The 61,421-nt window shown below is 43.3% G+C and overlaps 1 protein-coding gene across 1 annotated transcript; it reads right to left on the reverse strand.

The window, feature by feature from the left end:
• Positions 1 to 26,742: 26,742 nt before the first annotated feature.
• Positions 26,743 to 60,426, reverse strand: NLRC4 (NLR family CARD domain containing 4). Its single transcript, XM_068232147.1, has 9 exons — positions 60,269 to 60,426; positions 54,580 to 54,648; positions 50,275 to 50,535; positions 46,761 to 48,650; positions 43,391 to 43,483; positions 39,193 to 39,363; positions 38,143 to 38,235; positions 35,864 to 36,031; positions 26,743 to 29,218 (listed from the first exon to the last, which is right to left on the reverse strand). Coding segments are annotated over exons 2-9 (3,018 nt in total). The 5' UTR covers positions 54,581 to 54,648; positions 60,269 to 60,426; the 3' UTR covers positions 26,743 to 28,877.
• Between the last annotated feature and the right edge of the window lie 995 nt (positions 60,427 to 61,421).

A 61,421-nucleotide genomic window follows, 5' to 3' on the forward strand; every position in this document is an offset into this window, starting at 1 on the left:
CATAGGGAAAGATTAGCTCTTGTAGGCTTGTTAGCTTGCTCCTGGCTGATTGTTATTGCTAAAATAGCACCCCTCAACAGCTCTTTTGAGAGCTAATGTTCTCCTGATGTGTTTTTCTTTTGTGTTGCCCACTGACACTGCATTATACAGCCCTATCTGTTGCAGCTGGACCTTGGTAATTGCTATTACTGTGCCAGGTGGGCCCTCTGCCTAACTATCTATACTGGGACACCTACCTATGCCTACCTAACTACTGGGGCACCTACTTACCTATAGGGGGACACCTACCTATGCCTACCTACCTATACTGGGACACCTATCTATGCCTACCTACCTATACTGGGACTCCTACCTATGCCTAGCTAACTACTGGGGCACCTACCTATGCCTACCTACCTATACTGGGACTCCTACTTATGCCTAGTTAACTACTGGGGCACCTAACTATGCCTACCTACCTATACTGGGACTCCTACCTATGCCTATCTACCTATACTGGGACACCTACCTATGCCTACCTACCTATACGGGGGCACCTACCTATGTCTACCTGCATACAAGAAGATAATAAGGTCGTTGCTTCATTGTGGACAGACCAAATTTGATCAGCTGGACAGTCACTGTTGTTCTATCATTGAGCTACCACAGCCCGGCGACCATTTGGGCTTGAACACCGCCCTGGCCTGCACTCTAGCCATGGTGCGCACCAGTCCAGCACGGCCGTCACTACGCAAACAGCTGTTTGCGGTGCGTTACACAGTGAGTTTGGTGTGTCAGTGTGAAGCAGTACTCTAATTACACTCCCTGATTGATGTACAGTGGTGTGAAAAACTATTTGCCCCCTTCCTGATTTCTTATTCTTTTGCATGTTTGTCACACTTAAATGTTTCTGCTCATCAAAAACCGTTAACTATTAGTCAAAGATAACATAATTGAACACAAAATGCAGTTTTAAATGATGGTTTTTAATATTTAGTGAGAAAAAAAACTCAAAATCTACATGGCCCTGTGTGAAAAAGTGATTGCCCCCCCCTTGTTAAAAAATAACTTAACTGTGGTTTATCACACCTGAGTTCAATTTCTGTAGTCACCCCCAGGCCTGATTACTGCCACACCTGTTTCAATCAATAAATCACTTAAATAGGAGCTATCTGACACAGAGAAGTAGACCAAAAGCACCTCAAAAGCTAGACATTATGCCAAGATCCAAAGAAATTTCGGAACAAATAAGAACAAAAGTACTGTAATTGAGATCTATCAGTCTGGTAAAGGTTATAAAGCCATTTCTAAAGCTTTGGGACTCCAGCGAACCACAGTGAGAGCCATTATCCACAAATGGCAAAAACATGGAACAGTGATGAACCTTCCCAGGAGTGGCCGGCCGACCAAAATTACCTCAAGAGCGCAGAGAAAACTCATCCGAGAGGCCACAAAAGACCCCAGGACAACATCTAAAGAACTGCAGGCCTCACTTGCCTCAATTAAGGTCAGTGTTCACGACTCCACCATAAGAAAGAGACTGGGCAAAAACAGCCTGAATGGCAGATATCCAAGGCGCAAACCACTTTTAAGCAAAAAGAACATTAAGGCTCGTCTCAATTTTGCTAAAAAAAACATCTCAATGATTGCCAAGACTTTTGGGAAATGACTTTGTGGACCGACGAGACAAAAGTTGAACTTTTTGGAAGGTGCGTGTCCCATTACATCTGGCGTAGAAGTAACACAGCATTTCAGCAAAAGAACATCATACCAACAGTAAAATATGGTGGTGGTAGTGTGATGGTCTGGGGTTGTTTTGCTGCTTCAGGACCTGGAAGGCTTGCTGTGATAGATGGAACCATGAATTCTACTGTCTACCAAAAAATCCTGAAGGAGAATGTCCGGCCATCTGTTCGTCAACTCAAGCTGAAGCGATCTTGGGTGCTGCAGCAGGACAATGACCCAAAACACACCAGCAAATCCACCTCTGAATGGCTGAAGAAAAACAAAATGAAGACTTTGGAGTAGCCTAGTCAAAATCCTGACCTGAATCCTATTGAGATGTTGTGGCGTGACCTTAAAAAGGCGGTTCATGCTAGAAAACCCTCAAATAAAGCTGAATTACAACAATTCTGCAAAGATGAGTGGGCCGAAATTCCTCCAGAGCGCTGTAAAGACTCGTTGCAAGTTAACGCAAATGCTTGATTGCAGTTATTGCTGCTAAGAGTGGCCCCACCAGTTATTAGGTTCAGGGGGCAATTTCTTTTTCACACAGGACCATGTAGGTTTTGAGTTTTTTTTCTCACTAAATAATAAAAACCATCATTTAAAACTGCATTTTGTGTTCAATTATGTTATCTTTGACTAATAGTTAACGGTTTTTGATGAGCAGAAACAATTAAGTGTGACAAACATGCAAAAGAATAAGAAATAAGGAAGGGGGCAAATAGTTTTTCACACCACTGTATACACATGCAAGATGTGTGGAAGCGCTTTAGTCCTGCAATTTAACATTCAGTGTGATTTCTGCCCGGGACTTTTGCCGTCTATCCCACTCATCCATGCCCCCCTCCAGGTTTTAGACCCCTTGAAACATCTTTTCCATCACTTTTGTGGCCACCATAAATGTTTCTAGTTTTCAAAGTTCGCATCCCCATTGAAGTCTATTGTCGTTCGCGAAAGTTTGCGCGAATCGGACCTTTTGCGGAAGTTTGCGAACCTAAAATCAGAGGTTCGGGCCATCTCTACTCTTATATAAAAATCTTAATAGTTCCTGAAATAATGCAGTCACAGCATTATGTGCTTCATAAAAGAATATAATAAACAATGCGTTTTGTAGATTGTGTTTGGCACAAAACCTCAGTCTAAAAAAATCTGGAGTCATCTGCAATAAATTATATACTTCTAAAGCTATGTATACACACTAGTTCAAAATTGGCCAGGGCAGCCATACATTGCAAGGAGCAGCCAATGGCCATATAACAAATGGATTGTACAATCAATGTTACCAACAGCTGCTTGGCATGAGGGCCAGACAGTAAATATATTTAGAAGGGCTGGTTTGGATAAGCCTTCATAATTCTTAACAAGGTCATACACTATTTTTAATAGATTAAACGTTTAGTCATTCAAGGCACACAAAGATTTCTGAACCACCTAAAATGGGTACTTTCCCACGTTTACAGTGGTAACACTGTAATAGTGTCATGTAGGGCCCCAGTGTGCATCATACACGATCAGGTTAACCGATCCCTCTGATTTGTTATGCAACATGTGAAACCAAAGAGGTAATTTACTTCATTAAGTGCCCTTGCGGCCTAGCATATGTGGGTCAAACCTCGAGGATTGTGAAAGCCAGACTTAAAGAGACACTGAAGCGAAAAAAAATTATGATATTATGATTTGTATGTGTAGTACAGCTAAGAAATAAAACATTAAGATCAGATACATCAGTCTAATTGTTTCCAGTACAGGAAGAGTTAAGAAACTCCAGTTGTTATCTCTATGCAAAAATGCCATTAAGCTCTACGACTTTCAAAGTCGTGGAGAGGGCTGTTTTCTGACTTTTATTATCTCAACTGTTATTGCACTATTTACTTTTTCTCTGGCAGAGGAGAGGTCATTAGTTCACAGACTGCTCTGAAAGAATCATTTTGAATGCTGAGTGTTGTGTAATCTGCACATATTATAGAATGATGCAATGTTAGAAAAAACACTATATACCTGAAAATAAAAATATGAGAATATTTTCTTTGCTGCTAATCTTCTAGTAATTATTCATAGTACACAACCAATTCATTATATCATATATTTTTTTTTCGCTTCAGTGTCTCTTTAATGAGCATAAAACCAACATCAATGGCCCTGATTGAGTCATGGAGAGCACTAAAGAAAAAAAGAGGTACTGTCCCCTAGCTGAACATTTCTAAGTTCCACTACAGGGCCAGCCAAATGAGAAGAAAGGTGCTGGGGGTGGTTAGTTTTTAGGAAGGGAGAGACCAGAGAGTGGACTTGCTTTGAAGGGAAGCCAGGTGGATGGAGAGATTGGCAACACAATTGACCGGAGGTTTAAATATGGACTTCAGCTTCAGATACTTCTTATAGTTTCATTTCTGCTCTCTACACTTATACTTTGTTTGCCCCAAAGCCAAGTATGTTGTGTTTCCAGCAGCAGCACCCTCCCATTCCATGTGCTGCCCCTCTTCCATGCATATGTGCATTTAGTGTAGCCCTTCTCTTTGAGGAACAGCTCCTTTGGGCATCAGTTTCCCTTTTTCCATGTGTTGCTCCCCATTTTCAGCCTCCTCTTTCCTAGGTAGCAACCCCTCTTTTATGTTCCGTGCCCCCTTGGGCTGCTGCCACTCAAGGTCCAGGCCTTTGTGGCCATTCCAGAAATCCGATCCAGGCTATCTACGTGGAAAGAGTTAATTGCATTGGAATACTTGTGCTCACCCTCTAGCAGGTAAGTTGGGCGTGTTATGTGATATATCTGAGCATGTGTAATCAGTGCTAAGCACTTGATAAAGGGCGTGTAGCCCAAAATGTCGCTCTGGTTATTTGCTATGTAACTGCTGAGAATATGCAACAATAAAATTGGAAATTCATTCTTAGTTTGAGTTTGGTTGGAGCTCCTACCTATATGGAGGGGGGGGGGGGGGGGAAGCTGCATGTATGTATCCATGTAGCCTAGAGACTGCGCTGGTGGAGAGTCAGTATCACAAGACAAAGAAAATTGAGTGCTGCAAAGAAAATTGTTTAGAGTAATAATATTCGCTGACACCCTTTTCACAATATTTGGCTAATAGCATCTGAATATTGCGTGAGAACGATGTAACAAAGGTATAATGAGAACAGCTGGATGTGTTCCAAGGATTTGCTTTCTAGAATGAATGTTCTTTGTTTCAGATTAAATCTGTTTTCTTATAAGCTTTTCCTCAGTCCTGGTATAGCCCAGCATTTCCTTCCATGGCTTCTTCAAATTATTTTCCAACATTTCATCTCTTTATAATGAATGTATGTTTGTGGTATCTGAATACAAACAGGGTCAGTCAGGTGTCTGAAAGATTCGGACACCCTGGTATGCCGGTATGTCTAGAATGAAATGCTGCAGCTCACGTGAAGCATTGGCTCCTAGCATGTGGTACATGTATCTCCCAGCGGTAGTTATGACAAGTTTATACGCTAATTCTACTCATATTACACTTCATATATAGTTTATAGGTTATATAAACAAAATCATTCACAAATTGAACAGATTGGTTATTTTTGGTGACTATAAAGCACAAGAACTTGCTGGGAAATCATTACAGTAAAATTCCATATTTGCCAAGAAATAAATAGTCCCCTCAGTTCTGTTCTACACATGGCTAGGAATACATGATGACTATATGATACATTGTTTCAGCTTTGATTCTGACCACACAATCATCCAGCCTCTCCAGTTACCTCCATTTCTCTCAGCATGAGTTGGGGATGAACTCTTAGACCATAACATTGCACAATAGACTGGATAGAAAAGAGAGGAGCAAGCTATGTACACTTGCTATGCAAAAGTCATTGGAAACGTCCAACGAACGACACATTTCAGCATAATGGGCGACAATCGTTGCGAAAAACGTAGCCAAACAATAACGAGCAACCGGTATTGGGCATCTTGCCCAATCCAACCAGCAGATTAACTCAGATGTCAGGCAGATGACATCCCCTCATACCAAATGCAACATGGCCCCCACAGATCAAATGCAGATAACATGTCCCCATACAGATTAAATGCAGATAACATGTAGCCCACAGATCAAATGCAGGTAACATGTTCCCGCAGATCAAATGCAGATAACATGTCCCCCACAGATCAAATGCAGGTAACATGTTCCCGTAGATCAAATGCAGATAACATGTCCCCCACAGATCAAATGCAGGTAACATGTTCCCGCAGATCAAATGCAGATTACATGTCCCCCACAGACTGCAGATGACATGTCCCCCACAGATCAAATGCAGGTAACATGTTCCCGCAGATCAAATGCAGATAACATGTCCCCCACAGACTGCAGATAACATGTCCCCTACAGACTGAATGCAGATAACATGTCCCCTACAGATCAAATGCACATAACATGTCCCCCACAGATTGAATGCAGATAACATGTTCCCCGCAGATCAAATGCACATAACATGTCCCCTGCAGATTGAATGCAGATAACATGTCCCCTGCAGATCAAATGCAGATAACATGTCCCTTGCAGATCAAATGCAGATAACATGTCCCTTGCAGATCAAATGCAGATAACATGTCCCCTGCAGATCAAATGCAGATAATATGTCCCCCACAGAGTAAATGCAGATAACATGTCCCCTGCAGATCAAAAACAGATAACATGTCCCCATAGAGATCAAATGCAGATAAGATTTCCCCCATGGCTTAAATGCAGATATTGTTCCCCGCAGATCGAATGCAGATAACATGGCCCCCACAGATCATATGCAGATAACATGTGCCCTGCAGATCATATGCAGATAACACGCGCCCCCACCCCCCCATGGATCAAATGCAGATAACATGTCCCCCCTAGATCAAATGCCGAAACGCCCTCCCCAGGTCAAATGCAAATAGCATGTCCCCCCTCCAGATCAAATGTAGATAGCATCAAACTTCCCCCCAGATAACATATTCCCCATACATCAAATGTAGATAGCATGTCCCCCACAGATAACAAGGCTCTCACAGATTGAATGCCACCAGCAGCCTCTCCCCATCACATTCATTCTCTACTTCTACATCACAGTGCCTGCAGGGAAAGAGTTGCATTTGGCTTCCGTTACATGAAAAGATTGTCTTCCATGGTTCTGTTAAGGGTATTCTTTTGCTATTATTCAGTGTTATTACCTTGCCCTTTTTGAAACATACACTACCAACACATAAAATTGGAAGCTTTTACATTATGGGATAAGCTTGTACATTATGTGATCATCCATTGGCAGATACTGGCTTGTTCGCAGATGGAGAGATCAGTAATCAGCAGTAGAAGCACATATACTAGCTTCATTTCAGTAAGGCCTCTTACAGACGGGCAGCTGACAGGTGGAGTCACATCTGGAGTCACATCTGAGCGTGTTGCATTCAGTGTTTCCTTTGACTGATTGCCAAAGGAAACAAGGGAGAAGGAAACAGAGGGAAGAAAAAGCCTTCTTTGTGCACATTATTGTGGCAAATTATTCATTGTAGGGTTTTATTTGTTGTGATTTACTAACAGGAAGGAAGAACTTGAGACTCATTTCAGCTGTCACCTGAATGTTCGCAGAATAAGGATTGAACATATATTCCTTCTGTCTTGGAAAATGGCTTTAAAAGAGGAATTTGTAGGCAGAGCCAGGTAGCCTTATCTAAGGCACAACTTGTTGGGGGTGGCACTAAAGGACCCTGCCAGTAATTTGTTAACACCAAAATGGGCACTCAAAAATAGTGTTATAATAATGCTAACGCCATTATCATAATAAAAGTTGTTTCAAATATTTTACCTCTCCTGCTGGAAGCCACTCCTTCGCCACATGCCACCATCTCCCCCTCCATAGCAACTGAATCCTGTGGGCAACATTCTTCATGTGCCTAAGCCCCTTAAGTCATCAGAGGGGAGGGAGGCAGTGGGTATGTATATATATATATATCAAGAATTAACTAGGCCGAATTTATACTTTTCTGCCCCTAAGCCAAGTATGTTAGGCCCCCCCTTTCACGTGCGGCAGTTCCCCCTCTCATTCCACGTTTAGCCCTCTCTTTCATTTGTAACATCCATGTACAGCAGCCCCTTTCTTTCATGTACAGCTCCCTTGGGCATCATCTTCCCTTTTTCATGTGTTGCTCTACATTTGTAACCTTCCATATCATATGTAGCAACCCCTATTTTAGGTTCAGGTACCCTTTGTACCCCCTGGTGCTACAGCCACCCAAGGCCCAGAAATCCGGCTCTGAGAATGGAGGTGGCCTGGGACCCTATTACACTTTCCTTTGGGGCTCAGTAAATTATAGAGGGACATTTCTGCAATAAAAACCCAAAGAGCAGTAACAGCTTGACAAAGGTTTAAACCCTTATCCACTTTATACAGAATTGAAAAAATGCTTTATTTGGAGTTTCACTTTAGCTAAATTATGATTTATGGGCGGATTGTCCGTAGACTGATACTTCCATTCAGGCTGCCATGTTTGCATGCAGTCGCTGGAGAACAAATGGGATAATGAGCACTTTGCGTGCTATGCTAGCCTGGTTTTACAGACTAGAAGTGATCAGAGCATACTTGTCACATGTCCAGCCAAACATGATTTAAGGAAACTGTCACCTCATGTTAAGCAGGTTAGACAAAAGCCCAGCCAAGTTCCATTTTTTAAGAATTTTAATTAGCAATAAGTAGAACAAAGTCCTTAAGCCTCTCAAAGTTTACATGTGCTACTGTTTGGGATTTAGTTTTTAGCTTAGTTAGTTCAGGCTCCCCTCCAAACCCTGGATTAGCCGCCCAGTGCAATGTTATCTACAAACCTTGCAGTCATACCCATAATCCTATCAACAAACTCTTTGGAAATATTAAGAACACATTTATACTGTATATGGGAACTGCTCCAGATGAAATGAATCTTTTCTAAGACATCTGTAAAGTCTATAGACCCCGCAAACTTACAGTGGGATGCAAATGTTTGGGCAACCTTGTTAATCGTCATGATTTTCCTGTATAAATCGTTAGTTGTTACGATAATAAATGTCAGTTAAATATATCATATAGGAGACACACACAGTGATATTTGAGACGTGAAATAAAGTTTATTGGATTTACAGAAAGTGCGCAATAATTGTTTAAATAAAATTAGGCAGGTGCATAAATCTGGGCACCAAAAAAAAATAAATGAAATCAATATTTAGTAGATCCTCCTTTTGCAGAAATTACAGTCTCTAAACACTCCCTGTCGGTTCCAATGAGAGTCTGGATTCTGGTTGAAGGTATTTTGGACCTTTCCTCTTTACAAAACATCTCTAGTTCATTCAGGTTTGATGGCTTCCAAGCATGGACAGCTCTCTTTAACTCACACCACAGAGTTTCAATTATATTCAGGTCTGGGGACTGAGATGGCCATTCCAGAACATTGTACTTGTTCCTCTGCATGAATGCCTTAGTGGATTTTGAGCAGTGTTTAGGGTCGTTGTCCTGTTGAAAGATCCCGCCCCGGCACAGCTTCAGCTTTGTCACTGATTTCTGGACACTGGTCTCCAGAATCTGCTGATACTGAGTGGAATCCATGCCTTCCTCAACTTTGACAAAATTCCCAGTCCCTGAGCTGGCCCCACAGCATGATGCAACCGTCACCATATTTTACTGTATATAGCAGTTATTTTTCTTGGAAATCTATGTTGTTTTTCCTCTATGCATAACATCCTTTTGTTATGCCCAAATAACTAAATTTTAGTTTCATCAGTCCAAATGTGATTTAGCATACCTCAAGCGGCTCTGTTTGTGCTGTGGGCGGAGAAAAGGTTTCCTCTGCATTACTCTCGCATACAGCATTTCCTTGTGTTATGCGCGCCTAATGGTTGAATGATGCACAGTGACTCCATCTACAGCAAGATGATGTTGTAGGTCTTTGGTGTTGGTCTGTGGGTTGATTCTGACTGTTCTCACCATTCGTCACTTCTGTTTATTCAAAATTTTTCTTGGTCTGCCACTTCGAGCCTTAACTTGAACTGAGCCTGTGGTCTTCCATTTTCTCAATATGTTCCTAAATGTGGAAACAGACAGCTGAAATCTCTGAGACAGCTTTCTGTATCCTTCCCCTAAAGCATGATGGCCCAAATGTATGCACTTGCCTAATTTTATTTAAACAATTATTGCGCACTTTCTGTAAATCCAATAAACTTCATTTCACTTCTCAAATATCACTGTGTGTATCTCCTATATGATATATTTAACTGACATTTTTTATCGTAACAACCAACAATTTATACAGGAAAATCACGACGATTAACAAGGTTGCCCAAACTTTCGCATCCCACTGTAAGTATATGCATGGCTATATGTGTACATACATTTGCTTATCTGTTTACCTAAAAACAATTAATAATATTATTATTGATTTATTAAGCGCCAACCTATTCCATGGTGCTGTACAAAGTAAGAAACGAACATGGGGTACATAATAATACAGACAAATGGAATACACCATTATACAAAACACATAATTGGCGACAAAAATACAGAATCAATCCAAAATACTGAATTGGTAATGACAGTGACAAAAGTAACATGATGAATAAAAGGGTGAGAGAGCCCTGCCCTTGTGAGCTTACAACCTAAAGGAATAGGGGGGAAACAAGAGGTGGGGTAGTATACAATAAACATACCTAGAGGCAGTGTGTTTTAGGATATCTAGGAGAAGTGTAACTTGGCTTTAGATGAGAATATAGCACATGGCTGGATTTACCCATAGGCACTACAAACACATGCCTACAGGCAGGCCCGTCAATGAGAGGCGACTCGCTAAACCAAAGTGTCCCAACCTTTCGTGACGCTGGAAGGAGAGACTGTGTGTCTCTCACGGTGTCCAAGGAGGCAGGGAAGCGGCAGGGGGCACGACCAGGGAGAGTGAGCTGCCCAATTGCAGCTATGGAAACCCTGTAGGAACGCCCCTGGCGGCCGTTTTGAGCAGGGAATCCCTCTCCCTGTGTTTACCTCTGAGATAGCAATAAATATTGTCGCTACTCTTGGGGGGCTATGGTGCGGCGGTGGGGGGGGGGGGGCAGAGAGTGGCGGTGTGGGGACACAGAGGCATGTCATGAGGCAGAGAACATTCCTCTATGTCCCATCTGCCCCCCATCTGCCCACCTTGGGTTCTCTTTAAAGGGAACCTAAACTGAGTAGGATATGGATGTTTCCTATTAAACAATACCAGTTGTGGGGTAGTCCTGCTGAGCTCTTTGGCTGCAGCAGTGGCTGAATAACACACCTGAAACAAGCATGCAGCTAATCCAGTCTGACTTCAGTCAGAGCACCTGATCTGCATGCTTGTTGAGGGGCTGTGGCTAAAACTATTAGAGGCACAGGATCAGCAGGAGAGTCAGGAAACTAGTATTTTAAAAGGAAAAAATTGATATCTTTCTCAGTATGAGTGAAATAAGAACAGAACACCTGTGTATAAACTGCCAAGCGATAGCTTGTGCAATACTGCCACCTTCTGGTACAACAAGAAATTGACAAATTGGGAGAAATGCCTAGTCTGAAAAGTTTTCAGTATTAGGAGTGAAGTGAAAACTAAATCTGATAGCCTAGGATTTATAACATATTTGTTAAGGTGGAATTGAACATGCTTTGTTTGCAATACACTGCCACTAGATCTTTGGGAATATTCACTTGATGCCACAATAACAAAACTTACCTTACCTTAGCAATGGAAACACTGGATGAAAACAACCATAAACTTTAACTTGAATGTTGCTGTGCTCACTAACAAATATTAGGCCACATACACTAAACATCAGTAAAGCTGGCATGCGCACGAAGAACACGCTGAATATGTAGAGCATGTTGCACAGTTAGTAACACCCATGATACTAGGGTAACACAAACTATGTACTGTACTCTTCAGACTATAAGATGCTCAGGACCATAAGAAGCACCTAGGTTTAGAGGACAAAACCAGGGGATGAAAAATATATACTAAATCTGGTGCATCCATGGTGAAGGGGAATCTTCTGGATTATGACCCCTTGTGTCCTCCTGTGTCCTCCTCTGTCCCTCTTGTGTCCCCCATGTGTCTGCCTCTGTCTTCCTTATGTCCTCCTCTATGCCCCTTTGTGTCACCCTTGTGTCCTCCTCTATACCCCTTTGTGTCCCCTTGTGTCCTCCTCTGCATAGGCACAGTACAGGGAGTCCCCTACATTGCGTCGAGTTAGAGGTACGTATTGGCAGGCGTTCACAAGTCAGGTACTCCCTGCATTTGGATGATAAGATGCAGTGACTTTTTTAACCAACTCTTGGGCGAGAAAAAGTGAGTCTTATAGTCCAAAAAATCCAGTAAGTAGCATAACATGCATTACTGTATGAAGCATAGACGTTACTTATGTAACGTGGGTTGCACTAATGACACAACCCGCTCTACGCAGACAATAGAAGTGACTGGAAAATTGCTCTGTACTTCTTTTAAGTCAACTTTATTGATGTTTAGTAAATATGGGCCATTATTTCATAATAAAATAATAATATAACTACAGTATAAAATGTATCTTGTACCATCTTATCCTGGAAGCTCTAAATTAAGACTTATGCTAGGTACTCATTTCCGATCGATTTTCCATAGAAGTGAACGGAAAATCAATCGGAAATCAGATCGGACATGTTGGAAATAGTCGATCTGACAGTAAACTGTCCGAAAATTGCATTGTGTGTACCTAGCATTAGTCACGTGACTCGGCTGGTACTGAGAGGTTGAGGCTGCAGTCTGAGTTTTAGATGCTGCACTTAGTACACTTGATAGGTGTCAAAGATAAAGTCCTATATATATATATATATAATTATTCATACAACTGGCAAATTATGACTTAAAGTTACTTTTATTGAGCTAGCAAGTAATTTTTTGACGGGAAATGACATGGGTGTGTCCCAAAAGATAAGACGATGTACAAGAGGCATTATTGTGGGAAAAAACATGTCTCAGCTTTTATTTACATTTGAGCAAAAAGCCCAGTCCAAAATTATTCATACCCTTCTCAAACTGTCAGTCTGTAGGAAAATCAAAAGTTATATAACATTCCAAATAGTTCAAGCTGTTCTAAAGCATCCTAATTACCCTGATTAATTTGGAACAGCTGTTTGATTACTCAACAGGTAAAAAACGGCAGCTCTCTGCAGTTGGTTTGTGGACAGTCATGGTTAAGACAAAAGAGGTCAGTGAGGACCTGCGCCTGCACATTGTGGCTGCTCACAAGTCAAGAAAGGGCTACGAGGCCATTTATAAATGTTTTCAAGTTCCAGTGGCTACAATGCAAAGTATTATTAAAAAATACAAGATGTTCCGCACTGTTGAAAATCTCAGAGGACATGGTCGGAAGCCAAAAGTGACACCTGTGCTGGCCAGGAGGATCGTGAGAAAGGTGTAAAAGAATCCAAGGATTACCACCAAGGCCATCCTGGTCAATCTGGGCTCTGCTGGTGGCAATGTCTCAAGGCAGACAATCCAAAGGACACTGCATACTGCTGGGACCCACTGATGCAGACCAAGGAGGATGCCACTTCTCCAGATAAGGCACACAAAAGCTCGCTTGGCCTTTGCAAATGCTCATCTGGACAAAGAAGAAGACTTCTGGTCTTTTTCTTCTATGGTCAGATGAAACAAAAATTGAATGTTTGATCACAATGATGTTACCTTTATTTGGCATAAAAAAGGAGAATCCTTCAATCCAAAGAACACCATCCCCACTGTCAAACGTGGTGGTGAGAACCTAATGCTTTGGGAGTGTTTTTTAGCCAATGAACCAGGGAACCTAATCAAAGTAAATGGCGTCATGAAAAAAGAGCAATACATGAGGATTCTCAATGACAACATCAGGCAGTCTGCAGAGAAACTTGGCCTTGGGCACCAGTCATCATGACAATGACCCAAAACACATAGCAAAAGTGGTGCAGAAATGGTTAGCAGACAAAAACATTAAACGTTTTGGAGTGTCCCATCCGGAGTCCTGACTTCAATCCAATTGAGAATCCGTGGAGGAAACTAAAGATCAGGGTGATGGAAAGAAGAACCTCCAACCTGAAAGATTTGGAGCTCATTGCTAAAGATAAATGGTCAAAAATACATGTGTAGACATGCAAAAAGCTGGTCTGCAATTATAGGATGCATTTGATTGCTGTAATAGCCAATAAAGGCTTTTCTATTGATTATTGAGAAGGGTATGAATAATTTTGGACTGGACTCTTTTTGCTCAAATGTAAATAAAAGCTGAGTAATGTTTTTTTTTTTATCACAATAATGCCTCTTGTACATTGTCTTATTATCTTTTGGGAGACACCTATGTCATTTCCCTTCAACAATTACTTGCTTGTTGAATAAAAGTAACCTTATTTCAATAAAAAGTAACTATGAATAATTATGGGCAGCACTATATATATATATATATATATATATATATATATATATATATATATATATATATATATATATATATATATATATATATATATATATGGGTGTGGGCATAGCAATCTCCCCTGTGACCCCTGCCACCACAGGCCTGCCATCGCAGGGGCTTTGGGGGCCCCTCTTCCTCCCTCTCTCCAACCACAAGTGCAGCCAATTAGCAAAAAACCTCACGAAAACGTTCGCTCGCAAAAAATCATCCCTGCCACCTCCTCCTGCCATGCAGAGTAGCAAGTAGTTGGAGTGTCTGTAATTTTTCCTGCTTCCAGACTCTGCTTCACACCAGAACACTCTCTGCTGCTATTCGCCGGCTCCCAATCATGTGACCCTTATTTGGTTCGGGGACCAAGGGGGGCCCATGCTATCATTTTTGCAGAGGGGCCCTATTAAGTCTATCAGGACAGCTTGCAGTTCTTGCCTGCTCCCCCGTTTCTCCTAGTTAGTTCAGCTCTGGAATCCTTTAAGCTGTCCTGGATTTAGTAAAGATAAATTCTTGGTGTTTATGGTGTGTATGGTCACAATATTCTGATATGACCACAGTATACACACAAGGGGGGGGGGCCCTAATAGAAGATCTCTAAAGAAAGAAAAAAAAAGTCTATTAATGTTTACTGGGTCTCTTAGTTTTATTGGCATTCTCTGATCTCCAGCCTAAAACTGTTACTCACTGTCTTCTGCCATATCCTAATGTCACTGTGTGTAGTTTTCTTTATTCTTTGTAGTTCTGAAAAAACAAACATACTTTATGAATCTGAATGGGAAATTTATGAATGGGAAATACAAGCAAGTTACCTCAGTCACTAGTATCTGCTAGCACTGAGAGGATGGCATAGAGGGGGATCAGGGTATAGAATAGTTACAGGGAAGGTGCAGGCTCAGTACCATACTGGTTGATATGGGCCAAAATCAGTGGATATATGCAGGTAAATATTTACAGGTTTTTTTTTCCTATTACATTTTTTTTTACTTATATACTGAATAATAAAAAGTACAGCTGTATGCTGTAAAAATAGAATCTGGATTCACATAAAAGATATCATGTCAGGACTGCCCTCTGACCCATCAGAGACTGATTCAGCCTGCCCATCCAATCTCTCTATACTACAGAGGAGGTGACATCAGCAGAGCTACAGGATAGTAAGCATGGATTCACTCACTAGTGACAGCCACCTCTCTGTAGACTGCCACCTCTAGGCTCGTGCCTAATGTGCCTAGTACCAAATCCAGCCCAGGGTGTACCAAATCTTCCAGGACACTCCTAGCAACACATCTGAGTCAGATGATCAGCATGACAAGTCTGAAATCAGCATTTATAGAATGATAGCAGGATGGCAGCCTTAGTGACAGGTGTACCTTATAGCTGAACACAGAGGAGTATAATAAATGCTATATTATTTTGTTATTATAATTTCCATCTTCTATTCTGTATACAAATCTAACAGACAGCTACAATTGTGCAGAGGTATGCAGGGTGTAGTGCTGGAATGTCTCAGTAGTTTCCATGTCAGCTGGTAGATAGCTTATGTTTTGCAGACTGTCCAGCATCACAAACCTGGTCCCAGCCACACCCCACAAGCTGTGGAGCTGATAATGACTGCTGTGGCGTCATCCTCCATGTCCTGCACACCCTCATCCAACAGCAGCTGCAGCCAATGGAGACAAGATCACCTGATTGCCTCTATAGGAGTGGATGGGCCAGTATATCACTATCCTATGTCACTGATCTGTATACCCTCCACAAGGTTCAGGAAGAGGAGGCGGGGCCAAGAAGGTGAGCAGGTCAGCTATTAGTAAAGCTACGTACAGCAGTACAATGTTTCTACAAGGTAACAAGTTATATAATAGCCACCCAGACCTGCCAGGAATTTACATGTGGCTGGCAGTTGCCACTTGCAAAAGAGAAAGTGAAGAGGACCTATATTGCCGCTGGGAGCAGGTAATGTTTAACATTCTGCTCAGCTGCCGCTCTGCATTATGTACAGGACCCTGTGATGGATTTTGGGGGTGTGACCATCAGATATTTTAAGGGGGTTATTTAAAATGGACTTAGCCTTAACTCTGGGCTATTCATTGTATAGCTCCCATGTGTGTTCTTGACCTTGCTAGAGCCCTGGTCCACATTTTACCCTGATTCTGCCAGTTACCCTGATCCTACCAGTGAACCAGATATCCGCCCAGCACCTGACCTGGGTGACCCTAATCTGCTGTCCACCAGTAGAGGGGTAAGCCTGGGGGCATAGCCTGGTAGTCTAGCAGTTAAGTAACCTGCTGCCCATTAGCGGTAGCGACCAATTGGCCCTTGGCTGTATCTACATGGATTTATTAATTGGTTGACAACAACTGTATTTTCCCCTTCCTCAAATACATGAATTTCTAGGACCTGTGTTATTATGATATATTGATGTATCCTCACATTAATAAATTCTCTTTTTTTCAAACATTTCCAGTGACAAAGTTGAGAAAATATGGCTACTCTGAAGACGGGCGTGAGGATGTGCATCCAGTCCTCGTAGGAGGTGCCTGGCTATGCAGCCCTAAGGTATTCTAGATCTTGTAGTCTGTCCACCAAATGTGCATCCGTGCTAAAGAGTAACAGTGGCGCTATTCATTGCACCCCATTTAGGCATCAGCTCACCTGCCAGCATGAAGAGTGCAGCGGAGATCATTGGTTTCACACTGACACATGACGCATGCACCGCCCACTTTTCACTATATCCGGAGTCAGCATCATGTAAGGCCAAGAAATTAGTTTACTATACCAGAATGTTTACTATACCAGAGTTTATTAGAACTAGATTATACTGTATTTATAAATACCATACAGAAGAAATCCATGAATTAGATCTGATCTCATCACCAAAGGGAGAAAAGTAAGGGATATATTGTATCACCTTTAAAATCCTCACATTACATTTATAGAGAGGGACAAATGTAAGAAATCATTAAAATAAAAGAGTAAAGATAAGTGATTTTATTTTGGGGAAGGAATGACTTTATAACCCTGTGCACTATCTGTAGTGCTACACTTACCAGTGAGTCTCCCTGTTAAACATTTACTGTATTCAGGATCTCAAGTATTGCTAGTGATTTATTGTATTGGCACTAACAGTATTATCCTTTTATTTTTTGTATTATAGTGAATATCCAGTTTTCGCCAACAAGCCGATTCATTGGCCCATCCGGAGGGTGTGGCAGGACCAGCCATATCTCATGGACATGCTGAGACAACCCATACATGTGTAATCAAAATAACTGGATTGGATAAAATATGACGTGTCTTTTGTTTGTAGGTGAATTTCCATTTTTGCGCCGCAGGACTCAGGAGGTGTTGCTTAAGCCATGGGACCTAGCGGTGGTCCCATGGTGGTCGTTTTGGCGCCGCAGGAGGTGTCGCTTATGCCATGGGACCTAGCGGTGGTCCCATGGCAGTCGTTTTGGCACCGCAGGAGGTGTCGCGTAAGCTATAGGACCTGGCGGTGGTCCCATGGCGGTCATTTTGGCGCTGCAGGAGGTGTCGCTTAAGCCATGGGACCTAGCGGTGGTCCCATGGCATTCGTTTTGGTGCCGCAGGAGGTGTCGCTTATGCCATGGGACTAGCGGTGGTCTCATGGCGGTGGTTTTGGCGCCGCAGGAGGTGTCGCTTACGCCATGGGACCTTGCAGTGGTCCCATGGCGGTCATTTTGGCGCCGCAGGAGGTGTCGCTTAAGCCATGGGACCTAGCGGTGGTCTCATGGCGGTGGTTTTGGTGCTGCAGGAGGTGTCGCTTACGCCATGGGATCTTGCGGTGGTCCCATGGCGGTCATTTTGGTGCCGCAGGAGGTGTCGCGTAAGCTATGTGACCTGGCGGTGGTCCCATGGCGGTCATTTTGGCAAAGCAGGAGGTGTCGCGTAAGCTATGGGACCTGGCGGTGGTCCCATGGCAGTCGTTTTGGCACCGCAGGAGGTGTCGCGTAAGCTATAGGACCTGGCGGTGGTCCCATGGCGGTCATTTTGGCGCTGCAGGAGGTGTCGCTTAAGCCATGGGACCTAGCGGTGGTCCCATGGCAGTCGTTTTGGTGCCGCAGGAGGTGTCGCTTATGCCATGGGACCTAGCGGTGGTCTCATGGCGGTGGTTTTGGCGCCGCAGGAGGTGTCGCTTACGCCATGGGACCTTGCAGTGGTCCCATGGCGGTCATTTTGGCGCCGCAGGAGGTGTCGCTTAAGCCATGGGACCTAGCGGTGGTCTCATGGCGGTGGTTTTGGTGCTGCAGGAGGTGTCGCTTACGCCATGGGATCTTGTGGTGGTCCCATGGCGGTCATTTTGGTGCCGCAGGAGGTGTCGCGTAAGCTATGTGACCTGGCGGTGGTCCCATGGCGGTCATTTTGGCAAAGCAGGAGGTGTCGCGTAAGCTATGGGACCTGGCGGTGGTCCCATGGTGGTCGTTTTGGAACCGCATGAGGTGTCGCATAAGCTATGGGACCTGGCAGTGGTCCCACGGCGGTGGTTTTGGCGCCGCAGGAGTTGTTGCGTAAGCTTTGGGACCTGGCGGCGGTCCCATGGTGGTGGTTTTGGCGCCACAGGAGGTGTCGCGTAAGCTTTGGGACTTGGCGGTGGTCCCACGGCGGTGGTTTTGGCGCCGCAGGAGGTGTCACGTAAGCTTTGGGACCTGGTGGTGGTCCCATGGCGGTGGTTTTGGCGCCGCAGGAGGTGTCACGTAAGCTTTGGGACCTATACAAAATGGTTGGGATAGGTGAGATAGCTAGGGAGCCGGTTGCTAAAATAGGATTGATTGTTTTTTGTTAACACTGTAATTGGTGCTGAAATAATTCCGATTTTCATGCAGAAATCCGTTTGGGTGGTTTTTGTAAGCCTCTGATTGGTGCAGAAATTCCTATTTTCATGAAGAAATCCTGTTGTTTTCACTTCTTCTAGGGGCTTCCTTGTGATTGGCTTACAAAATTCCGCATTCCGCCGGAATTGCGCATTGTTCCGCGGAAATTTCCGCTGTAGCACTAAGGCAATTCCGTTCCGATGCGACGGAACGGAATCACCAAATCCCGTCCGGAATCGTGGAAAAATGAATTCCGCGGAGCGCGGTGAGCATCCCTAATTGTCACTATAATTACTAATCTGCATTTTGTACCAATTCTATATTTGTATATTGGTGTACTCCATTGTCTGTATTATTATGTACACCATGTTTTTTTTACTTACTTTGTACAGCATTGCGTGGAATATGTTGGCACCTTATAAATTAATAATTCATATAGCACTGACATCTTCCATGGTGCCACTGCACATAAAACATTTTACTTAGGGCCTAATGCAGGAATGTTGTAGCAACAAACGTATATTAGTTGGCATAGAGCTCTTCGGGCACCCTGTAGCAATGGTGGGTGCTCATATAGAACCCATATAGAGTATATATGAAATTCAGCAAATATAAATAGATTCAGGGGGTCTGGGATAAAGGAGGGGAAGGTTGGGCCCCCCTCCCTGCTGTGTGCTCACTGCCTCCTCTCCTGCGCTGAGCCCCCCTCCTGCCGCTGAAAACTGCCCTGAGTGGGCCCCCCACCAGGCTTGGGGCCCACCTGCACCTGCATCCCTTGCAGGGGCTATTGTTACGCCCCTGGCCATGCATACAAATGCGCACCGTCAAAATTATGAGAATCAAGAGTGAAAAACAATCAGTAAATTCAGGTAGTCAGGCCCATATCTCCTAAGAGGCACCTGTGGGCCGGTGCCATGGGCGGCCCATCGGGGGGGGGGGGGAAAGGCCACCTATTAGCTGTGTGTTTTTATTTTATCTATTAACCACTTACGTCGGTGGGTTTTGCTTCATTAACTAACCGCATTTAACCACTTAAGCCCACAGGGTTGTTTATTTTTTGCATCTGAGCAACTTTCACCTCCCATTCATTTGCCAATAACTTTATCACTACTCATCACAATGAATTGATCTATATTTGTTTTTTCTGCCACCAATTAGACTTTCTTTGGGTGATACATTTTGCTAAGAATTAATTTATTCTAAATCCATTTTAAAGAGAGTCTGAAGCGAGAATAAATCTCGCTTCAGACCTCATATATAGCAGGGGCACGTGTGCCCCTGCTAAACCGCCGCTATCCCGCAGCTTAACGGGGGTCCCTTGACCCCCAAATCCCCCTCCGGGGAGCGCTTCCTGGTTGGGGCAGGGCTAACCGCCGCAGCCCTGCCCCACGCGCGTCTGTCAGCGCGTATCTCCGCCTCTCCCCCGCCCCTCTCAGTCTTCCTTCACTGAGAGGGGCGGGGGAGAGGCGGTGATGCGCGGCTGATAGACGCGAATGGAGGCAGGGCTGCAGCCGTTAGCCCTGCCTCCAGAAGCGACCAAGCCTGCGACCAAGTGTCGCAGTGGGGGGTTTGGGGGTGAAGGGACCCACGTTTAGCGGCGCGTATGCGGCGGTTTAGCAGGGGCACACGTGCCCCTGCTAACTATGAGCTCTGAAGCGAGATTTATTCTCGCTTCAGAGTCTCTTTAACAGGAATATTAAGAAAGAAATGAAATAAGTCATTATTTCTCAGTTTTTAGCCATTATAGTTTGAAATTAATACATGCTAACGTAATTAAAACCCATGTATTTTATTTGCCCATTTGTCCCACTTATTACACCATTTAAATTATGTCCCTATCACAATGTATGGCGCCGATATTTTATTTGGAAATAAAGGTGCATTTTTTCAATTTGCGTCCATCACTATTTATCACTATTTATAAGCCCATAATTTAAAAAAAATTATATTAATATACTCCTTTGACATGCTTATTTAAAAAATTCAGCCCCTTAGGTAACTATTTATGTTGTTTGTTTGTTTTTTTTAATTGTAATTTTTTTTTTATTAAAAATTTTATTTGGGTAATTTGTGGTGTGGGAGGTAAACAGCTAATTTTAAATGTAAAATAATGCATTTGTTTAGTAAAAAATTGATGCGGGTGTAGTTTTACTATTTGGCCACAAGATGGCCACAGTGAAAAAGTCCTGGAAGCGTACGCTTCCAGGACGCATTAGGAGGACGGGAAACTTTTGGTGAATCAGAAAAACAGCAGCCTCTGATAAGAGGATGTCGGTTTTTCTGCAGGGGGCTTCGATCAATGAATGGGATCTATAATCCCAGTCATTGATCGATGGGCCAACGGCCGGTCGTGGGAGCGCGCGTGGGAGTGTGCGTGGGAGCACGGTCCGCGGGAGTGCACGCAGCCTATCTGGTCGAGAATGTTCGTCCAGATAGGCTTAAGTGGTTAACTGTATACATTTTTTCTTTGAAATTTTAAAATATATTTTCTCAAAAACTATAAGGTCTTTTTGAAAAAAAAAATTCCCTCTGTTTCCCACTATTCTTCTTAACATATCTGGCAAATTTGGTGTTTCTACCATGTAAGGGGGCTTTGCTATTAACCGCTAAAATCGGCGGGTTTTGGCGGGCTTTTAATCATGAATCACAGCCCATGGTCCCGTATTTTAGAGGCAATCATGGGTAAAATCTGGGCTGAATTCGTAAGGCCATTTCAAATCTGGATCGAAATTTTGATTCCACCGTGGCCGAATTTGGTCGAATCCGCGATCAGGGGGTATCCGAGCATCACTACGTCACCGGTCCCTTAAGTAAGCGCTCCTGCTCCCACACTGGCCGCTATAAATTCCATTGTAACCAGCGACTCTGACATAAAGTTGCACTGTGTCCCGGAATAGAAAGCCTGCCGGTCCTCTCTGCACATGCGCAGGCTTCCTGGCTTTTTCCTCCCCACTGCTCGTGAACCGCAATATGGCACCCGGCAAAGGGTGGGGAAAGTAGCCAGGAAGCCTGCGCATGTGCAGAGAGGACCGGCAGGCTTCCTGTTTTATGTCAGAGTCGCTGGCAAATAATTATGTCAAGGCAAACTGTAAGTCACCGTTATTTTTTGTGGGAGCAGAAAACATGGGTGCCTGTACAGATATCAGACTGTTGGCTAAAGTAAGCATACTGGCAATCATATATCTGATGTCTGTGGAGGTCCTACATTCTAGTTATAACATTTACAGTAGTTTGTCATTCTGGCTTATGCTACGTACACACTTGCAATAACTATTGTTTTCAAGGAACGATAGTTACCAGACGAACGATATTGGAAAGATTGGAATGTAACGATGGGATGCAGCGATCATCATACACATTTTAACGTCCATTCTCACAGAAAAGAAGAGGGAAATGTTGCGTACATATTTATATAAAATAAAAAAAAACACTAACATGGGGTTACAATTGATAAAATATATGATAGTTAACTAGAGAACAAAGTTTATTTGAAATTTGTAATGTAACAATCTTTACGGGTCGCACTTCACAGGAAGTACAGAAGCTGGGCAGAATTTAACGCAGGCGCATTGGCCCTTGTAACGATCGTTCTCGGCAGATAACTGTACACACTATACTTTTGTAACGATTGTCGCTCGATATGATCCGTCCTGTTGGATTTTCTCATCTTGCAGATATCGTTCGTTTGTCGTTGTACTTAATGATCGTTTGGTAAAGTTCTTTCCCCGATTGTCGGCAGAACGATCGTTAAGCTGCTGTTTCAAACGACCATAGTCGCCAGTGTGTACGTAGCATTAGGAAAACAGTTAACATAACAACTTGGGGTGGTCAATTAGATACAAATAATTTCAAGTTGATGCAGGATTATGCAAATTGTATATACAAATGTATGCAGCTTCAAAATGGACCAAATGAATTTTACCTCAGCAGGATAGGCTCATTTTCAAGCTGCATACATTTGCATACATAATTTGCATAATACTGCATCAACTCAAATTTTTTGCATCTCACTGACCATCCTTAATTCCAACAATATATTCATGTTTAAGCCTGGAGTTGTGTATTAACAATCAAATACCTGTCCAAAGTAACGCCATCTGCTATGACTATGCTGAGTGTCCATTATTTACTTACAGGTGTTCTAAAAATTAAACCAGACCATCATCTAGGATTTGAAGAGGTGCAATATTATTGGTTAACTGCACCTTGGTTTTGTAATCAATTTAAATGTTTCTGTATTGCACACAGTAGAAGAAGGAACATTGTCTCATTTCTACTAATGTGTTATGCTAGGTATGACTGGTGACATTTTCTGACAGATTTACTGTCAGATCAATTATTTCCAACAAGTCAGATCTGATTTCCAATCAATTTTTCAAACGATTTTTCATAGAAGTGAATGGAAAATCATTAAAAAAAATCGATGGGAAATCAGATCGGACATGTTGGAAATAATCGATCTGATAGTAAATTTGTCAGAAAATTGCATCGTGTGTACCTAGCATTACACTATTGACTCTTCCAAACTCTTGGCACCCCTGGAGGATTATTGGTAGTTTACTCTGAATTTGGCTAGCTTCCCACTATTCCCAATAACAGACTGATTTCCACAAAGGAAAGCCTATTAGCTATAGGATCTGTTCACACATGACTGTTGTGAATGTGTCCATTGTTAATATTTCCATTGTGTCTGTTGGGGTAACAGGTCAATAGAGATAAATCGAAAAACCTCCTTGGTAATTCACAGCAATGTATTGAAATATGAACTGTAAGTTCGAACAGAGGCACCAGTACAAGTATAACATGTATTAAAAACCATTTATAAGAGGAGGTAGTGGTCGACTTACCTCTCCAAAGTAGACACAATTCTGTTGATTATTGTGAACAAGTAGCTATGCATACTATTGCAGTGTGTCAGGAAGCCAAGTGCCTCTGGACAGAGGCACTATGTCAGGAAGCCAAGCACCTCTGGCAGAGGCGTAGCTAGGGTTTTCAGCGCCCGGGGACAAAGACTATTAATGCGCCCCCTAAGGTGAAGGGTCGTGACCAAATGTGGTTATGGGTACTCCACATTTGGTCACGCCCCTTCAAATGTACATTGAGGTTAGCAGGCTCACGCTCACCCACCCTCCCTCAGTATGTACCTTCCAGCATGTTCCAAGACAGATTCAGCAATCATGAGCCCCCCCCCCCCATCAAGACAAATTCCGCAATCATGAGCAAACATGAGGCCCCCAACAAGACAAATTTAGCAATCCTGAGGCCCCCAACAAGACAAATTCAGCAATCATGAGGCCCCTAACAAGACAAATTCAGCAATCATGAGGCCCCTAACAAGACAAATTCAGCGATCTTGAGGCCCCCAACAAATCATGAGGCCCCCAACAAGACAAATTCAGTAACCATGAGGCCCCCAACAAGACAAATTCAGCAGTCATGAGGCACATAAATAGACAGCATTTCACATAAATAGGCAGAATGTCCCCTTTATATGGTAGACACCTCTCACCTGGCAGCAGTTCCCCAAAATACACTCAATCTGACAGCAGTGCTTGCCCAAAAATAGGTAGCCCCAGGTCTATGGGTGTCCCCAGAATAGGTGGCCAGCAGTATAGATGTCCCCAGAACAGGTAGCCAGGGGTAGAGATGTCCACAGAACAGGTAGCCAGGGGTATATGTGCCCAGTATATGTAGGCAGGGGTATGTGTCCCCAGTATATGTAGCCAGAGGTATATGTGCCCAGTATATGTAGCCAGGGGTATAAATGCCCAGTATATGTAGCCAGGGGTATATGTACCCAGTATATGTAGTTAGGGGTATATGTGCCCAGTATATGTAGGCAGGGGTATATGTGCCCAGAGTAGGTAGCCAGGGGTATATGCCCAGTATATGTAGGCAGGGGTATATGTGCCCAGAGTAGGTAGCCAGGGGTATATGTGCCCAGAGTAGGTAGCCAGGGGTATATGTGCCCAGAGTAGGTAGCCAGGGGTATATGTGCCCAGAGTAGGTAGCCAGGGGTATATGTGCCCAGAGTAGGTAGCCAGGGGTATATGCCCAGTATATGTAGGCAGGGGTATATGTGCCCAGAGTAGGAAGCCAGGTCAGGTGTCCCCCTCCCCAGCAGGAGGGGAGCAGCGCAGAGAAGAGCTGCTCTCCCTTCCTCGCTCTCCCCTCCAATGTCCGGGTGGCTCAGGCTGGCAGCGGCGGGCGGAACTTACCTCCGTCTCGTCGCAGCGCCGGATGGATCTGCCACTACTCTGGTCTGGTCCAGACCAGAGCAGCGGCTGCGCACCCGAACTTCCGGCCGGCGCTGGAGCGAGACGGAGGTGAGTTCCGCCCGCCGCTGCCAGGCCAGCCACCTGGAGGACATTGGAGGGGACAGCGAGGGAGGGAGAGCACCTAAGGTGAGGGAAGGAGGGGGGAGATGGCCCCCCTTCCCCACCGTCCGCACAGCTCTCCCTCTTCTCTGCGCTGGCCCCCTTCCCCTCCGCCGCAAAAAAAACCCCCGCAGCTCAGCCAGGCTGAGGGCGCCCTCGGGGACCAGGCGCCCCGGGGCACTTGTCCTACCCCGACCCCCCCTAGCTCCGTGCACAGAGGCACTTGGCTTCCTGACATACTGCAATAGTTTGCTCCACTTACTGCCTGATGAAGCAGAATTGAACGTGTGAACCGCGTTGCATTGTGGAGTATATGAATGAAGTTAATTGTTGACAATAATCAACAGAATTGTGTCTACTTTGGGTAGGTAAGTCCACCACTACCTCCTATTTTAAAAAAAATGTCATACATTTTATACTTGTACAGGCACCTCTTTTCCAACTTACAGTTCATATCATAGTCAACCCTTGGTGGAGGGGTGCAACCCCCTTTTTTCCGGTTTACAGACAGTGATTTCTTAACCTGACTGGGTTCAGGTCTAATCTCCCCATCTGCCTATATAGTGGTTGCCTGAATGGTAACCTGTGTTTGTGAGTATAATTTATTCATCTTTATTACTCAACACCGGTAATATAACATGCTACACCATTGTGAGTTCTCGGTTTCCTTTTTGTGTTTCCTGTAAAATTTACTGAAATAAAACTATGCCAACATTTTGGGATGTCACAGCTGCCGGACCACTGACACTGCTGGTATAGCAGGTCTCCAGAGGTTGATTCACCCTGTCCATACATGTATTTTCTCTTAAAGAGACTCTGTAACTTTAAAAAAAACCTCTGGCGGAAACTTACCTCTGGAGGGGGAAGCCTCAGGATCCTCTGAAGACAGCAGGAATCCAGCGCTGGTCCCCCAAAATCCTCCCGCGACAAGCTTGACCAGCTAAGATTTATTTACCTCTCCGGGATCCAGTGCAGGCGCAGTAGCGGTTCTTCCTTCAGGTAAGGTGGAAATAGGCAAGCCCGACCGTATCCGCTCTACTGCACAGGTGCCAAGGCGCCTGCGCAGTAGAGCAGATCCGATTCGGTTCGGCTTTTTCCCCCTTAACTTGAACAGAAAGCCGCTAGTGCGGCTGCGCAGGATCACGGTAGTTAAATATTTACCTCGCCACACTTCGGGGGACATGTGCAATTGAAGGGAGCAACGGAGAAAGATAGGGAAGCCTCGTTAGGATCCAGAGACTTCCCCCTCCCGAGGTAAGTAACCCCCAGTGTTTTTTTTTTCCATTACAGATCCTCTTTAAGTTGTTTTGACAGTCAACGAGGAACAGAAGCTTAATAAGTCAGGGGAGGACTTATTTTATTTAATATTATTATTTATTGTGTTTATAAAACACCAACATATTACACGGAGCTGGACAATAAATACATACAATGATACAAAGGATTGTAACAAGATCATACAATATAAGACAAAGCTATACAAGGCAGACAGGGTACAAAATACATAACCATGTGATTTTGGGCTGGTTAGGTAGGTCCAGTAATTCAAGTATGAGGCGGTCATAGGAAAGCAGAACATAATCATGTAGAATACACTAGGGAAGGGAGGACCCTGCCAAAGGCTTCCAATCTAAGGGGAGGGGAGATGGACACACTAGGTAGGGCTGTAGAATAAGTATTCAGTACAGAGTGTACTGTACGGTGTGGTAGGGGGTGGGTAGGCCATCTTGAAGAGGTGGGTTTTGAGGGCTTGCTTGAATGTGTTGAAGGAGGGGGCAGGTGTGATGGGCGTTGGAAGGCAGTTCCAGAGGGTGGAAAAAATAAATTTAATTTAATAAAATAAAACATTTTAAAAGATTTATTCGAAAAATAAAATGATCAGCGTATGTTCTACAAACATTTTCCATAATGGAAATGTCAGGGAAAGTGTTTCAAATACAACCCTGCATGCTGTAAATGTGTTGCTATTTAGCAGGCAAGGGCAGCTGGTGGCCTGGTTTTAGTTAGCGAGTTTCCATATGCCATTGCGGGGCCATCAGCCATGCATGATCCATCAATGTGTAGCCGCCTGTTTTTGACACTCATACCTTTAAAAGTAATTTGTGAATAATCCTCCGTTTGCTTTCTTCTCAGTTCGCACACAGGACCCACAGTGAGCGAAAGAAGCGAGGCAGATCCAATATCCAGTGTTTAGAAACACTGTAACATGCAGCGTTGTTACTGTGGTTGGTTTTTCTCAATTATCACATAACTACTGGAATGGTGAACTAACCTGGTCTGGCATTTTAGAACAGTGATGCAGTCCAAAGCACTTCAAGATGCGGTCCTAAAATGGTTCTTGGTCCTTAGTGGTTAAATCAGAGTAGGGAAAGCTAGCATAGTTTGTATACACAAATGAGCCTTGGCGAGCCCTTGCATCCTGAATGTCAAGGTGGCCATATATTTATCTTTTTTTGCATCGATATCCAGCCATTTTGATCATTTGAACAAATCTGCTAGAAATCAATGCTGCAAATTAATCCCAATCGACCGATTTCTGGCCAAATTCAATTGTTGGTGCAGGCTGGTAAGGCGGTGGACCAGTCAACTCCACAGACAATCACTGAGACTCAACAGAAAATAATTACTCTTTAAATGCGCTCTGTTTGGCCTATCCTGGTGGCCCCCAAAACTCTCACAGTTGTTAATTCCTTGTGCGGTAAACACTGCCTCTGAAGACGCTGCAAAGCAAAACGGTCCTAAATCGGACTGTCGCTCTCCAACTGCTCCACAGCCTGTCAGCTGGAATGAAGGGCTAGGTATGTGCTTTATGTGTCATGCTGTTTTTTTAGATGTGCACAATTCCTGCTTATAGTATATTTATGAAAGCCTGCACAATAAAGCTGTTTTACTTGGGAAACAGTGTGGTGCCCGATTATCCTCCTGTTTACATGTCCAAATTATCATTATCCTCCTGTTTACATGTCCAAAATATCCTCTATTTCTCAATCCTGAGTACACGCTCCCCATCAGCTTTGCACACCTAGTCCAGTTGGAAGCCCAGGATATTTAAAGCTAGTATCCGCAGTGCCTGACCCCACCTGCCTACGTACGTACATACAGTTGTTAATTCCATGCAGCCCATATGCTGTAGCTGCGACCACATACAGGAGCCAATTTGTGTCGCCCCTCTGCCTCCCCCTTTCCCGCTGTAGGTTTTCAGGCACCACTGTAGCAGTAGCATCCACTAATTAGCAGCTGCCCCTATGCTAACTGCACATGGTATATGGGTTATTTCCCATGGAAATGTTTTATATGACAAAACGTCACAGGCTTAGTGTACCTAACGGCAATCAGCCAAAATTGTGTTGCATTTCGAGTTTGGCCCCCTAGCGATTGCAAGAATGGCAATATGGCCCTTGGCCTAAAAAGTTTTGACACACCTGTCTTAAAGGAACTTCAGCTGTGGAAACCAAAAAGTCAGCTTTGTGAGAGAAGCTCACCCACAGCTTTTGTTTGCAACACAATTTCTGAGTTGAGGTACTTTTCAAAAGTCTGCTTTAGTTTACAGTGTTGTCAATCTGAAAAATGTGTTGGTATTCGCCTGCTCCCTTTGTATAGATTAGTTTTGCATTCTTCATTTTCAATAAGTCTGGAGCATCCAGTTCCCAGTTATTAAGTTCCAGGGAACATAACTGTGGCAGCATCCGCACTACACTGCACAGAGTCCTTACAACAAGCCCAATTGGAACAAAGACATCCTCTGTGCTGAGATCAACATGTTTCAGGTTCTTCAGGTTCTGCAAGGCTTCAATCAAAGAAATCCAACCATCGCTTCCTACATTATTGTACGAGAGGTCCAGAGATGAAAGATTCCTAAAATCATCAATGAAGTGAGAGGCTGTGAAAGAAGAAATGAGGTATTAATATCATTGTTAAAACACAGAATCTTCATCAAAGACAATAAAACAGCACAACCAGATATACAGTAAAACAGGTTGCATTAGTACTTTTAGGCTAGGTTCACAGTGGTCAGTTGCATAATGCACGTTATAATGTGTGTGAACTGCAATGGAGACTGGCCATAGACTTTAAGGTAGGGGGGGTTCAAACTTTTAAGGCCAAGAGCCATATTACCATTGAGTGCTAGCGGGCCGAACTAGCAAAATTAAAACGCACTTTTTTCTGATTGCCGTTACCGTATTTTTTGGACTATAAGGCACACTTTTTTTCTCTCCCAAAAGTGAGGAGAAAAAGTCCCTGTGTCTTATAGTCCAAATCCAGGGAGTCCCAGACTAACAAGCCCTAGAGGTGCCTCGAACTGTTCGCCTGAAGATTAGTTCACAGTGAACAAGGGGTGTTTGCGTTTGCATCTTGGTGTGTTTGACCCGTCCTCCATACTTTATAATGGAGCCAAAAATGTACCCCTCACCCAGAGTCAGCAGACACATGGCGGCCAATCAGCTAGCACTCCTACCTATCAGAATGCCAGCACAGCAGCCATTTTGACTTCTGTGCTAGGCAGATCAGGGAGAGGGTGCTGCTGACAGGGAGAGGATTAGGTAGGCCTGTGTTCTGTGTCCTCAGTGTAGATTTTTGTTGATGCCACTTTGTCCTGAACAGCTAAGACCTTCTTAGGGCTGGCACATTGTTTTTCCTGCTATTGTATTGCTTTTCTGTATCCAGTGCACAAGTTAGTTGTTGGAGAAAGATCTGCTGGTCCTAGTAGTGCACCGACCATAACCCAATAGTCCTTCACCACCACTTCTGGCATCTAGTGTCCACTACTGCCCCGGTATAAGTCCTCAGTGCAGAATCAGTGTTTTTTAGGTCACTTAACTGTCAATGAACTACTTCAACCTGACCATAGAGGCTGGAAAACTGTGATCACCTGCACTCCCACCAATTTGCGCACAAGCACGACGGCCACTTTACACCTCTACACAAAGATTGCTGCCAAGAGGACTAACATTTATATCCTGGAAGTGTCAACTAGCAAAAACAATGATTTGCTCACCTGACGTTATCACTAAAGCTCTTTGTGGTTGTTTGTGGTGCGTTAAATGCGATGTTTCATCTGTCAGTGTGAACCCGGCCTAACCCTTACACTACCTTATCGCCGTGTACGCACGCTGGACGTTTTAATGCACTTGATTCCACTAATTTAGGAATATACTGTGATTTCTGCCCTTTAGAGACTAAAACACGACTCTGTGTCAACTATGCAATTTTTGGCAGGACTTTTGCCATGGATCACCCTCCGACATGCCACAGTCCAGGTGTTAGGCCCCTTGATACAACTTTTCCATCACTTTTGTGGCCAGAAACAGCCACTATAGGTTTTAAAATTCGCCTACCTACTGAAGTCTATGCCGGTTTGCCAGATTCGCCTATTCGCAAACTTTTGCAGAAATTTATGTTCTAAGTTTGGGAACCGAAAATGTGATGTTCGGGCCATCACTTACCATTGCCCCCCCCCCCCCCCCCCAATAATGATCTGCAAACCTGTTGCATGTCGGGGACTCCTTGCACTCCCAGTGTCCTGTGTGTCCGCCTCTGTCCTGCTTAAGGTCTGCCTCCGTGTCCCACTTAGTGATCTGTGTGTCCCCCTTTGTGTCCACCTTGTCCCACTTAATGTCCTCCTACTGTCCCCCAGTGTCCTGTGCATCCTGATTTGTGTCGCCTCTGATTCCCCTTGCTGCACCATAATTAGTAGTAGCCGCTTGTGCCACTCACCTAACCTGAAGGTGCCCGTGGCGAACAATGACTTCTCCTCCTCACTCCTTCCGACTATTGCCCGCACTTCCTGGTCACATCATTATGCACATGACCGGCACTAGGGGAAAGCTGTGAGCGAGTGAGAGGAGAAACCGCTGTTCGTCATGGCCACCTTCGGGTTAGGGGAGTGATACAAGTGGCTACTGTCCCTAATTACAGTGCAGCAAGGGGACACAGAGGGGACACAAAGTAGGACACACAAAGTACTGGGAGACAGAAGGAGGACATTAAGCAAGACAGAGGTGGACTTAAAAGGGGACACACAGGTCATTGGGGACAGGAGGAGGACACAAAGGGGGACACACAGGACACTGGGGGACAGAAGGAGGACCCAAGGGGGCAGGAAGAGGACACACAGGACATTAGGGGACAGGAAGAAGACACAAGGGGCACAGGAGGGTGAAAAAAAGGGGAAACAGAGGTCACTGGGGGACAGGAGGAGGGCACAAGAGGGGCACACAGGACACTGGGGGACAGGTGAAGGAAACAAGGGAGGACAGTAGGAGGACACCAGGCAGACAGGAGGAGGACATAATAAGTGGGGGGAGAAAATCTACAAGACGTTCCTGGACTATGGACGCACCTGGTTTAGTATATATTTAAACCTAGGTGCATTTTATAGCTCAGAGTGTCTTACAGTTTAAAAAATACGGTAGGTACACTATGTCTGTGACATTGGGCTTGATTCACTAAATGTAACACACTCAACACTTAAAGAGTACCCGAGGTGGATTTTTTAGACATTATAGGACACAGAGGCATGTTCTCTGCTGAATAACATGCCCCTGTGTCCTCCTAGTGCCGCTGTCAGTCCCTCCTGGGCTCTGCTGTCCCCCACAAAGCTAGCGACAATCTGATTGTTGCTAGTCTCCGGTTTACCGTCCATAAATCAATCTTCCTGCTCCCCCGCCTCCTCCATGCCTCGCTCCCAGGCATCGTCATCTCACTCCCCGCCTCCACTGGCATCCTCCAATCGGGATCTAAGCCGTGACCCCGGAAGTGCTTCCAGGTCCTGGCCATCTTAGATTTCCTCCGCCAGTGAATGAAGGCTACACCGGCAGCGGAGGATGAATGGGGACAGTGAGCAGTGTGGAGCGGCGCAGATGGATCTGGGAGGCGGCGTGGAGCAGGTAGTATGTTTCTTTTTATTTTAAGGATGCCGCCTCGGGTTCTCTTTAACTTTAGCACACGCATGCTATGCGCGTAGAGTGCTTGTGCTAAAATTAACCCGCGCTGTGTGAGTGCGTTAAATGTAGTGAATAATGCCCATTTTGACATATAAAACATTTCCATGAGAAATAACCCATATATGGCCCACGCATGCGGCACCGCAGCTATGGTCTGTGGGTTGCATGGAATTGACAACTGTAGAGACCTTTGAGTGCCACTAGAAATGGCTCAGCAGGCCATATTTGGCACCTGGGCCGGACTTTGGACATACTTGCTTAAATGCAAAGTCTGCATGCAGCGAGTTAGAATAATGCGATTTGTCACACTAGAAGCCAACGAGGCGCGCTACGCGGACTAACAGGAGGGACCCGCTCGGTCCACACTACCGGGACCCTAGGCGTGCTATCTTGCCCCTCTGATGAGGCCCTAAGCAAGTATGGGCGAAACGGCTGTAAGGGCAGCAGACCTGGAGCATCCCTGAGCGCACCCACGCTTCTGTCCATACCCATGCCTGCCATCACACGTCTACAGTAACGCAAGTATTGCCTGCACTGCTCATCTCTTGCTCCTCGCATGTTTACTTGGCTTGACTCTGTGCTACATGCTATATGGACAATCTAGTCACGCTTGCTTAAACGCATAGAAGTGATTCTGATGTTGATGCTTTGCAGCTGTTTGCTATGTGCATGGAATAGGCAATAAATGACAACGGTTTTATCCATGAGTGCCTGGCTAATAATTTTTCTTCTGTGAAATATAATGCGATTTGTTACAATGCAGCGCTGTGAACGGGCTCATAGTATGTGCCGTGAGTTGACATGCAGAATTATTCTGCAACACAATTAAGCACTGTGAACTAGCTTTGAAGTCAGAACCAAAGATACAGATCGTTTTTTTATTTCCAATATGCTCAGAGTCATTAATCTTTAAAGCCCATCTAAAGTTACAAAAAAAACCCTCAGGGATAGTGTTGACTAGCTAAGCACTCTTCTAATACTGAGCTGTGAGGTTTCATGTTCAAAAGTTTATAAGACCTCTCTTGAACAATTCTGTGTGATAACTGTGGCAGTGCTAGAATTTTCCAACATAACATCTGATATCTTCCACCAATAAAGGTGGCCATACACACATAGATTTTTGCTCAATGTGGAAAACAGATCAATCCCTCTCTGATCTGAATCTGATCAGAGAGGGATCGATTTCCCACATACACTACACACATATCTTCAATAGATTTCATCATTAAATCTATTGAAAATCTATTGAACTGCAGCATTGCACTGTTAAGTACAGTGCAATGCTATGGCTGTCAATCTACCGTCGCTTCTCTGCCACATCCGATCGACCGAGATTTGGAGTAATGTTGTCTGATTTTTGCCATGAATTGATTCGAATTACTATTGATGCAGCCCATTGCGTCATAGATAGCTGGCATTTTCGTTCACTGTGATCGAATCTGGTGGGAAAAATTAATGCATGTATGGCCTGCTTTAGGCTTTGTAGAAGAGCTAGATGAGTTTTGGCCGAGGTGGCCAAGAACCTAGAATAGATGGCATTGAATCTATACTCTGTCTTGAGACTGTTGAAGTTGATTCATTACCAAATATGTCAACTGACTTTCATCCACTTTTTACAAATATTAGTTCCAAGAATCTAGCATGTGTACGGTAGTCCCAATGCCTGACCAAGAGATCAGACCTGCCGGATTTTCTCAGGCCAATTGCAAGCCAAGAGTATTGCTCTCCTTTTTATACCTCCCGCTCTATCGTGCACCACCCGTCATTGCTCTGCCCCCTCCACAGCAACAGAACATGTGGTGCCTGCACAGCACAGGGCCCGACACTGTCTCAGCTGTCTGATTCTAATTACTTGAGTGAGAAAGAAAACTTAATTAACAGATATTGCTTGATAACCAGCACAAGGTGTACCAGTGTTGCTTCATTGAGAATCTTCACTGTGATGCTGGAGTGTATGGATTCATGTCCTGAAGCCCGCTCATGACAGAAAGTGTTCAGGTACTTAAAGAGAAACTCCGACCAAGAATTGAACTTTATCCCAATCACTAGCTGACACCCCCTTTTACATGAAAAATCTATTCCTTTTCACAAACAGACCATCAAGGGCGCTGTACGGCTGATATTGTGGTGAAACCCCTCCCACAAGAAACAAGAAAAGTACGTACTTTTGGCAGTTTCCTGTCTGTGAACCTTGCTGCATTGTGGGAAATAGCTGTTAAGGGCCCGTTTCCACTAGGAGCAGTGCGAAAGCGGCTACATAGCCGCATCGCACCACAGGTGTGCTGAAACACATGCACGGCAATGGAAGAGTTTCCACTGCGTGCATGTTGTGGGGATGAGGTGCGGAGCGATCCGAATATCTGCAGCATGCTGCAGATTTTCGCATGGTCGCATCTGCCTGCAGCCGCGTCCAATCTCCTCCATCGGGAGGTGCGGAAGTGATGCGGCCAGCGGCAGAAGTGATGCGATGTGGCTACGTAGCCACATTCGCATCACTTACTAGTGGAAACGGGCCCTTACAGCTGTTTCCAACTGCCAAAAAAAGCATGCAGCAGCTACATCACCCGCCAACAGTAAAAATGTCACCATGTAATAAATGTCAGAATATAAATCAGGGATTTAAAAGATTTCACAATGGGCAAACACTGACTAAATTATTTATACATAATTATTGTAAAAATGAAGCACTTTTTTCATTACATTATTTTCACTGGAGTTCCTCTCTACACTTAAAGGAATACTATCGATGTATGCATTTATTTTTAAATGCTGTATGTTGTAGCACACATTAGGGCAAGTACTAGGAGCAATTTGATTCCTCACACAGCTGTCCCTCTCAGCTGTAAAATCCTCCGTCAGTTTTGGCGTCAGTGTTGGATACAAAATGTATCTAATACTGAGCTCCCAGAGGGCTAGACCATGTCTCTGCACAGGGGAGTTGCTATCAACTCCTAAGTTTATAGTTTAATTATCACCTTGCTGAAAGAATCTTGTTGATATGGTGGTAAGGGGTTAAAGATTCTAGCAATGTGTGTTTATTATCTTTGCTTCTCTTGACTGATAAAGATACTAATAATGCTAATTGTAGACAGTGGTCTGCCCCTCTCAGCAGCTTGTAAAGTGGATGCAGCCTGGAGTGAATCGCCTCAAGCAAGCAGCCAGTCTGAGTGTAAACACAGACTCCTGGTATAGCTAGTTATATTCCAGCAATATTCCAGCTCATTTAGTTACCTGTTACCACCTCAGCTCAGCCTATTTCTCCCCATGTCTGCTGCATGCTGTGAGTGACAGTGAAATATATTTGTGAGCTGTGTGACAGAGTAACCAAGCAGCTCAGGGTGACCCAAACTACTATGAGCTGTGTGAGAAATGAATTTTTAAGCAGGGATAGTGAGAGAGAGACCTGGGTGAATACATAAAGTGCCCCTAGCACTAGTGGTAATGTGTACACTAATATAGAGTATTAAAAAAAAAAGTCGTTTCAATCGATAGTACTCCTTTAAATGACTCAGCATAAAAAGAAATCCACTGTTTAAGCGGCTTCAGTTTGCTTTTTAGCATAATACAGTAGATGCTCTCACCCAGTTTCTTCATGTCATCATCTGTCATTTTCCACCTTTTCAGGGTAAGCTGTGACAGTATTGGAATTGTCTTGAGGTGACCTACCAGTCCATCCAGGCAACACCTAAGATCAGTGCCTCCAGGTAGCATAAGTGAAGTTAGTGATGGCAGCTCAGTCACAGCCTTACCTAAAATAAGCAAAAAAAGATTTTAAAAACAACTTTGAAAAATCACAGATATGTTTAAAAAATCATCGTAGCACTGTACAATATAAGGAAATAACAAAACTTCATAAGTCAACAGGGGATGAAAGATGCACTTGTTATTATTGCAGTACCCAAAATGCCTCAAGTATTTTCAATCCATCGAGGAATAATGGCCGTATTTACATAGATTCTATAAGGATGAAGAACAGTAGATATAAGGTGATCCTCAACTTCATATTTTTAAATTCAAATATCAATATCTGCTGCTAGATCACAAATGTTTGCAGTTTTCACCTGGGCCATAAGCAGGACTCAGGGCCCTTTTCCACTAGCTAACACGCACACGAACCCGATTTAGTGCACGCGTGAAGTTGCGGTTCGGCGCGCATCAGTGGCGATAGTTCTAATTCACCCGACGGGGAAACACTTGCGTCATACCATTAAAAGCTCCCAGAGGCGTTACAACGTAATGCTGTGGAACACTTTGTCTAATGTGAAGGTCTACAGACTTTCATGTTGCCTTTCTTACCGCATCCTAGGTGTGTTCCGTCAAAATGGACGGCACAGCTCCTAGTGTGCAAGAGCCCTCAGTATAATTTCAGTATAATTGTGTTTACCAAACCTGTACTTTATCGGCTTTGAGGCACTACTATCATTAGTAATTTTTCCTTGCCAAGCCCTAGCAGATCTCCTTCTCTTTTTCCTCACACCCATTCCTAACCTCTCCTCCTAATGTTAACCCCAATCTGAGGTCTAACCTTAAAGAATACCAGAAGTGACATGTGACATGATAAGTTAGACATGTGTATGTACAGTGCCTAGCACACAAATAACTATGCTGTGTTCCTTTTTTTCTTTCTCTGCCTGAAAGAGTTAAATATCAGGTATGTAAGTGGCTGACTCTGTCCTGACTCAGATAGGAAGTGACTACAGCGTGACCCTCACTGATAAGAAATTCCCCCTTTTTTATCTATTTCTTGCTCTTAGAAGCCATTTTCTTCTAGGAAAGTGTTTTATAGTTGGAATTTCTAATCAGTGAGGGTCACAATGTAGTCACTTCCTGTCTGAGTCAGGACTGAGTCAGCCACTTACATACCTGATATTTAACTCTTTCAGACAGAGAAAGAAAAAAAGGAACACAGCATAGTTATTTGTGTGCTAGGCACTGTACATACAGTACACACGTCTATTTCATCATGTCACATGTCACTTCTGGTATTCTTTAACCTTCCCGACTATAAGAAACCCCTTCCTGACATTGGGCTTTATTCCCTAAAGCTTGATAACTGCTATCACAGCAGTTATCACGCGATCTCGAAAAGGGTTACTCTGCGTGATAAACGAAGGTTTGCGTGAAACGCGCACGTGATCACGCGCAAACCTTTGTTTACACGTGATCGAGCGTGACAGATCGCGTGATAACTGCTGTGATAGCAGTTATCACGCTTTAGTGAATCAAGCCCATTGTGTGCTGTGCTCTTGACCCTCCTTCCCAGTCCATAATAACAGAATGTGTCGCTAGCCTGCACGCTAGCGATACATCTGCACAGAACTTGGCCCACATTGTAATTTTTGGTATAGACTGGGCTTTGTTCCCCACATTGTGACCACTAATATACAATGGAGGCCACAGTATGACTTCTGGAAGAGACTAGGGCAAATAGTCTTTGTGGGCATTGATTCAGGCCACTTTATGACTACTAGCAGATACTAATGTCTACATTGTGACTGATGGGATAGACTGTGAACTGCATTGCCACCTGCCTGATCCTAAAGCACCTGGGGGATGGATAGAAGGCTGGATACTTTGCAGATATCATACCTCCAGCGTTTGAAACACTGGGCATGTGCAGGAAATGTAGAGGAAACACTGTTTTATTATTATTTAGTTATTATATAGCGCTAACATCTTCTGCAACGCTTTACAGAGGATATCTAGTCTTGTCACTAAGTGTTCCTCAGAGAAACTCACAATCCAATCACTACCGTAGTCCTATGTCCATCATAGTCTAGGGCCAATTTACGCCGTAAAGAGTGAATTCTTCTCTTTGTCTGCAATGGGCAGTCAAGTTTGAGAGAAATAAAAAAATTACCCAGTTCCTCCACTGAATGTTTTCCATCCTCTTCCAAAAAGTTATCGGTAAAATCAAGTACTTCCAGGTTCCTGAGGTTCTTCAAATGTTGTGCTGTTTAGAAAACAGAGTTACACTTTGTACGTAAAAGATAAATCGTTGCTAAATTGCAAAGGTTTTCAAATTCTCGCCTGGGTAATATCAGAGCAAAGTAAGAATAAATGTTTTACTATTGCAGTCATATCCAAGATCCTCTTAGTAAGAGCTTCCTAAATAGGTTTTTTTAAAGAAGAAAAAGTTAGTTCTGACCACGGGTGCCCACTGTCTATATGTGGCTGTAATGACAAAACCACTAGTTTCCCATGTCCCATCCCTTGTCCCTCTATCTGTGAATCCACTGAATCATGCAAACTGCGGCTTTTTTTTCACAAACTTCGGTTTTGTATTATGTGTGGACTTGAAAAGGTTACATTAATGAGACAAGGATAATTCATATGTAAGCAGCAGAATAGTTGCTTATTCATATTTCATAGGTTGATTTAACAATGGTGGAGTCAGGCTTGAGACAGAATATCAGATCTGCATACTCATTCTAGGTCAGTGAATCAGAAACAGGGGTGTACCTAGATACTGGTTGGCAATGCAGCAAGAATTTGTTTTTGGGGACACAACTATGCTGGGACGACATGGTGGTTGCTATGGTGAGAAAAAAAGTCTGTGCTTGCTTTTGCAGAAGGCCATGGTGGTTGCACTAGTTATAGGTGGTTGCAGTAGGGGTCATAATAGCTACACTTGTTATAAGCTACACGTAATGGCTACACAGTTGCTCTAGTGACTCATAATACCTTTAGCAATAATTGTACATGTTGTAACATTTCTCTGCACTACTTAAAGTGTTTTTTCTGTTTTACGCATTTGTAATATTTGTCCACCAAGTGTATCATCCCTCGACAAAGTGACACTGTTGTAGGGCAGTAACTGGTCCAAGTGTATTACTGCACAATAGGCCACACCCCAGTCTGTACAGGAAATAAGGGGATAAAGGCATTATGAAACAGCTGTCATACTTACTGAAATATTTCAGTGCCTGGGAGGTCAAGCAGCAGTTATTCAAGTGTAGCTCCTTTATCTTATAGCAATTGCATGAAATCGCCTCTATGATATGTTCCACTCCATGGCCAATGTCAGGCAGAGCTGACAGCTGTAATTGTCTTAATTCACCTAAACATTTTATGTCATTGGCTGCAAATGGATCGAGGAAAAGAATGTTTAGTACAGCTGAAAATTATGTTTAAGTTACAAAACAATTCACTTAATTTTTTTTAAATGGATATGATGTGAATTATCATTGGAAAACAAGTGATGACTCTGATGTGTTGAGAGGGGAAAAAAATAAATTGAAACGAAATTTTTCATTTGAAGTTACTTCCCAGGCAGTCGATCAGCTACTAGAGTACTCTAGAAGAGACAAAAATGCCATCCCAGCAGGCTATTTAAATACCCTGGCCTTTATGCCAGTGCTGTAGCCCTGCACCCTCCTGCCGCAGGAGGGGGACGGCATCCAGGTCGATCCCAGAAGCCAGTCAGGACGGCGTCGGGAGAAGCCTTCGCTGGACCCCAGGATCGTTAAGTGTAACAGCAGCTCTAAATTATACCTGTACTGCAAAGGGCAATAAGTAGGGATATATTAAACATCAGCAGCCTAGAGATGTTCTATTCCTGCCCACCTGACTTAGCTTTGGCCTGCCATTGGTACACAACACTGCAGCATTATGTGAGGGCAGGACAAGACTTCTGCTGCTTGGAAATCTGTAAAGTCTAGGGACCATGATGCTCAACAATGAACCAATCTTCTCTCCAAAGAGAGAGAGAGAGATACTTTTTCTGGGCTGAGGTGGCTGGTCAAGTCTGTCTCTGATGAGAATCTAGCCTCCCCATCTGTTGCTGTAAGACCATACTAGCCAATCGCTTTGCTACCCTTTCTACCCTGCCCAAGCTGTTGCCCGAGTGATTGAGTACCAATCTGTGCTGGCAACAATTACTGTGCATGTGTATGCACCTTAATACAGCTGTAAGGTTAGCTTACATATTTTTTTCCGCCCTTCTGGTTGACCTTATAGAAAAAAAAGTCCATTAGGAGCTCCATTACAGAATCTCGTTTGGCACTCCTAACGTTACAAGGCTGTAATGGTTTGCTTTTGAGCGTTTATCTATTGTCATAATAGAATAAGGTATGTACATTTATTCTTTCAATACCCTCCATATTCCTCTTCTTAAAAGGCCCCTAAACTTACTATAAACATCTGTGCAGCAGTGGAAGCTTTTGCACAGCAAGTGTTTAAACCAATTAAAACAAAATGACTGGTGACTTTTTTAAGCAGAAAAAAAATGGAAAACACCACTGCAAAGATAAGACCTGTGCATTTCTTATGTCTGGATTTGTAACACTTCATTTACAAAATGCATATTCTGTACAGCCAGTGCAGTTTCTAGGCTAAAATGCACCCAGGGTGAGGGTGTAAAAATTGCGCCCCCCCCCCCCCCGGAGCAAGGTATGGGTGCCCGCAGTATAGGTTAGCCAGGTCTAGTTTCACTTAGTATAGGTCCCCCCAGTATAGGTAGCCAAGAATAGGTACCCCAGTATAGGTAGCCAGGCATAGGTGAGCCAGTATAGTTGCCCCCGCTATACGTTAGCCAGGTAGGTGCCTCCAGTATAGGTAGCCAGTATAGTTGCCCCCAGTATAGGTTAGATAGGCAGGCGCCCCGGTATAAGTTAGATAGGTAGGTGCCCCAGTGCAGGTTAGCTAGGTGGGTGCCTCTAATATAGGTAGCCAGAATAGTTGCCCCCAGCATAGGTTAGATAGGTAGGTGCCCCCAGTATAGGTCATTTAGGTAGGTGTCTCCAATATAGGTAGCCAGTATAGTTGTCACCTGTATAGGCTAGCTAGGTAGGTAGGTGCCCCCAATACAGGTTAGATAAGTGCCCCCAGTATAGGTTAGATAAGTAGCTGCCCCCCCCAGTATAGGTTAGATAGGTAGCTGCCCCCCCAGTATAGGTTAGATAGGTAGGTGCCCCCCAGTATAGGTTAGATTAGGTAGCTGCCCCCCCCTTCCAGTATAGGCTAGATTAGACAGGTGCCCCCCAGTATAGGTCAGATAGGTAGCTGCCCCCCAGCATAGGTTAGATTAGGTAGGTGCCCCCCAGTATAGGTTAGATAGGTAGCTGCCCCCCAGTGTAGGTTAGATAGGTAGCTGCCCCCCAGTGTAGGTTAGATAGGTAGTTGCCCCCCAGTGTAGGTTGCCCCCCAGCGTAGATTAGATTAGGTAGGTGCCCCCCAGGATAGGTAGCTGCCCCCCAGTGTTGGTTAGATAGGTAGCTGCCCCCCAGTGTAGGTTAGATTAGGTAGGTGCCCCCCAGTATAGGTTAGATAGGTAGCTGCACCCCAGTGTAGGTTAGATTAGGTAGCTGCCCCCCAGCATAGGTTAGATTAGGTAGGTGCCCCCCAGGATAGGTTAGATAGGTAGCTGCCCCCCAGCGTAGGTTAGATTAGGTAGGTGCCCCCCAGGATAGGTTAGATAGGTAGCTGCCCCCCAGTGCAGGTTAGATTAGGTAGGTGCCCCCCAGCGTAGATTAGATTAGGTAGGTGCCCCCCAGGATAGGTTAGATAGGTAGCTGCCCCCCAGCGTAGGTTAGATTAGGTAGGTGCCCCCCAGGATAGGTTAGATAGGTAGCTGCCCCCCAGCGTAGGTTAGATTAGGTAGGTGCCCCCCAGGATAGGTTAGATAGGTAGCTGCCCCCCAGTGTAGGTTAGATTAGGTAGGTGCCCCCCAGCGTAGATTAGATTAGGTAGGTGCCCCCCAGGATAGGTTAGATAGGTAGCTGCCCCCCAGCGTAGGTTAGATTAGGTAGGTGCCTCCCAAAATAGGTTAGATAGGTAGCTGCCCCCCAGCGTAGGTTAGATTAGGTAGGTGCCCCCAGGATAGGTTAGATAGGTAGCTGCCCCCCAGCGTAGGTTAGATTAGGTAGGTGCCCCCCAGGATAGGTTAGATAGGTAGGTGCCCCCCAGTGTAGGTTAGATTAGGTAGGTGCCCCCCCAGCGTAGATTAGATTAGGTAGGTGCCCCCCAGCATAGATTAGATTAGGTAGGTGCCCCCCAAGGATAGGTTAGATAGGTAGCTGCCCCCCAGCATAGGTTAGATTAGGTAGGTGCCCCCCAGCGTAGGTTAAATAGGTAGCTGCCCCCCAGCGTAGGTTAGATTAGGTAGGGGCCCCCCAGGATAGGTTAGATAGGTAGGTGCCCCCCAGGATAGGTTAGATTAGGTAGGTGCCCCCCAGCGTAGATTAGATTAGGTAGGTGCCCCCCAGCGTAGATTAGATTAGGTAGGTGCCCCCCAGGATAGGTTAGATAGGTAGCTGCCCCCCAGCGTAGGTTAGATTAGGTAGGTGCCCCCAGGATAGGTTAGATAGGTAGCTGCCCCCCAGCGTAGGTTAGATTAGGTAGGTGCCCCCCAGGATAGGTTAGATAGGTAGGTGCCCCCCAGTGTAGGTTAGATTAGGTAGGTGCCCCCCAGCATAGATTAGATTAGGTAGGTGCCCCCCAGCGTAGATTAGATTAGGTAGGTGCCCCCCAGGATAGGTTAGATAGGTAGCTGCCCCCCAGCGTAGGTTAGATTAGGTAGGTGCCCCCCAGGATAGGTTAGATAGGTAGCTGCCCCCCATAATGGAGAGGGGAAGCACCGTAGCCGCGGGGAGGGCAACCCGACCTCTCCCTCCCTCTCCTGGGCTGCCCTCCGTGCTCCCCCCTCAGATGTATAGTGAGCAGCAGCAGCCAGGGAGGGAGCGCTGTATACAACATACCTCCCTGGCTCCAAGCGCTGCTCTCTCGTCGCCGGTCTTCTCCCATCTGCCTACACGCGTATACATACGCTGTTTCCGGCTAAACAGGAAGCAGCGTGTGTATAAGCGTGTATGCAGAGAGAAGAAGACCGGCGGCGAGAGAGCAGCGCTTGGAGCCAGGGAGGTATGTTGTATACAGCGCTCCCTCCCTGGCTGCTGCTGCTCACTATACATCTGAGGGGGGAGCACGGAGGGCAGCCCAGGAGAGGGAGGGAGAGGGAGGGTTGCCCTCCCCGCGGCTACGGTGCTTCCCCCCTCCATTACAGCGCCCCCCTCCCAACAGCGCCCCGGGCGGTGGCACGCCCCGCACGGGGCTAGAAACGGGCATGTGTACAGCTTCCTGTACAGTTTTCTGAGTTATGAAGTACTCACCCAGGACCTCAGCATCTGTTTCATTCAGCTGTATGTTGTTCAAGACTAATTTTTCAACTTCTACAAGTTTTCCCAAGCCATGTAGCAAATTGCCTAAAAAAATCAGGACACATTTCAAGACAAAAGTTATAGTAAGTATTTATTCTGCTACCCTTATTTTATTTTTTAATTAGAAAGTAGTGAAACCCAGAAGAAAAAGTGAATTGCATATGGGCTGGGCCACAGGCCCATATGCAATTCACTTTTTCTCCTGAGTATTCTCTGCTAAGTGATATTTTCACACCTTGTCATAAAATGCATTTTAAACCACCAGCAAGCTAGAAAATACTCAAAATAATGTTGATAGTATATTTTCACCAACTTTTAGGTATTTTACCCTCTGGGGTAGAACGTTTACTTTTACAAAAGGACAGAACTAGATCTCTAGATACTACAATTTTCTGCTGACTTCTCGCTATGCTCCCAAAATTCAGTCTGTTAGGAGGCGATGGTTGGGCACAGAGAACGTCTTCAATAAGGAGAACTGGGAAGATTTTGAAGAGTATTATTATAAATCAGTTATTGCATCACATGATAGATTGATTAACCTGAAGTGGTTCCATCAGGCCTACCTATCCCCTGTACGCTTAAAGAAAATTAATTCTCTACATAGTGACTGCTGTTTTAAATGTGGTCAAGAACGGGCAGACTTTTTGCACTGTGTATGGTTTTGTCCTCAGGTGAACAGTTACTGGAAATCAGTAACTCACTTTCTCAGAGATAGTTTGAATCTACCCGAAGTCTTCACTTTTAAATCTTGCATGCTGGGTATATTACAAGATATTACATGTAGTAGAAGGGAGAGACAACTCCTTCAAATCTTGCTGTTCTATGTCAGGACATCTCTAGTCCTACACTGGAAACTTAAAAAGGTACCAGGTCTCACTGATTGGAAAAGATTGGTGAACCAAGCTTTGTCCCTTTATAAGCTGACTTACCAATCCCAACATCAACCTAATAAATTTAACAAAATTTGGTCTAAATGGGTAGATTCTTCAGACACAACTATACCTAATCCAGATATTACCGTTTCAGTTCAAGTTATTATTCAGTAAATGCCTATTTGATCCTGAATAATCACAAGATATAATTCAACTGAAGTTTCTGGCTCTGTTTCCATGCTGCTCTTGAAATATATATTATCTTGTGTACTTGTTCTTTATAGTCTTATATGAGCTGTTACTAGTACATGTCTTTATATGATATCTATTCTGTGACATTTTGTCTTTAATCATAGTTACCTGGACTGTAACCTTCTTTTGTTAATTATCTTCTGTTTTTGTTTATGTTTATGTTCTGCTCTTTTTTGGGAGCTGTTTGTTTCTATTTTGAAAATTTCAATAAAAAAATCTGTTTAAAAAAAACTTTTAGGTATTTTTTAAGTGGTAAAATGCTTAAAAGTTATTTCAGAGTGAATATGAAAGTTATCTCCTAGAAGAAAACTCAGGAGAAAAAAATGAATTGTTTATGGGCCAGTGACCCTTATTCAATTCACTTTTTCTGCTTTTTTCCTGGGAGATATTTTCATATCTTATCTTATCAATAAAACGCCTTTTAAGCCAGCAACAAGCAAGAAAATACTCAGAATACTTTTAAAAGTAATTTTTCGCCTATTTTTGGTAATTTTTCAATTACAGAGTGTTGCAAAGTTATTTTGAGCAGAAGATGAACAAATGATCTCCTAGGAGAACATTTAGGAGAAAAAGTGAATTGGATAATGGACAATGGCCCATATGCAATTATCTCCTAAGAAATCATTTTCATCTTCTCTTTAAACTAATTTTCAGCATTTTACAATTTAAAAAGTGCCCAAAAGTTTGAGAAAAAGTACTATCACATTTATTTGAGTTTTTTTTCTTGCTTGCTGGTGGCTTAAAGGGTATTTTATGACAAGTTGTGAAAATATCCCCTAGGAGAAAACTCAGGCGAAAAAGTGAATTGCATATAGGCCCGTGTATGTTGTATATTCCTTCATAGGTCATTCTGACTCCAAACAGTATTGGTTGTTGTACTGTGGTCTAGTTGCCGGCCTGTACAGTCTGAACCATATCTCACACTGGACATCCAGAGGAGGACACCCTGGTTCTGGCCCATTAACTGTACATGATTGAGCGGAGAAACAATTTTGCAGCTTTGAAGAAAATCACACCTAACTCACACTAAAAATCTGCCTTTCATTTAAAAAAAGCCATTTAAAACAGTCACTTTTAACTCTATATTGACTTTAAGTGATATGGATAAATTTTTGCTCTAAACATTAAGTACAGCTAAATAAAAAAAATGAATAGAAAACATTAAAAACTGGTACTAATGTAATTTAGCGGTGTATTTGCACTTAGCTTTAGCTAGCTGATTGCATTGCTGGTTGCATGACAAATTATCGATTTGTCTTGTAATTATGTGATTATGGTTCAAAGTAGAGAAAATTCCCTTTGGTAAATTGACCTTTTAAAGAAACTGGCATAGATCTGTTAAATTGCTGATAGCATCCTCGAATATGGAGTACTGTTTAAAGCTAGCTCAGATTTGTTTTTTTTGTTTTTTTTAACATTGCAGGAGATAACATTGTATTTTGCATTATTATTGTAAACACACTTAAGTATAAGGGCTGTGTCAAACTATATTGGATCAACTGAAGCTGTACCCATAACAGTGGTTTGCTGGAGGTGTTAACACTGTCTGTGGGGCGAAAGTTTTCTATTTCCGAGGATATAGCAATTCATCCAATACCCGCAAATTACTGAAAAGGTGAAGGATGCTTCTTGAGATTTCGCAAAGAGCATTCCTATATCAAGCCCAAGCAGATCGGGCTCATAGGAAAGTATTGGTTTGTTCTATATGTCCACTGGTCTGCCGCTGCTCGTTCCAGAAATTGTTCCAGCAGCAGAGCTGGTACAATCTGACCCTAATTACACCAACTGTGCAACTTATAAAGCCATGTAGTATTCAAGAAAAGTGTCTGTTGCCTTTGGAAACTAACCAGATTACAGGAGCCATTCATTTGGTATAGATTCAGTTTGGTTGCATAAATCCCCTTCGCTGCATAGAGCAACACAGACACTTCCCTTCAATTTTTGTACTTTAGATTGAAGGGCTACCTGACTTGAGAAGATGAGATACGCATGGGTATGTACAGTCCCAAGCCTATACAGAAACAGGCTGTGTCCCATTGTTCTTACTTTAAAAGACAACTATCAATTTACACAACTCACAAATACTCGTGCAGTAGAGTCAGAGGAGAAAAGCTGATCAGGGGAGGAAACAGGTAGCTAGATGTGCTGCAATATTGCTGTAATATAACTAGCAGAGGGTAACAAACAGTAAAGTTTACCTTCTTGATGTTCAATGTTCATATTAGAAATGCTTAAACTTTTCATGCTGGTCATTTCCACTATTCGTCGTTCATCGTCAGGACTGAGAGGGGTGCTGTCTATAATCAGGTCCTGCATTCTTTTGCAGTGTTCCACAATTTTTTCCAGGTTTCCTGAGAGACCTGCACAGCAGTTAATATTCAGCCTGAGCCGTTCAGCACAGCAACATATCTTTCCAAGGTATTTTATGTCATATTTATTCAGCTGGCTAAAGTTTTTCAGTGAGACCTCCATGGTCTGCAGAGCTTGGGTCCAAACAAAAAACAACTGTACAACCTTTTCAGAAATAAATGTTTTTGGCTTGTTTGATGGTTGTTCACCATCTTCATTTGATGTATTATCTTCTGGGCCAAGCAAATCTAGCTTAACCAAATCAAGCACGCTCAGACAGCTTGGTAAGTATTTAAAGAAATCAATATGATGGGAAGCTATGTTATACGTGTCGATGTGTAATGTTCTACCAGAAAACAGGGGTTGAAATTCATCATTCAGTTCTGATTCAGTAGCACTTTCAAAGAAAAGGTTTATTCCGAATTCCACAAAGTCGTTGCTTTGATCACTTATATCGTCTTTGCACACATTTTTAATGTGATGAATGACTTTTTGAGTAGCAATTTTGGATGACCCACAAGTATAAAACAGTAGATTTTTGAATCTACTGGTGATATCATTTGCCGTTAGCATTCTGTTTAGGTAGCATTCACCTTTCTCAACAACGGAAGTGTCTTCTGATGACAAGAGCTGAGAAAGTCTTCTTCCAGCAGTATATTCTTGAAAGGATGTGTGAAAAAACCTGTAGATAGGTATTGGTTTTTGAGCTCCGTACTTGTTTAAAAGCCCAATTTTAAGCAAGATGTCTTCTTCAATATCTCCCAAGTGTTCTCTTCGAAAGTCATACTTGTGATTAAAAAGTCCATCAAGAGCCAAATCTCCACAGTAATCAATGTTCTGTTTTACCATTTTTAACTTTACATCTCTAATTTTGTGCTGGCTCCTCTCAATCATTAAGTCATATAATGTACAAAATAGATTTGTTTGTGTGTTCATGTAAAAGGTGGACTCTCCCATTCGAAGGGCACAAGCTATGACTACAAATAGTGGAGTCTTCATGAGATTCTTCATAAAATCAGTCTCATCCAATTGCAGCAACAATTCTCTGGCTTCTTCTTCTGGTAAGACACTTGAAATCAGTTTTTTTGACCCTTCGATGGTAAAGTCACTTGTTTCAACTATCAGAGATGCACAATGCCTCACTTCCTTGAGTGATTCAGTTCTGGTAGTGACAATAACAGTGCTTCCAAATCTATAATTATGTTTAATAAGGTCATCTATTTCTTTACAGGACTCACAGCTAAATTCATCATAACCATCAAACAGAAACAGCACTTTTGGTCCAAATTTCCAGATTTTCTGCAAGAATTCTTTTTTTCTCCAGTTACAATTAACGGAAAAAAGTTGTTCGCACATTGTTTCATAAAGGCCTTCGTTTGTACTGCGCAAAGTGATATAAAAAACAAACTTGTACTGTTTTAGAGCTTGGCACTTTCCAGATGCCCAGAGAAAAGCAATCCTTTTCAGTATTGTGCTTTTCCCTTTACCGGCTTCTCCCTCAATGATGCATGGGCTTTTTAGTCCGTTCAAAACATCTTCCAGCGACAACTGTTCTCTTCGCACATTCAGTGTATCTTTTTTCCACAGAATGGGATCACTGAATGTTGTCTCCAAATTAAAAATTATGTCAATTTCTTCTCCCAATGGGTTGATATTTTGAAACAGTTGGCTATTGTAAAACCGTTTCAGTTGGCTTTCCAACTCTTCCAAATCCTCATCTGTTAAGCCTCCTAAAACACCTAAAATACAGAAGATGGGGTTTATTAAAGTGAGATTGACAGTCACAAAATCAAATTCCATTTACCCACTGCTCTGTGTTTATTATGCAGGCTGCAAGCTAACATTCTGATCTAATCATAAATGTTTCTGCTGTAATAAATCTTATCTCAGTCAGCCTGGCTCTATTCAGCACATTGCCGATGAGAAGGAAGCTTGTCATCTCCCCTCCCACACTCCTGCTCCTCACTGATTGGCTGAGGGTAGTTCAGTGTGAAGCTGCTGAAATAAGATGTATGCTAGGCTCACGTGTATTTACAAAGCAAGCTAAATATGACAATGCAGTTTCTAGATGAAAAAAATGTAAGGGAGAAAATGGCATCAGGATTGGCTTCACTCAGAAGAATTAAAAATGGTAAATGGCAGGAACAGTTTTCTCGTTATTTACTATATAAAATTCACTGAAATCAAAACGTGGACAGTACAATACATACAGTATGTTATGTAAGTAGAACATTTATTATATACTTATATATGTGGTTTTTTTCCTGGGATAGTATTCCTGCTGCATTACAAAAAAATATAAACTATTGTTTGCTGATTAATTTCTCTAAGGCCCCTTTCACACTGCACATAAAAAAAGTTAATCAGAACTGAATGGCACGGACTGTGGAAAGCAATATGATTCATTCACATCAGTCTATTGTGAAAGGATACGTTTGACCTGTTACAACAGGTGGAACACAAGTTTGAGTCCTGCACAATTTGTCCGTATTGGCCGGACAAAGCGGGTGGTGAAGGAGCCCAACAGAATTAATGCTAGCCTATGCACTAGGCTGCTCACTATGTACATTTCGCGAAATACTCACATGCTGCAATCCATTCAGGTCCTCCGCCACTGCTGCCACCATCCATTAGGGTAGAAACGCTGTATGGTAGAAACGCTGGTATGCCAATCTGTGCCCCATCAAGCTCCCATTAATTTGCAATAGGCCAATGGGAATCTATCTCTCCAAGGAGGATTCTCATTGGTTCATTGAGTAGTGGACCAATGAAAACCCTCCTTGGTTCTCTAGGAGGATTCCCATTGGACAAGTAAACCAATGGGAGCCTGATGCTTCTGATGGGGCTCTGGAATCGGTATACAAGAATTTCTAGCGTGCAGAGGACTCGAACAGCTGCGGCACTGGTGGAAGAATGAGAACATGACAGCAACAAGTATAGGTGGCAATGCAAACATGGAATGGACGGAACGGGATGAAAATAGTGGGCCACTGCGCCTGTGTGGCCCTGGCCTCGCGTGTCCTCATTCCCGTTCCCGTTGCAAGAACATCCTAAGCAGGCGCAGTACAAGGTTTTCTCTTAAAGGTGCCTTTGCAGGACAGTCTTATAGATGGGAACGCGAATGAGGACATGTGCGGCCAGGGCCGTGCAGGCGCAGCGGTCTTCCGACTGTCAGTCGGCAGAAAATGAAACTAAGCCAGGTACTGGAGGATCGTTGAGGACCGGCGCGGGTACAGGACAGCTGGAGGGTTTAAGATCCCTTTAAATTTGCGATATTTTCTATCCAGGACAGCTTACAGCTAACATATATTAAAAATGTACTGAAAAATATAAATCAACATCTTTTACAAAGGGTTTACTTACTTGAGCCCATGAGATCATGATATAAAAAATGATCTCTAGATTCAAGGGAGCGGAGGAAATATCTGCAAGATTCTTCCCCTTTATAAAGAACAGCTGTAACCAGTCTTCTTGCAACTTCCTGAGCTACCGGATTGGAAAGCACCTGAGTCATCTCCTCTAGAGTAAAAATTCCTGCAGTGAAGAGGTCGTCTACTATCTGCGTAGAAATGGTCGTGTGGATCCTTTGTGTTAGCCGAGAAAAGTTGGGCTGGATGAAATCCACTTTACAAAACAAAGGAAAAATTTGATTAGTTTTATCTCGTCTTAAACCTAAACCTACACATTGCTGTTAACCAAAACTAGTCTAAAATAGGGATGGTCAGTGAGATGCAAATAAGTTGATGCAGAATCATGCACACTTTGTATGCAAATATTACATGTATGCAACTTGAAAATAGATCAATTGAATCCCATCAAGCAGCATACATTTGCATAAAACATTTGCATGATTCTGCATCAACGTAGACATATTTGCATCTCGTTGACCATCCCTAGTGTAAAGTTTGCAAAATGAACACATAATAGAATAGGCAATTTAAATATGATTTTTAAAAATATAAGTCGATTGGAATGCAGCATTGTTTCATATCTTGACTTGCTGGAGGTATTACCATCAGAAGACTCATCAGTGGTTCTGCTATCAAATGAATGCAGAGAGATGCAGCAAGTTATGAAATGGAGTGATGCAGGATCCTGTGTTCCAGGTGGGTAAGAATCTCTGTTTTAATGTTCTTTCTCTGGCCATTTTAGGAACTTCAGACCTATGGTTTAGGCTGTCGCAACACAGCAATGCGGCATATCCTTTATACTAACCACAAGTTGTAAATATGCATGGACCCAGATGCACCTGTGGACTGCCCAGTGTGTGTGTGTGTGTGTGTGTGTGTGTGTGTGTGTGTGTGTGTGTGTGTGTGTGTGTGTGTGTGTGTGTGTGTGTGTGTGTGTGTGTGTGTGTGTGTGTGTGTGTGTGTGTGTGTGTGTGTGTGTGTGTGTGTGTGTGTGTGTGTAGGCGGCAGCTTAGTGCAGTGGCAGCTTATTGTGGGTGTCGGCTTTGGGCGTCTATTGTGCACGCATAGCTGCAGGTGTGTATGTGCATAATTATGTATTTAAGGACACACCACTAGGTGGCGGCTTAGTGTGGGTAAAGGATCAGTGTGGCTCAGTCAGGTTAGTACATGCTGTGTGCGTGATTCTTTTGAGAATTGGGAGTTTTCTGGTTCTAACTAGCAAGTAGGAGAACAGAAAAATGAACACCGCTAAACATGTCATACTAAAAAAACAGTACCCAAATTCACAAAAGGGGGAAGGGGGTATATGTATATAAGGCATAAATTCAGCCACTCATTCTGATTTAACAAAGGTAAATGTGCTTATTATGTACTGTGTAACATGTCACCAAAAACCAAGATATCTACAGTATTATGCTCAAATTTGTCCCATAAAGTGCAGAGCCTCAATAAGTTCAGTGTGGCACACCAAGAATAGGCCCCTTGCGATACCGCATTCAATACTGCCGGGATAATAGGGGCGCTGCCTAAGAGGTACCATGGGTCTCTATTCTAAGTCACCTGATAGGGGGGTAATATCAGGGGCTGCCTTATTAAAAGGGTTTCTAAACCCTATAATACATTTCCCCCATACTACTACCCCACCTTCTGGGTATTAGAGGTTCGGATAAGCACTTTGCCCTTGATGTTGAACAAGGGTGTTTTGCAAGGGGTGACTGCAGAGTAACCCCAAATATCAAGAACCGGGCCCGGTACCGGCGGATCCAGGAAGCTGAGGACGGCGGCGTGGGAGCGATTTAGGCTTATGGGGCTGGAAGAAGCCCCAGGTATGTATAAAATCTTTTTCTTTTTTCAACCCCCCCCCCTGTTCCTCTCTGGTTCCCTTTAACCAGTTAAGACTCTTTGGCCCATATGCAATTAAGTTTTTCTCCTGAGTTTGCTCCTAGAAGATAATTTTTCATCTTCTATTTAAATACATTTTCAGCACTTTGCAATTGAAAAAGTACCAAAAAGTATTAGAAAAAGTATCATCAGAATTATTTTGAGTATTTTCTTGCTTGCTGGTGTCTTAAAAAGGCATTTTATAGATACATTTTAAAATATCACCTAGGAGAAAACTCAAGAGAAAAAGTTAAGTGCATATGGGCCCTTGTGTGACTTTCACATCCTAATGTTTCCTCCTAAAGACTCCAGGATGTGAGAGTCACGCCCTGCACTAAATGCCGCCATGCGCTCATGTGCGTGCATTGCATGCTCCCTTGTCGTCACCGTGCATGCATGAGTATACAAGTTAAAATCATTCATTTTTTTAATTTTTTTTTTTTTTTTGCATTAAAACTTTTTAATAAAGTTTATCACATAACAAAAAAACATAATATGACAAAGGAAAAAGTTACCAAAAGAACATGAAACAGAAAAAATATGTATGAAAATCTCCCGTCCCTAACATTTAGTTGTATAGGGCCATGAAAGTCCATAGTTTAAAAAGTTTAAAGTGACAGTGCCACACTAAAAAAGTAAAGTGTTTTTTTTTCTCCTGCGGTTAGGTTTTAACCCCTACCTAACCATTTTACCCTTTGTGTGGTTCGGGGACCCAGTGCTGTATAGATGATATACTGTTGATATATGTATCTGTACAGTCAGGCCTGGGTCTACCTCACAGGAGCCTATAGGCACAGATGTTGTGGCACCTTAGATGTCACCTTCCATGGACCTACAAACCCTACCCAACTGCTCCACAAGTGTGCTGGCTGTCTCAGCTGTCACTTCTCCCTTACTTACTTTGCCCATAGTTAGCTACAGGTGTCCCCTTAGTATTAGGTATCCAGTAGGACCCTCAATTTAGCTAGAGGTGCCCCCAAGTATTAGGTAGCTAGAGGGACCTCCGTATTAAGTAGCTAGAGGTGCCCCTGACCAAAGGGAGATCTCAACAGTAAAATGCTAAGAGCAGGGGGAATAATCTCTCATTAACACTCTCATCAGGACTCTGCATAGGGAAGGAGGAAGGCGCTCGAGGAGGGGAGTGAGACGCCTTTCCATCATCAGGCACCTGTAGGCATGTGCCTACAGTATCTTATAGGAAATCCAGCCCTGTGTACAGCACTGGGGTCCCCAAACTGAGCACCCTAGCAACTGCATCCAGGCACTACAAATGCACAGACTGGTGATAATGGTAGGCTACATGCTCAACTAGTGATGAAATATGGCATATGTGGTATCATTTTAATCAGGATGAGGTGAATAATGTATTGTGAGGTGTTTCATAACTGTGGCTCTTGTCATCTGAAAATTAGGAAGGGTGAAAAATGAAAACAAACATATTTTATGCATTTATGCTTATTTTCCCTCGTAAAATGCCTAAAAAAATAAAAAAATTATAATAATTGGAAAAAATATTACCCAAAGAAAGCCTAGATTTAAAAAAAAAGGAGTAAAAACCCAGGAACACAAAGTGGTTAAACAAGCTCGGGGAACACCAAGGTGGCCAAGTTCCATATAGAGTGGGTACTGGGATTCACATGGGCATAACAAGCACTAAATTAGTGAACTCAGCTGAAATACCAGTAAAGAATGCTCAATGAAGGCACAATATAGTTTGTATTCACACCAGGTGATTTTTTTAAGATTCATTTTTATAGCGCACATAATATATTTTTTTTTCTTTTCATCTATTTTTCTCTATTTTATGTTATGGATCCTGAACATTTCAAATATATAATATAAAAATACTCTATGCTAGAGATGAGTGCAAGAAATAATTGAATGGATACTTTGAGGGCCCATTTCCACTATCGCGAATTCGCATACGTTTTTCACATGCAAATTCGCATAGCAATACAAGTGAATGGAACTGTTTCCACTTGTCAGGATTCCTTTGCGTTTTTCTGTGCAGAAAAAATTTGCATGGCAGAGCCATCAGAATTCGCGTACCGCATACCGCTATGCGAATTGCATACAATGTATTTAATAGGAAATTCGCATGAGGTTTGGGTATGCAAATTTTCATGCAAATTTTCATGTGAATTCGCATAGAAACAATGGAAAAGCACACCAGCACTGCCATGGTTAAATTCGCATACATCGTCATCCATGCGAATTCGCATGAAAATTCGCATAGACCTGCATGCGAAATTCGCATCCGCATGCAAATTTTTACCGCGGCGATTCGCACCGCACAAGTGGAAATGCAGCCTAAAGGGTAATCCTGGAGGTGGGCTTTACATGTAATTTCTGATAAGCAGCTGTTAAAAACACTTACTTGTGGGAAATTTCTTTTAAAGTTCAACTTCTGTAGGCTTCTTTTAAAAAGGAAGGATTGTGAAAGTCACTGCAAATGTACAAAAGAGTATGGCATCAGAACATTTGTGCATGCATTGATGTTTTGCTGGACACTTTATTTTATATTTAAAGATTTTTTATTGAATTTTTTTTTTACATACAGGAAAACATAAATATCACATAACATCTACAATGTAGATTATAGGATCAACACATCAACATTAGGATAGCAATAGGGGTTGCAGAGGTAGCGACCCTATCGGGGCCCTTGGGTCAGAGGGGCCATCCCTCAAGCACAGTATTAGCTCTCTATTGGTGTGCTGTGCTCATAATAATCACTTCTATAGATACTTTAAATAGTAATAGTAAATAGTAATCATTAACAAACTGTTTCCCATCACCTTTTTGCACCCATTACACTGTGGTTGTCCTTAACAGGTTTTGGTGCGCAGTTGTGAGAATCCGCTTAGCTGCCTGTGCAGGCGGGCAGCTTTTTGACCATTGTTTGGGTTTGCATGCTGCAGGACTCTGGAAAGAAGAGCTTCTGTCAGTTTTGCAGCTTGTGCTTGCAGAGGAATTTGCATACGTTGTCATGCAAATTGCCTGGCCACATTCATTGGAGGCGTGTACTATAAGTAATATGTCTTTCCCACAATGCTTCGCTGGTCATAAGGAGTCTTCCTGTGAAACACTCTGGAGAGTGTCAGCCATGCTCTTTGTTTGAAGATCAGTAAAAAGTAACTCCTGGAAACTGTGCTAGGCAGATTCCCTAATGCAGTTAGGATTGTTTATCTGTTTGTTTGTTCTGTTGCTGTTGTCCTGTCCCAGCGGTGGTCGACAGGAAATGGTTCTGATCTCTGTTCTTGGAGTATAGCTGGTGCAGCGGTTGCTACCAGCTATCTCTTCTGTTCTGTCTCCTGGGATCGCGCTAGCCACTTTTCGCTAGCGCTGTGGATCCTTCTGTTCTGTCTCCTGGGATCGCGCTAGCCACTTTTCGCTAGCGCTGTGGATCCTTCTGTTCTGTCTCCTGGGATCGCGCTAGCCACTTTTTGCTAGTGCTGTGGATCCTTCTGTTCTGCTACTCTGTACCTGGATCGCACTCGCTTCGCGCTAGTGCTGTGGATCCTTCTGTTATGTCTTCCTGGATCGTGCTAGCCACTTTCGCTAGTGCTGTGGATCCTATCTCTCGCTTGTCCCTGTTTTCGTGTGTCTGTCTTGTCTGCTACGACCGCTTGCTGAAGGCTCGGTGAGGTAACCGTTAAGCAAGCGCTCTCGTCCTCTGTTACATGTTCGATGGTTAGTTAGGCGTGCTTGTCTCTATTGTGCTTATCACGTGGAGACCGCGCATAACCGCGTGCACTGTTGCGATTGAGTGCGGTGTTCGCGGTTAGCTAGCGTTTGTTATTTTCTGCACCTCCTCATTGTATGATTTGTTGTGCCTTTGCTAACCTCGTTTTCTGTTCTGATCTGCCTTGTGTCACGTCTGGCGATCGCACCTCTCGCGATCGCGTTCCTGTTTCATATCTGCTGTTGTGTGTGCACTGTCGCGGGGTGGCGACTAGGTTGGCGCACACACATACAACCTGTCCCTTTGCTCGTCTCATTTCGCAATCGCCTCTCTTGCGATTGCGTTCTGCGCTTCGTACAATTCCTGTCTGGCATTTGTGGTGGTACAGAGGATTGGTTCCTCTGCACTCCCCAGCGCCATCTGCCGACAGGAATTTTCCCTCTACGGGTGCGTAGCACCTTTTGCTGGGTGCCTGCAAATATACGCTTGTGGAGGATTTCTGCTGTGTCAGCGCACGCGTTGTGCGCTGATCACGGAGAAAGTTCCACAATCGTTACAGCAGTATCAATTGTTATGTATAGAGTACTCGGGGGCCCCATGTAAAACTTGCACCAGGGCCCATAGCGCCTTAGCTAAGCTACTGAGCACATCTCATTAAAACATTTGACCAATAAAACCCTGAAGCCGTATAATTATTACATTTTTTTGCATAACAGGCATCTTCTGGCCAAGGCAACACTAAAGTAGCTAAACACATGGACAACTTTAGGCAGGAAGCTCTTATAGACTGTAAATGTATAACAGTGAATTATCTATATATTAATTTTCAGAACCGCATAACAACCTAAGATTCCGATCAGAGTACAGAGATTACAGAACAATCCAACATAATAAACTTAAACATAAAACAATGCAGTTGACATAGTATCACCCCTTCACATAATTAAAGGAATACTATCGATGTATGCATTTATTTTTAAATGCTGTATGTTGTAGCACACATTAGGGCAAGTACTAGGAGCAATTTGATTCCTCACACAGCTGTTCCTCTCAGCTGTAAAATCCTCGGTCAGTTTTGGCTCAGTGTTGGATACAAAATGTATCTAATACTGAGCTCCCAGAGGACTAGACCATATCTCTGCACAGGGGAGTTGCTATCAACTCCTCAGTTTATAGTTTAATTATCACCTTGCTGAAAGAATCGTATTGATATGGTGGTAAGGGGTTAAAGATTCTAGCAATGTGTGTTTATTATCTTTGCTTCTCTTGACTGATAAAGATACTAATAATGCTAATTGTAGACAGTGGTCTGCCCCTCTCAGCAGCTTGTAAAGTGGATGCAGCCTGGAGTGAATCACCTCAAGCAGGCAGCCAGTCTGAGTGTAAACACAGACTCATGGTATAGCTAGTTATATTCCAGCAATATTCCAGCTCATTTAGTTACCTGTTACCACCTCAGATCAGCCTATTTCTCCTCATGTCTGCTGCATGCTGTGAGTGACACAGTGAAATATATTTGTGAGCTGTGTGACAGAGTAACCAAGCAGCTCAGGGTGACCCAAACTACTATGAGCTGTGTGAGAAATGAATTTTTAAGCAGGGATAGCGAGAGAGGGACCTGGGTGAATAAATAAAATGCCCCTAGCACTAGTGGTAATGTGTACACTAATATAGAGTATTAAAAAAGAAAGTCGTTTCAATCGATAGTATTCCTTTAACTAATAATCACACAGTGTATATTGTTTGTGTTAGTATTCTCACAATACTTGGTCGTAAAATGCCTATCGTGGAGCATTTTTAAAACTGTCAGAAGCTTAGCCATACAACAGGCTCATGACCCATCGAGATCCATATTATATCCATATCCATATCCTGAGGTACCTTATTCCCCCATGAATACAGAACCCTGATTCTAGGGTGAGATTATACTGTGCTAAAAAGATTAATTGTGCCATGGATAGAATTCGGACACTTCTCCAGTTACTAAGGATTAGATGTTGGGCATCAGCTAGGATGTAAAAGGCAACCATTCTAAAAATTAGATCACAATTATCAAAACATAAGTAGGGCTAGGTCCGGAGTTAAAGTGAATCTCCAGACTAAAAATCGACTCAGCAGCACTGAAAAGACCTGGTGTTTCTTTAACAGTTTCACAGCATCAGAACTTTGTTTCTCTTATACAAGCCTCATTTTTAGCTGCACAAAAGAAAACTGCCCGGGCATTTTTCCACTGATGCTGTGCAAAGCATGATGGGATTTCTGATGTTGTTGTTCTCGTTCTGCTGTTTTGGTGCAATTTTTTTTTTTACATTTTGAATTTGGCATTTGAATCCTAGAGCATGCAGCTGGGAGGGGTCATCAGGACACAGGACAGTTGGAACTGTGTCTTATGCTCCCTGTAACCTCCTTTCAACCAAAAAAGATGGCTGCCCCCATGACAAAGATGGCAGCCCCCATGAATCACAAACATTTGCCTGTTCTTTTAAAACAGGGAGGGTAAAAAAATTATATTACCTCTCTATTCTAATTAACATAACTAATGTAACTTAATGACAGTATGTTTGTTTAGGCTGAAGTTCCCCTTTAATGAAAATGGCCTGTGCAGGAGAGATCAGATCTTATGTTGAACCTCAGATCAATAGTTATTTAATACAGGACACTCCCATAAAGTATGGATTCGAGTGACGACCTGGTCACATTGTCTCAAGCAGTACAGAGAATTTAAGAGGCTGAAAGAGGCTAAAGCTGGGTACACACAGTACATGTCAGTAAATCTGCGCTTAACAGCTCACTCGCGGTTTCCTCCACTGGCAGTGCATCTGAGACTTCCGATGTGGCTGCCCGCATTGTCAGGGATGGTGTCAGCAATCTGCGATCCCTAGGCTTCGTCTAGTGGAGGAGCTCAACGAGTTCTATTGCAGGTTCGAGAGACAACCCAACCAGCTCGCAGAGCAAACAGCCATGGCTAAAAGGACCCCCCCTCAAGTGTACCCGACGCCACGGCCCCCATTGCCGTCAATGAAACTAAGGTACTCCGGCTCCTCCGTAAGCTGAATCCCAGCAAGTCCTCGGGCCCGGATAGAGTGTCGTCGATCTGCCTGAGAACCTGTGCCGATCAACTAGCCCCCGTACTCTCCTCCTTATTCAAGCAGTCACTCTCGGACGGCACAGTCCCCTCCTGCTTTAAGCGGTCCACAATTGTACCAGTCCCCAAAAAATCAGGCAGCACTGAGCACAACAACTTCCGACCGGTGGCCCTAACCTCTAACATCATGAAGCTTCTCGAGCGGCTGGTCCTTGCCCACCTGAAGAGGTTCACGGACATCCACCTCGACCCTCTCCAGTTTGCTTATAGGGAAAACAGATCCGTGGAGGACGCCATCAATGTATAAAGCTAGCTAGGAGATTGTTTTTTTCTCAGAAGTGGAATTTCACTTTAACCATATTCTAATAAAATAACATTAAAAATAAAAACTAGCTTCCGTCATACTTATAATGCCTGCATATAATGCATATAAAGGTCTGAATATAATGCCCAGCGTGTTGCTAGCCGGCTGTTTACCTCTGCCCTCTCATTCTCGCAGCTCCCCCACCTCCTCCATATCACCGTTCCCTGTCTGCGTCCCTTCCCTCCCCGCTGATTGGAGGGAAGGGACACAGGCGGGGAGCGGCGACATAGAGGAGGCGGGGGAGCGGCAGAGAGTGACAGTGGGAATGAAAACAGCCGGTTATCGACACGCTGCGTATCACTAGCACGGCGATTTGATTTATGGGAACCAGCAGAGCGCAGGGGAGGGGGCTGGGGGAGAATAATAAAGCAACAGAGGCTGGGCATTATATGCAGACCCAGCCTCTGTGTGCAATTAGGATTTTTAAAACCCACCTCAGGTTCTCTTTAAGGTGGCCACACACATCAATTTTTACCTTCAATATCTGGCCAAAATGTTATCAAATCTCCTAGAACTCGATGCAGCAGGCAGTTTAAACCATAGTTCAATCGATCGTTGGTTGAAATTGGTCAAATCGGTCGATAGCTCTAGGCAGAAGATATCGATGGTTTGCAAGTTGAGAGTGGCAGCAGATCAACAGCCCGTAGCATTGCACTGGATCGAACAACACTGTGGTTCAATAGATTTTTAATAGATTTCATACTAAAATCTGTTAAAAATAATTTCCTAGTGTGTGGCACAGATCAGATGGTTCACTGTCAGATTTTATCTGGTGGCCATCTGTAAGTGTATGGCCCCCTTTAGTATAATTAATAAGCAATTAATAAGCACAGCAGCAGATATTGGGCAATATCACTGAGTCACATTATACACAATTCAGAAGAGTTTAGTACTCACAAAACTGAAGCTCATAAAATAAACATCTCTCTTACCTTATAGCATGTCTATGTGTCTGTTTTGAAGTGGATTATAATGTTATATTTTGGCTTTATTTTAGATATCCATTGCAGTATGCTTCCTCTTCACAGCTTCCTAACGTCACACTACCAACAATACATGGAATTGCTGCAGCTACTGCAAGACTGTAAATTGAAAGTACTTTTTTTCGTAATTGATTTCCTGTACACACATTCCTTTTGTACCTTAGCCTAAAGGGTTGCATAACTTGCATGCTATTGGCTTTAGCAGTTTGTGATAGCCAATAACATCTTCTGAAACTGTATGAGGAAGTCTCTGTGAAACTCCTGGACATAGCCATTAACACTTAACTGTCAGGGAGTGTTATGACTAAAAATGTATGTTTTTACTATCTGCAAGTATTAGGCACTGACAAATCATTATGTACACACCTTAGATAAATGTTGTTTTAAATATACAACGAATGACAAATATCTCCATATCGGACGACAGTCATTATAAGAAATGTAGCCAAAAGACGTTAAGCGTCAACAACAAGCGACCGACATCGAGTATTCTGTCTGATCTAAATGGCGGAACAATTCAGACAACTATTAGGAAAATGTCATGCAGAGTCGGCTGGGAGTGTACAATGTCTTTAAAATGACATTGTTTCAAAGCATGCGCGTATGTCATGTGTAATCCACTTGCGTGTGCAGTATTCCAACAACATATTTGTTTGAAACATCATTGTGTATGAATGTCATTTAACCACTAAATTAACTCATTATCTCCCTACCTCCCCAATTGTTACCAATTTTTTTTTTTTTTTTTGTAAAAAAAAAAAAAAAGAAAAAAAGAAAAAATGTACAATTAAAAAACCCATAAATAGTTACCTTAGGGACTGAATTTTTTTTAATATTTATGCCAAGAGGGTATAACACGGTTACTTTATAAGTTATGGGCCTGTAATTAGGAATGGACGCAAAACTAAAAAATGCACCTTTATTTCCAAATAAAATATTAGCACCAAACATTGTAATAGGGACATAATTTAAATGGTGTAATAACCAGGACAAATGGGCAAATAAATTATGTGGATTTTAATTGTGGTAGCATGCACACTTAAGGACCAGGGGTGGTTTGCCTGATCTGTGCTGCGTGGACTCTCCAGCCCGCAGCACAGAT

This window comes from Hyperolius riggenbachi, chromosome 4, assembly GCF_040937935.1.
Source record: "Hyperolius riggenbachi isolate aHypRig1 chromosome 4, aHypRig1.pri, whole genome shotgun sequence".
NCBI classification, from domain to species: domain Eukaryota; kingdom Metazoa; phylum Chordata; class Amphibia; order Anura; family Hyperoliidae; genus Hyperolius; species Hyperolius riggenbachi.

Bases quoted from the DNA above. Each gene is read 5' to 3' on its own strand.
- NLRC4 (XM_068232147.1), bottom strand. The intron at 43,484-46,760 runs GTAAACTTTACT...TGATTTTTTTAG, and splicing joins GAACATTGAACATCAAGAAG to GCAATTTGCTACATGGCTTG. The intron at 39,364-43,390 runs GTGAGTACTTCA...ATCCATTTGCAG, and splicing joins AACAGATGCTGAGGTCCTGG to CCAATGACATAAAATGTTTA.